General features: G+C 41.4%; 1 protein-coding gene across 1 annotated transcript; it reads left to right on the top strand.

The window, feature by feature from the left end:
• Nucleotides 1–3,504: 3,504 nt before the first annotated feature.
• RP1 (RP1 axonemal microtubule associated) lies at nt 3,505–54,388 on the top strand. The gene is made up of 5 exons (XM_042973225.1): nt 3,505–3,621; nt 36,334–36,425; nt 44,703–45,338; nt 46,164–46,335; nt 48,780–54,388. Exons 3-5 carry the CDS (start codon nt 44,715–44,717, stop codon nt 54,386–54,388), a joined length of 6,405 nt encoding a protein of 2,134 aa, XP_042829159.1. The 5' UTR covers nt 3,505–3,621; nt 36,334–36,425; nt 44,703–44,714.
• The last annotated feature ends 17,701 nt before the right edge of the window (nt 54,389–72,089 follow it).

Raw genomic sequence — 72,089 nt, forward strand, 5'->3', positions numbered from 1 at the left:
TATGACTGATACTTTGCTGGGAGCTTTCAATTATCCTGTTTAAGAAGCAGAAAAAAAAATCCTGCAGGGAAGGATTATTAGCCCCATTTTAAAACAGAGGCTTAGAGAAATTAAGGGCGTTGTCTAGATTCCTTTATTAAAAGAGACAAATTTCTGGTGCATATATATGATTTCTCTAAGAAGACGTAAAGTAGATAGATAAATAAATAAACAAACAAATAAATAAATAAATAAGTAAAATATGTTCAATACCTACCACTTATTACAAGTATTCTTCAGAACATCCCCGGAAGATAGGTCAGAAATATTTCCTTCATTTTATAGTTTGTGGGGCATTTTGGACAAGGTGAAAATAAAATCATTTGCCCACCTGCATATCAATGTAAAAAGTGGCTCTTTGGAGATTGTATACTCTCCAGTAAATTGGTAACATTGTTTCAGACCGTGCCAAATGCTCCAAATAAAATCAAATAAAGCAACAGACGTCCTGTTCAGTGATTGCGGGACGGTGAGCCGATATTGGCCAGGGCGGTCCCAGAGGAGTGACATTCAGAGCCGAGGCTTAATGGGGGAGAAGGAAAAAAGCAGCCCACTGTGCGCAAAGCTCTTGAAGGGGTCAGGATTAGTAAAGGAGAGGTCAGGAAGGCCAGTGGTGGTTTACTTGTAGCATTCAGTGCTGTCGGAAACAATGTAACTCATGAAATTACTTGTAAATTGCCTACTACCCCCTCTAAGAAGGTAAACTCTAAATTGCCAGGGACTCTGTTGACTCCTGTGTACTGATCTATTCCAGCACTTAACACAACGTCTGGCCCATGGTAGGTACGCAATAATATTATTGAATGAAAGAAAATATATTCTGATGTAGGAAAGTCTATCCAACTCAGCTCCTTACTTTGCAGACTGGATAACAAACGCCCAGCAGAGATGAAACCAACCCTAGGTGTCTCTTTCTGGCTGGCCAGCCTCTGATCTTTCTGCTGCACCACCCTGCCCCCTGCTGCTTAACTTATTAAGAAACGCCAAGTGTTTCAAACGCTCAGATTCTTTTAGATAGATTTTCTTGCTCTCTGGAATTGACATTCTATGGGCATATTTGAAGGAACTTTGCTTCTCGTGTGTCCCACCTCACAAAAAAGATAATTTTTGCATTGAAGAGAAAACCAAACAGATCGCGCCTTCGCTCTAAGCATTATGACAATATGAGACTAGGGGCGCCTGGGTGATTCATTCGGTGGAATGTTCAACTTTTGATTTCGGCTCAGGTCATGATCCCAGGGTTGTGGAATTGAGCCCTGCTGAGTGTGGATCCTGCCTAAGATTCTCTCTCTCTCCCTCTGCCTCTCTCCTCCCTTTGCACACGGCCTCTCTCTAAACACAACAACACCAGGGGCTTAGTTGCGTGTCTGACTTCAGCTCAGTTCATGATCTCACAGTTTGTGAGTTCGAGCCTGGTGTCGGGCTCGGTGCTAACAGGTCAGAGCCAGGAGCCTGCTTCAGTTTTGTGTCTCCCTCTCTCTCTGTCTCTCCCCTTCTTGTGCTCTCTCTCTCACTCTCTCTTTCTCTCAAATATAAATAAACATTAAAAAATAAAAATAAAAACAACAAAAATACGAGACTACAACTAAGTAGCCAGAATACCCAAACAACCCAATTAAGAAGTGGGTAAAGGACCTGAACAGACGTTTCTCCAAAGAAGATATACAAATGGCCAATAGGGATACGAGGAGACGCTCAACACCATTAATCATCAGGAAAATGTGAATCAAAACTACAATGAGACATCACCTCACATCGGTTGGGATGCTGTTATTAAAAAAAAGATAACAAATGGTGGTGAGGATGTGGAGAAATTGGAACCCTTGTACTCCGTTGGTGGGATTGCAAACTGTTGTAGCTACTATAGAAAACAGCATGGCGATTTATCAAAAAATTAAAAACAGAACTACCATATGAGCCAGCAATCCCATGTCTGGCGTCTACCCAGAAGAACTGAGATCAGGATCCCAAAGAGATATCTGCACTCCCAGGGTCCCTGCAGTATTATTCACAGTAGCGAAGGTATGGAAACACCAGTCCATTGACCGGTGAGTGCAAAAAGAAAACGTAATACATACACACATAAAATGGAATATTATTCAGCCTTGAAAAAGAAGAAAACACTGACATTTGCAACAACATGGATGAACCTGGAGGACATAATGCAAAGTGAGATGAACTGGTCACGGAAGGATAAATAATGTGTGACTCCACTTACATGAGGTGACGAAAATAGCTTCATAAAAGCAGAGGATCTGACGGTGATTGCGAGGGCCTGGGGGTGGGGGAATGGAGGGTTGTTGCTCAGTCGTTATAATTTCATTTATGCCAGATGAATAAACGCTAGAGATCCTGGTACCTCACAGTACCTAAAATTAACATATTCTACGGTGCACCCCAACATTTAAGAGGGTAGATCTCGTGTTAAGTATTTTTACCACGAAACAAACACAAAGCAAAGGCAAACAAGGGAACGTTGGGAGGTGATGGTTATGTCTACTCCCTTGATTGTGGATGGTGGTTTCATGGGTATTTGTGTACGTCCAAACTCATCCAGTTGTACACATAACATGTATAGCTCCTTGTATATCAATTATCCTTCAATAAAGCCATTCAAAACCCCACAGAATAGTACAAGGCCTTCAGCCAGGGGTTCTGGTGGCCAAAATGAAGGTAATGATGAGGACACGCGATGGGGTTCAGTTATCACCTTCTGGGGCTCCACCTCCCTGGGCTGCTGGCATTCTCAGCAATTGCTCTGTCTGGTGGGAACTGATACGTGGTTGTTGAGAGAATAAGTGAACAGTAGAGATAATATGTGCATTCGGTAATCATTTAGTACAAAAAATACTGACTCGCGAACTCTTTGAAATCAGACCTTTTTTTTTCTTTCTTTTTTTTCAGACACATGCCTTAAATGGAGCAGGTAGTTAACAAACATCTGTTGAATTGAACCGACTCACTTATCATGGGGACTTGACCTGACTTCCCGGTGTCTAAACTAAAACATACTTTTCAAGATAAATGTTGAAAACATCAACTTCAAAATAAGGTAAAATGCTCATACGCTCATATGCCAAATTATATTTGTATGCCACAAAGGATCTATTGGTTAGAAAAAGGAAAAAAATCGGTTATTTTGTTGACCATTTAATAAAACTTAATTTTATCTAGAATAAGTTATTTTATTGGACATTATAGGCAACTGGAAAGACCAGGGAAAGCAGTGATGTGTGCCAGAGTTTGTAATTTAAAAAAAAAATCAGAATAAGAGCATTCTACTCACCGATCCATAATAACAGTCCTGAATCTCACGGTAGCTGTGTCCTTGGTCGTTGCGTGGTTTGGGAGTTACGTGAAGTGTTTGCTGTCGCTACAGGTAACACACAGGACAATGCAAACATCGCTGTTTCCTCTGACCTGCACAAAACAAAAGCCAGGTTTACTCCTAAGCTGCATCTCAGCAACAGGATGCCACACGATGCCAAGCCCTTTGCTCTGAACATTCCAAACTGTAGCCCTCTTGGTTAAGACCTTCGGGAAGCAGCTGGGGACTTTCTACAGACGCTTTGGAAATTACAGGTAAAATACGTGATTTTGTTTTTTCCTGGTCTTTTTTTTTGGGGGGGGGGGGATGGTAATTAAAATTGAAGTTTTAGAAAACTTTACCAGGTGTTTCAAAGGGAAGATATCTTTAACTTCTATTTAAACACAGAAGATTGCTTAATGGTGTGGAAAAGATACCAAAGACGAGTAAAGGAAGCAGGAAAGGCCTGAGCTAAATAACGTCTACGCTTGGTTACTGTGGGGGAGGTGAGTGAACTAATTTTTCTCGTGGAGCAGTTTTGCAGATGTTTCTAAGATATTCTAGTTTTGAGAGGTTGTTTGGACGCTTGCTCTTAAGTTCAAGAGCCTGTGGGCCATGCGTGGCACCTGGGAGATGAGCCCTAAAGCCCTGGGGACCCTTGGAGGGTGTTAGGCAGAGCAGTGGCAGGCATAATCTTAGTTTTAGAAATAACAGCTGACATTTATTGACAACGGAGGCGAATAGGAGAGTGGCTCACGGTGGGGCAGGACTCGCTATATGCCTGAAGGCCACTTAGGAGGCTCTCGGGACGGTCTAACACGGGATGACAGAAATGAGAAGAACCACATCAAAGGACAGGAAAAGAACATTCAGGGAACGAGACGGAGTGGGGATATATTAGGGACTCATGCAGGTTTTCACGTTCAATAAGTTAACACTCAAGCTGCAAACGTCTTCCTCGTTTGCGGAGTGGGTAGACTGAGAGGAGAGGCACGGACGTGTTAGGGCAAGTTCACAGGAAGTGGGATCACAGCGCGTGGGCCCCGAGCTGGAAGCCCGCCCTCCCCTCCCCCGGGCGTGTGTCTGCAGGCAGGTGCCTCAGAGCTCCTTACATCCATACACTAAAGTGCTGCCTGAATGTTAGATATTATCTTGGAGTTTTTTTCCTTATCAGTTCAAGAGGAGGTTTGTTTGCGTTTCGATGAGGTGACTAGCTGTTCTGAGTGCCGTGGAGCTGGCAGGAGCAACAGGGGACACACAGGGGCCCCCAGGCTCAATGCACTTGCTAGGTGTGCAGGCGAGAGGTCCCTCCTACCTCGCTCAGTGCTGTGTTCCCTGTGCCCCCTCCCTAGCGAGAGGAATGTGGCTGGTCCCCGAGGTCCCTGCACCGAGGCGGGGGCCAGTGGCTCTGGCTCAGAACACCTGCTCCGAGTCTCCCAAGCCTGTGTGAGTTTATTTCACTGCCACCTTCCCGTTTCCACCTGTCAACTGAGAATAGGAAGGGCAGGGCTGTGGAAGGCCACCACCTGCAGTGCTTAGTACACTGCGAGCACACAACATACACACAAGTAGATCTTACTTGTCCTGGAAGTGACCCGCGGAGACCCGCACCGTCTGTAGCACATTTGGTGTCATCCCTGTGCGGGTGGCCGTCAGTAGCTTTATGTGGGATGGAGCGGGACCCTCCGGGTGGGGATATGGGTACATGGCTGGCTCTCGGACTCCCCTGAGGATTGGAGACAAGGCTACTCGGCAGCCCCAGGAGCTGTGACAAAGATTTGGACGCTAGAGAGATCGGAGCTGATCTCCAGAGGGACACACAGTGAAATTGCCCCGGCAGGGACTGGCGGTAGGAGTCGAGCCCCCTTACCCCGTAGCCTGGCCTCATGGACTGAAAAGCCAGTCCAGGTAAACCTCCTACTGCTAAAGCTTCTTAATAAATCCCCAATCGCCTCAATTCGTTTGGTATATTTGAAATTAGTGGCATAATACCTTCATTAAAACGCACTATGAAATCTCTCTCTTCCTTTTGGACAACCATAATTTATGTGTTTAAAATTTGTAACGCGGATTCTGAGTAGGCTCAAAGTGATTGGTAAATTACTTGCCATCGACACTATAGTAACAGGTGTTTCCTTTCTGTTTGTATTTGCTGTGTTCAGTGTCTTAGAATAATTTAATAGCAACATAACATAAAGGCCAAACAGCACCCTTAGAAACTTGTAAACACAGGGTGCCTGGGTGGCTCGGTCGTTCAGCGTCTGACTTTGGCTCAGGTCACAACCTCATGGTTCACAAGTTCAGGTCCCACATCGGGTGAGATTGAGACCCGCTTTGGGTGAGCACGAGCCCCGCTTTGGGGAAGCATGAGCCCCACTTCGGGGGAGCCCCGCTTCTCTCTCTCTCTGCCTCTTGATCCCTTGCACGCTTCTCTCTCTCTCTCTCTCAAAAAAAAAAAAAAAAGAGAAACAGAGACTGGGGCATTACCACAGCTGAGGGATTTCTTCAGTACAAGGAAACGCTAGAGGAGTTTGGCAGGCCTATGACAACTAGTCAAGTCAGGCAGGAAGTGAACAGCACAAACCATTAACTTATAAAAAAGTGAGTTGTGGCATTTCAGATGTCAGTGGTGTATAAACTCCACCCACTGGATTATTTTATTCCAGGTTGATTTACTTAGTCACAAAAGAATTTTAGTAACTATAAAACAGAAAAAAAGATCAACAAGAGGTATCATTGTTAGAACATTCTATGAGCATACCTCTGTTTTCTATGCATGGTTGGTGAATGCCAAATTCTGATTAATTATACATCCTGCTAATATATGAATTAATATCAGAATAGCATACATGCAATACCTGTACTTGAATAATGGAAACACAGTCAAGTGCAAATGAAAATAATTTTTGTTTTCCCTTGAGAAGGTGTTTCAAAATTTTATAGCATTTCAAGGACATTAATATAAATATTACTTATTGCAGGGGCGCCTGGGTGGCGCAGTCGGTTATGCGTCCGACTTCAGCCAGGTCACGATCTCGCGGTCCGTGAGTTCGAGCCCCGCGTCAGGCTCTGGGCTGATGGCTCGGAGCCTGGAGCCTGTTTCTGATTCTGTGTCTCCTTCTCTCTCTGCCCCTCCCCCCGTTCATGCTCTGTCTCTCTCTGTCCCCCCCCCCCAAAAAAAAAATAAAAAACGTTGAAAAAAAATTAAAAAAAAATATTACTTATTGCAACAAAGTACCAGAGCTAAGAAGGTATATGACATTGGCTGTCAAATGAATGGATGATCCCTAACTTGTCTAGAGAAAGATGAGGTCCTTACAGTTAATATTAAGTAATTTAAAATGAATCCTCCTAAAACACTCAGCACCTTTTCTATTACTCCAAGGATTCAAAGCTCAGAATTTCAAATTTCTTGTCTTATGTCATATGTAAAACTAGTAAATATGGGTGTAACATTTTCATGCTCATTAAGAAAACGAAGACTGACGGATGACTGCTTTGTTTTAAATAGTTGCATTAGTCACATCTCAAGTTACTTGATGTTTGAGACAAGGCTTTCCCAAGGAGCATATCAAAATGATAACATTTGTTTAGGATACATACACTAGTCTCTAGAATAAGTTAAAAGAAACATTTTTAGTAATATTAGGGGGTGGTGAAGTGTTACTATTAATTTATAATTATTCAGATTTCAATATGAATAGATTAAAACAGCATTTTCAGAGTAGATACCACACAGTTGGTGCCTTGTTCAGCACAGAAGAGAAAAGGTCTCTGAAGGTTTTGTGCAAAGAACAAGGGGTCAAATGCCTTCTGTTTCTACAGGCTCTGCCCTGAGTGCTGCAGTCTCGTCAGGCAGGCCGGCCACACTGGGGCATCCTTTACCAAGACCTGGAAGGCCCAGGTCTCACAATACTCAAGATATCCCAGTTGTAATTGTGGTCTCTTTCCCTTAAGTCTACACCCTGTTATCTTCTCCCCAGGTCTTACCACCCTGATAGGGAAGGAAATCGAATCTAAAGAAAGAATGAGGAGAGTGTAATTCGTTTCCTCCTAAGGCCCAGAACAGAAGGTCTAGCCCTTGGGGTTGGCTCTGGCTGCTATGGGGCTTCCTAAGGAGATCAGAGATTGGGAACGGGTCAAAAGGGAGGAGGTCCGGGCGTCTTGTCCCCTCAGTCATACTGGAAGTCTGGATTCCTGAGACATGCGCACTTGTTGGGAAGGGCCTCTCAAAGAGAACTGCAGGGCAGGAGAGGGTCATTTACCTCCTGGGATCTCCATTTCCATATATGTGATGCAGATAAAACACCTCTTTTGTAAGGTGGTTTGGTAATTAAGAACCCAGCACATTTTATTTTATTTTATTTTATTATTTTTTTTAATTTTGAACAAATCACATTAATTTTCCCCTAGGGCTTTCTTTCTTTCTTTTTTTTTTTTTTTATGATTTTCTTTTTTTTTTTTTTTTGATTTTTTTAATTTATTTTTTAATATATGAAATTTACTGTCAAATTGGTTTCCATACAACACCCAGTGCTCATCCCGAAAGGTGCCCTCCTCAATACCCATCACCCACCCTCCCCTCCCTCCCACCCCCCATTAACCCTCAGTTTGTTCTCAGTTGTTAACAGTCTCTTATGCTTTGGCTCTCTCCCACTCTAACCTCTTTTTTTTTTTTTCCTTCCCCTCCCCCATGGGTTTCTGTTAACGTTTCTCAGGATCCACATAAGAGTGAAACCATATGGTATCTGTCTTTCTCTGTATGGCTTATTTCACTTAGCATCACACTCTCCAGTTCCATCCACGTTGCTACAAAGGGCCATATTTCATTTTTTCTCATTGCCACGTAGTACTCCATTGTGTATATAAACCACAATTTCTTTATCCATTCATCAGTTGATGGACATTTAGGCTCTTTCCATAATTTGGCTATTGTTGAGAGTCCAGCACATTTTAAATGCCTTACAAGTGTTAGGTATTATTTTTAGACACCGAAATCTTCATTTCCTGGCCCCAAGTCCCACTCATTTGCCTAACACATGGAAATAGCAGAAAAGGACCAATCTATAAACAGTCTAATTGAAACGTTGGCCATTTCATCACAAATGTGGGTAAATGCACCTTGACCTCAAGATATGCTGATGTGATTGATTTGGTGGCCCGTGCATGGCTTTTCTGCACAGAGATGTTAACTCTCCAGAATATTCTAGGCCAGGTCTCCTGTGGGTGGGGCTTGGCAGCTTTCATCCCTGTCCTGGTATTCTTTTTTTTTAGTTATATTTTTTAGTTTGTTTGTTTGTGTATTTATTTATTTGAGAGATAGAAAGAGAAAGAGAGAGAGAGAGAGCAGGGGAGGGGCAGAGAGAGAGGGAGTGAGAGAATCCCAAGAAGGCTCCACGGTGTTAGCACAGAGCCTGATGCAGGGCTCGAACTCATGAACTGTGAGATCATGACCTGAGCCGAAATCAAGAGTCAGATGCTTAACCGACTGAGCCACCCAGGTGCCTCCGTCCTGGTATTCTTGATAGGGCCGGTCAGCTCAGGGAACAGATATCCTTTGGGATTTACAGCAGTGGTCTTCAACTTGCAAAGGCCTGTTTTCTTACTGTAGGCTTCTTTACTAGAAGGATTTCTCCTATCTGGTCATGATGGAGTCTGATGGTGACACTAAAATGAATGCCTCCAAATGCCTGGTGCCTGTGCCACTGTTTATGACAAAGGTGGGGTGTAGAGTCTGGAGCCCGAGTCTGGCCTGGGTTTGAAACGCACACCCGCGGTGCAAACATGGTGAGCACCCAAGTTCTCTAAACCCAATTTCCTTCTTGGTGACACAGGGAGAAGAGTAGGATTGGCCTTAGGAAGTGGTCATCAGGTCATTCTTCCCTAAATGGGCATGATGGGAGACAGTTCACACAGTCCGTGGACAGAAGACTTGTGGTTAAGGGTTGGAGAGGAGCCCAGCCTTCACTGTTACTCTCTGTGGGCACAAAGCTGGGCTTGGAGGGCCCTGGGCCCTAAACAAGCATGAGGTTGTTCAGGGCCTTTGGTTAGCTAGGCATCTTCTGTATTAGTGTCGTAGGGCTGTCATAATGAAGCGCGGTGGACTGGGTTGTTTAAGAAACAGAAATTTATTGTCTCACAGTCTGGAGACTAGAAGTCCAAGATCAAGGTGTCAGCAGGGCTGGTTCCTTCTGAGGGCTGTGAGGGGGAATCCAGTCCATGCCTGGTCCTTGTTGGCAATATCTGATGTACCTGGACTTCTAGAGTATCACTCCAATCTCTGCCGTCATTTCTGCATGGCATTCCTCATGTGTGTGTGTGTGTGTGTGTGCGTGTGTCCAAATTTCTCCTTTTTGTAACGATACCAGTCACATAGGATGAAGGGCCCACTCTATCCAGTATCACCTCATCTTGATGAATTGTGTCTGCACTAATCCTATTTCCAAATAAGGTCACTTTCCGAGGACTGTGGGTCAGGCCTTCAATATATGAATTTGGGGGGTGAGGACAGGACACAATTTAGCCCATCGTGCCTTCCCTTTTCCTAATGATAATCTTTTACTCCTTTCAATACAAAATTAATCGATGTTCTCCTGATAAGAGAGGGAGACAGGTAGACTTGAATCCCTACTTCAGAAGGCAGTGAGCTTCCCCCAGGCTATCCTAGAGGTAGGTCAAGATGCTAAAACTTAAAATAGGTCCTATGTATTCCTCCTTCCAAATCAAAGGAAAGTTCCCATATCTCAGGTTGTACTCTCTGAGGAGAGTGAAAGACCTCACCTGGCAAAGCCTCACTCCTACTATTTCCTTCCCTGCTGTGGGAAGGACTGGCCAGAGCAGGTGCTGGTCAGATCGGAGCCATTCAGTTCGAGAATCTCCATCCAGTGGCTGCCTTATTCCGCCTTACTCGTTAAGAGCTGTCCTAGCTCAGTTAGGTTGCCTTCTCCTGTTTGAGCTGCGTTTTGCAACCCAAGCTGGCCCCAGAGCGCTGTGATCAACAGGCAGTAAAGAGCCAGAGCTGAGCTCGAAGCCACATCTATCTCCCCAGACCCTGGCCTCCACCCCACTTGTCTGGAAGGGAAATCAAGGGAAAAGAGAAGAGATTTAATGCTGACTAATTATTTACAAAGGGCTCAAACAAGCAACTGCTACAGGCCACAGAGACAAAACTACCTTACGAGGCCAGGGAAGGTGTGTTGAACTTGACCGAATGGAGTAGGCGTGTTCACAGGGCCCCAGGTGCACCCTGTGGGGAATGCTGAGGACAGTGCTCTTGGTCCTGGACACCCCCTGGTCAGCCTCTGCTGGGAGCCCTGAGGGTGGTGGTGGGGGGAACCAGAGCTGACCAACCCCTCCTGGCTTAACCTTGGCCTTGGGTGTTCCCGCTTTTCTTACACATGGTTTGAATACTTAAATCCCTGTAGCTCAAAAGGCAATCTGGCCTTTGCTTTTCCAAAGATAAATCTTAAAGGAAAAACTCTTCAATATAGGCAATTATTGTGTCTCCTTAGGTCTACATGCCTGTTTGACATATTTTTGTCAAACTTTGCTTTAGTCACAGAATGTACTATTGTTATTCATCAGTTAAGGGCTTTAGACTTACAGAGGGATGCCTGCACTTGGCAAAATGAGTAGAGAACTTCCATTATATTCTGGTAAAAGGGCCAATTTAATATGGGCATCAATATCGAAGCAATTTTTTTCTTTTACAGTTCAGATCCAAACACCCTTCAGGAAACTACAAAAGGCTTTATTTTAACAGCATAATTCAAAGCTTATCAAGGTCACAGACATTTCACTTATTATCAAGAGGCTTCCCGAGGAAAAGTGAAGTAAAAATATAGGCTTCCAGAGCTTTACTTTTTAACAGGTAGGATGGAGAGGGAAAAATGTTCCCACTGGTTTTGAGGTAATTATTTTCAGCAGAATGGTCTTTCAGTGCAGAAAGCGATGGGAAGCTAGACCTCCCTTTGTAGATACAGGTGAAAAAAATCCACTCTGTGTCGGAGAAGAATCTGTTTTAAAGTCACGGATTTGAGAACGTTTCCTAAAATTTCGGGGTCCCTTGAGCATTTCTCTAAAATCTTTAGAAGAAATGTTTATAGTCAGTGTGATCTATTTGTGATTGCTTCAGTAGATCAGGCATTGTCGAAATACCCAAACTATTTACTTTTCGTCTGTATGTGTGTTTTGGGGGTGGGGAAGGTGGAGGGAGATTTGTTTCTAGTGTAATGCCTGGCAAATAGCAGGTGTTTCTCTCAGATAATTTCTGTTGCACGTAACCGAAACGTGAAAAATGGATTTAAATGTATTTCTTTCTTCCTAAAAAATGTGAAATACAGTCCAGGGTTGATCCGGTGGATCTGGAATGCTGAGACTCAGAATTCTTCCATCTTTTCATTCTGCTGTGGCTGGCTCCCATTCCCTGGATCGCCTTATGGTCCAAGATGGCTGCGAAGCCACTGAACCACATTTTAGGACGTGAAGGAGGAAGAAGGGGGGAAAAAAGGAACCCCTCCTTATTAATTACCACAAACAGGGTGGTTTAGATGAGAGAGTGTTATTGTTTCCACAGTTCTGGAGACTAGTAGCCCAAGATGAAGATGTCAGTAGGGCTGGTTCCTTCTGAGAGCAGAGAGAGAGAAGGATCAGTGGCCTGCCTTCTTCCCAGCTTCTGGTGTTTGTTGGCAATACTTGGTGATCCTTGGCTTGGAGAAGCATCACCTTGATCTCTGAGTTCATCTTCACGTGGTATTCTCTCTCAGGACATGTCAGTCTCCATATTTCCCCTTTTTATAAGGACACCAGCCATATGGGGTTAGGGCCCACCTTAATGACCTCCCTTTGACTCCATCATCTGCAAAGATCCTGCTTCCAAGCAGGAAGCAACTACCGAGGGCTAGGACGTTAATGATCTTTTGAGGGGGACACAATTAACACATAGAAATGACTCCGTTCACAACACATTGTCCCCTCCATTGAAAGTTGATGCTCCTGACTCACCATTTTTGGAACGTGGGGTTGGGTTTTTTCCCAAGGTCTAGTCTTACTTGTTATCTATTGTGAGCAAGAACAGTAAGACAGAGGAAAGCTTGGGTTATAAATTAAGGGGTTAGTTCACTCAGGCAATGGAGCTTGTTTGCTAGGTTTGGAAAATGGTCTTCACGTGGTGTTTTCAACGGATTGTCGTTAGACCTACTTGGCTGCATGTCTATCAAGAAGTGCGGTCACGGGAGTTCATTTATTCCCATGGATCAATAAACAATTATTTAGAGAAAGTGACTTTGTCAACAATTTAATTAAAGTCACCCAACCTTTGAAAGGAGAAGTAATTCCAGGTTCGCCACATATTAGCTGTATGGCCTTAGGCAAGTCACTTAATTGTCTGGACATCAGCATGCTATCTGTAAAGCATGTACTGGATTAGGTAACCTCCAAGGACCCTCCTGACTGGAACCTTCTTGGGATTACGTAGTTCTTTTCGTGTTGAAAGCAGAAAAGTGCTCTAAGGAATTGGGCTGTGCAGAGTATAAAAAGGAATCAGTTGTTAAAACACATTTCCGATTCATTAGCGTAAGTAGGTATGAGGTGGTTCCAGCCTCAGCGTAGAAGGAAAGGCTTGGTCCTTGCCATCATCCATTTTTCTGTGCTCATTGTCCACTCCTTGCAAGCGACAGACCAGCACACAGGACACACGTCCTCTGCTAACAGGGCACTATTCCCCTGACCCACCCCAGTGGTCACACACTGGTGGGTTTGTAGTGTCAGAGTTTGCATGGTTCGACTGTGTCATTTTCATCCTCAAAATAAGTAATTCTCTAAGGAGTTATTTATACGCGTGTCTGCTAACGTATTTTAGAACCCGATCAGAGTTTTAGTTACTTGTTACTAGGTACAACTGAGCCTTTGAGGTGTCCGCACTCACTCTTGATCATCTTGGCATAAAAACTTCTGCTAATAATAGCATCTTTACTATAAACAAAGATCTTCAGATGCTCTGTCCTTCTATTGTACCGCCTCTTACAATGCTCAATGTATCCTAATCCCTTTTCTTTATTTTGTCATAAAACTGTGACCCCTGATTGCAGGGAGGATACGAAGTAGACCAGCTGTCTAAACCGTGTTTGGATAAATCAGTCATCACCCTCCTTTTTTCCAAGAAAAATGAGACATAGTGCCTTGAGTGAGGCGTAGACCCTACTTTCCATTCGGTCTTTCCAAAGCAAACAGAAAAGAGGCGTAAATGTCTGCTAACTGTGCTGTGTCACCCGTGTGGGCATTCAGTTTTCAGGATGCAGCCATCCTTACTGTGAGCAGAGAGGGAGGCCAAACTATCAGTGTTTTGTCTCATTTAATACTGAGATAAAAAATAACATCAGGAGAAAGAGAATTGATTAGTGAACTTATTTCTAGTTTCATGTTTGAAAAGAATATAGAGTTTGATATGAAGTCGGGGAGACAAGCTCTCAATACAGTAGCCTTTCCCTCAAATTTGAGAATGCTTTGAGTTACAGTTAAGTAGTATCTAATTTCAGAGCTTTACTTTTTGCAAAAAAAAAAAAAAAAAAAAATCCCCCTTGACAACAGTATAATGAGGCGAGGAGTTGATTTATAGCAACGTAACAATAAAGTCAATCATCAGAGTTTTATCCCAACATTTTACATTCTGTGTTAGGTATCAGTCACTAGGTGAGGTGTTGAGCATACATGGTATTTAAAAAAATTTTTTTTTAATGTTTATTTATTTTTGAGACAGAGAGACAGAGCATGAGCGGGGGAGGGTCAGAGAGAGGGAGACACAGAATCCGAAACGGGCTCCAGGCTGTCAGCACAGAGCCCGACGCGGGGCTTGAACTCACGGACCACGAGATCGTGACCTGAGCCGAAGTCGGACGCCTAGCCGACTGAGCCACCCAGGCGCCCCAGGCATGCATGGTATTTAAAGCAACACAACCTTATGGGATTAGAACAGCTCCGATTTACAGAGGGAGAAGACAACACAGAGGGAGTTCAATAGTCTCCTCAGGTTCATCCAGTTAGGAAATAGCATGCCCAGGATTCATGCATGGAGCAGGGCCATTTGACTCAAGCCCTGAGCTCTTTCCAAATATTCTGGGGTCCTATTAACAGGGGCCTGATTGGCACAATTGGGGCCAGTGTCACGCAGCTTTGCAGGTGAGGGAATCCAACGACCACGAAGGCCTTGCTCGGACACGGATTCCTACGGCATCATTATTCCGAGCCAGGCCAGTACTGGTGGAGTTAGAAGGAGGAGGGCTGGAAGCAGGCACGAAGGGGCATGCAGAGGTGAGGGAAGCAGTTCCTCAGAGTACTTTCGGGAGGAAACAAAGTACCCCCATCATTACGATAAAAGGGACAATAAGAGTCCCATGAGGAACTGTGAAATAATGATCCTGAGAGTCTAAGGAGGGAGAGATCCTGGTAGCAAAAGTCATTCTGAACTCCACTCCACCGATGACCATGGACGGTAGTGGGCTGCACCACCGGGGAGAAGATAAGGAAAGGCATATTTGAGGACAGGGCACGGGGATGGGTCTAAAGGATGGTGAGGGTTTTGGTAAGAGGAAATTCAGGTGGGAGGTGGCCTTCAAAGCAGGGGGAATGATCCGAGAGAGGCCTAAGGGTGGTGCTACTGTACAAACAGAAAAGATGCTACCGTAGAATAGCATCATTTGGGACAAGTACTGGAAAACGCAGCCCAAGGTTCGTAAGACTGGGGCCTGGGAATATTCCAGTCCAGGGACTTCAAACTCCGTCTCATGGTTCTCCAAGGAGCCTAGGACCGGGCTTCAGTGAGTCTGTGAAGTTCTATTTGGAACTTGGAGAATGTGTCCGTGTTTCAGTTATCTATTGCTGCATAACCAACCACTCCAAAGCAAATTAAAATCGGAGGGACCTGAGACGGCAATTTATTACTCCTTATGATTTTGCAATCTAGGCTGGCTCAGCCAGGAGTTAGAACTTTGCCCTAGAACTCCAACCAGGCGTTTGGGGTCCTATCACCTATTTTCAGGCTCCTTCATGTTTAATGCCTGCCTTTCTGCCAAGAGTTTGGAGAAACAGCTAATCCCATCCAGAGGCTCCCTGTCAAAGGCCACCGTGGGGGACGTGTCCGCAATTTACACGGAAACTCCCTTTGCTGTCAAGCACAGAACTTCTACAAAAGGGCGGACATCAGTTTGGCACAGTGTGAATCAGAACTTTCTTATATCTGGAGCTAACTTGTCCTCAACCAGTGAGCCCTCCAGTTTTAGATGAAGTGAAGAAGGGGATGCAAAACTGTGACTCAGGGATTCTGCAAAAGCAATTCCTTCACTCTAAGACGATGGATGGTCTTACGACGACCTGAATTAGTTGTTCCCTAACGTAACAATGCTATTGAGATGCAGAAAAGCCACTGAGATGTCTGGAAACAGCGGGGTACTTGATCACTGGAAGCATAGAAGATGTCCATTTCCTCAGCATCATGGTTACCTAACTGGTGGGAGAGTTCTTTCTTACCCTGCGGGTATGAGCAGAGAGGAGGACACCGCTTTCTCAATCACTCACACTTTGCTGCCTTAGAAATCTCCCAGCCCATGTGCTATTTACATATCCTAAGGAGAAAAGAAAAAAATGAATGAATATGTCAGACTCTTACCACTGATTAAGGCTGGTAATCAGCCTTGGACATCTGCTCGCTTAACAACTTTATTAGCAACCACAGAGTGTATTTGTACTTCTCTTGCATTGCTTAAGGACGACCTAATTTACATTGGGCCTCTTCTCAGGCTTTAAAGACATCTTTCAAAGGTATGTGAGATATCAAAGAACCATTGACAGCTTGTGTTAAAAAAAAAAAAATGATGTCGCGTGGGTCACAAGGAAGAGATTCCAACCTAGGGGTTCCCATTTTGATTTGGGATCTGAGTGTAATAAATTATCTTTGTCATAGAACGTAACAGTTCTGGTCATATCCCAAACTGCAGGGAAAATGTTAGACGTCTGAAAGCAAAAACACCAGGAAGTGATTTATTTCAGGACAAGAGTTAATCTCTTTCCACTTTGGGTCCGGAAATTCATGGGCTTTGTTTCCTAGATAAGACTCCCTACAGCTCTGGCCAACAGGAATAAGGTGGTGAGGCAATCCTAGGTGTGGACAGTGTTATCAATAGCCTAGGGTTAAATTTGATAGCTATTTCTGACAACCAGGCTTGATTAAATTCATCAATCAGAATATGCTTTAGATTTCTTTATGATGCTGATATTTGTAGTTGCTCTACTATTCAACAATTTTAAATATAAAACAAAAACTTTAAGAGAAAGCTATCTGAGTAATGGGAAGAAACTATTTTTGGTGTAAAAAATGTCAGTTGTTTATATGTGACTTCCATGTAAGGGAGAAAATGCTACTGTCATTATAGTAACTGAAAGAAAAATGTTAGAAATAATGAATCTGCATGCCAAGTTTACGGTCTATGTGGTTTTCCTTTTATGAATAATTACTTTTTTGTTTGTACAAAATAATGAATAATGTGTTATTAAATTCACATGTCCTTCCTACATGGTAAGTATGTTATGGAGCATGTGTTGCGAATTGCTAAGCGTTAGTAATTGTGGCTAACATGATTTCTTGGTGCTATGTTACTTCATCTCTTTAAATCCTCAAAATAAAATTTAAGGCAGATATGATAACCTTATTGTAGATGAGGGGATAGAGGCTTAGACTGTGTGATGACCCAGGACACAGAGCTAGAAAGGGCACAGGTGGGGCTCAGATCTAGGTGTGTCCGTTGTCAGACTAGGCATTTCGTCAGTGTGCTCCCCTGGCTTTTCACACGGTACATTGATAACCTCAGACTTGGTTGGATACATTCCATTGGTGAGAAACTTGGTAGACATTTTCACACAGGAGAAGTTGGAAGCATTGAAGTGTTTTCTAATTATAGAGTGAGAAATGGCTCAGAGAAATCGAGTAATTTCTTAAAGGATATTAGTTGACAGAAAGTAGTTGAAAGTTTACAGGATAATTCTGTATTTCGTGTCTTTTGCCTTGGATTTTTGCTCTGGAAGGGAAATGTTTTATTTTGTAATTTTAAAAAATATTTGTTCATTTTATCTTTGAGGGGGGGAGGGGCACAGAGGGAGGGGCACAGAAAATCCCGAGTGGGCTCGGCGCCCCAGTGGGAAGCCTGACGCAGGGCTCGAACTTACGCAACTGTGAGATCATGACCTGAACCGAAGTCAGTTGCTTAACCGACTGAGCCGCCCAGGCGCCCCTGGAAGTGAAATATTTAAAAATTTCTAACAAGGGTCCCAAGAGGATGTGGTTCTTTTCAAATAAGAATACATTATGGTTTCACAAAATGAGTTGCTCTGTTTTTTTTTTTTTTTTTTTTTTGTCCAGTGGGTCAAAAGAAGGACTCCAGCATCTGTGGCACAGAAGACACTGTGCTAAGCAAGTTACTTCATTTAATTCTGACAGCACACTGGGGGCTGGGTGTTAGTGTAGACATTTTTCAGCTGGCAAAACATGTCAGGAAAGTTAAGTGCCTCAACACAAGTCGTATACGCTATAAGCCACAGGGCTGGGATTTGGACGCATACCCTTCTTAGAATTCTATTTATTGTCCCTTGAAAAATGAGGGAAATGAAATCATTTCCCCAAATGAGCAGATTCTTAATTAACCTTCCAATTGTTTTTGTTCCAACGCTTCATTCTGAAGGTTGGATATACGGTCAATGAGAGTTGCGACTCGAAATCTACAGCAAGTTTGAAGAGCTGTGTTGGTGTTGTTGTTCCGGGAACTGCCAATCTAATCAACATAGCTTTTGTCTAGGAAAGGGAAGTCAGGGGCTTCAAGTGTCCAGATTTCCACTTGCGTTATCGCAGTACACACAGCTGCAAATCAGTAACTACAGACCAGCTCCTTTGATGATTCTCCACATTTCCCTCCAAATGAGGGAGAAAAGTAAGAAAACTGACGTTGAGTCTAGTCAGCATGTTTTACCCATAAAGATTCAAGAAGCTGAAACGTAGGATCGATTCTGAAGGCTGAAGAGCACGGGGGCATTAATGACTCACCTTCCTGGGCAGATGTGCTCCTCCCTGTTGCAAGGAAGGCTTTGCTCACTCGTGTCGTATCTCCATCCTCTGTCAGTCTGGGGTGTTTGGGATTATCGAGTCAGCTGCAGGAATGAGTCCTACTCTTTCTCTTAGGGGCTGGGGTAGCTTCCTTAAAACACCTGGTCCCATAAGTCTGTTCAGACCCTGATTCAAAGCCTTGGATAATAGATGGGGCGCCTGGGTGGCTCAGTCCGTTACGTGGTGACTTCGGCTTAGATCATGATCTCGCGGTTCGTGAGTTCGAGCCCTGTGTTGGACTCTGTGCTGACAGCTCAGAGCCTGGAGCCTGCTTTGGATTCTGTGTCTCCCTCTCTCTCTTTCTCTCTCCCATTTGCTCTTTCTCTTTCTCTCTCTCTCATAAATACGTAAAGATTAAAAAAAAAAATTAAAGCCTTGGATAATATGGATCCAGGATGCCTGAAGCCACCCTAGAATGATCAGCAATGAAAACGTGCTTGCTGAATATCAGTGGTTAGGGAAGGTGGGAACTTTAGACTCCACTCCATACCCTGGCATTTCCCCTCGCCTTTGAGTCTAGGTTCCTCTTGCCCACAAGTTAACTCCGTTTACCAATCCCCTCTTCAAAATGGGTCTGCACGCACGGACCTACAATATTCACCCACTTCTCTCCGAGCCTGTCTCTAGAGATAGCTCTTAGAGGCAGCTGATGTCCTAGGAAGTATAGTATTCTGCTTCTTCTTTATCCTCACATGCTGCCTGGATCAGGACACGCCTTCTGTTTGGATTTGGAGAGCCCTGGATCAGGGCTCAGCATACGGCGGCAGAAAAAGCAAGAGTTCGAGCCAGATGAACTTAACGGAAATATTGGCTCCAGCGTGCATTTAACTGGCCATGGGACCCAAGACAAGTCTCAGTTTCCTCATATGTAGAAGGAGATGAATAATTGCCATGCAGGGTTGTTGTAAGCTCAGAGTCAGTGCGTATAAAGCACCTGCTTTAATGACTGGCATGTATTAGCCATTTGATAACTGTTAGTGTTTATGATGTCTTTCAATGAACTATTTGGACAGTGGGAAGCAAAATGTAACTCAAACATACTTAAGACTCTGGCATAGTTTGTAATATTGAAAACAAGGAAACCAGGACTCGAGTTCTCCTCTACTAGTCCAGGGATCTTTAGAGAATGCCTATCCTGGTTTTGGTGAGGCTTCATCTCTCGTAGGTATTTTAAAGATAGATCTGACAAGGAAGAGGAAATTCTCCCTCTAGTACTGTATCTGGATGTTGCAACCAGGGAAAGCCAAGGAAACCTTTGGAACGTATTGGAAACTTTAAAATTTAGGCTGAAGAACTGGAGGGGTTGACAACTTATGGAGGTTCCTTAGACAGTGGAATGGTTTTACAAATAAAGTGCCTGAAGCCAAAACTCTTAGGTCATCTAAAATTAGACTGGACAAACACTCGAGAGTGAGCTATGCTGGCAGGGAAATGAACAAGGTGGCCTAAGGACTTTTTCCATTTTTAATTTTTGTCAGTCTATGGAAAGCTCTCTTACTTTTTTTTTTTTTTTTTTTTTTTGTATTTTCGAATGTATTTTTTTTCTTTAGCCCTCTTGGTATTTTTTTTCCCTCAGATATATTTATAAATTCTACAAAGCTTAAAATTACAGCAAAAATGCCATTTCATACTGTTAAGTTTAGTCCATTTTAAATCCTGTCTTGCGAATTTCTCCTCCTACAAAGCAAAGCTGTCCCATCATGTTGCCTTATGGCCATTGCTATTTTTGAATTACATTTAGAGTAGAGTTAATCCACCTTTGATGAAGAATTTAGTATCCATTGGCAGGTCAACTTGTGATTTTATGCTGTGAATATAGCTGCAGATTATGGAGCATGGTTGAATTTAAAGTATTCGCAGGGATGGAAAAGCAGTCCAAATGCAGAAGAACCCTTTGTGCTGTAAAGATTAAAGAAGCAATCTTGCAAGAACAATGCTTCCACGATGGACAAGGCTTTCAGGATGGCCTGTCACAGAGGAGTGCAACTGGTTGTGAGCATATGGAAGGGAGTTGGGTGTGAAAAAGCAAATAGAAGAATGGAGAAGCAGTAGGAGAGGCCAGTGTGGGACTGAGAGGGACCCAGAGAACGTTAATCATGGCACTGACGTTCGGAGCTGGGCTCAGAATGCAGACTGGTGCAGGAAGCACGTTTGGAAGATTAGAGCAAGCAGTCGGGCTGGAGTTTAGGAAAGTAGCTGTGGTGTTAGGATCCCACCGTGGCAGGAAGCAGGGCCCCAGGAAGGATCTGGATAATGGGCTTTGGCAACAGAAAAGGACACAAGCTGACACTTCAGTCTAGCCTGAGGTTTTATAATTGCCATGTTAGGTCACAAGCTAGTGTTGGCAGCCTGTAGGTGCAGGTAAGTGAGAGTAATGGGGGGAACATGCTGTTGAGTGAGAGTTCCAGGAAGAAAGGAGGTTGCTGACTTTATTACAGCTCCAGACACAGGGCTACCTTGATTTCAGTGGCCCTTGGCTTTCAGTTTCTACTCAGATACTGGATCTTCCACCTGAGCAGTAAAATGTGAAGGAATTAAACAGACACTTCTAGAATGTCTACCATTTAAAAAGTACCTAGGCACTTTCCCTATGCTACTCGTTGAACTAAGCAGCCCAGGACATAGCTTTTTTTATTTCTATTTTATAGAATATAGGGAGGCTCAGATGGGTGATTCACCCTAGTGCACACAATAATAAGCGGTAGCTTTTAGATCCGATTCCTGGTCTGCGTGATTCCAAAGTCCCCACTGTTTTCACTCGTCCATATTGCTTCCTACAGAGGCCCAGTGACTCCAGGGGCTGGACTTGGCATAGAGCAGCTTTCGGTAAGTATCAGGTGCTGTCGACTTTCTCCTTGCCTGTATCTCTTTCTCCTACTAATCTCTTAGAGATCCATTCTTTCATTTCCCCCCCAATTTTTAAAAATACTGTGTTTTTTAGAGCAGGATTAGTTTCGTGGCAACACTGAGCAGAAGGTACAAAGATTTCCCAACACTATTACAGTAACAACCTAATGAGGATCCAGCCTCTACTCCTGTTCTAACATCCATCCTCCTAGTAGCAAGCAGAGTGAACTCTAAAATATAAATCAGATTACTCAGGAAATATACTCCAAACTCCTTACTATGGCCTAGATAGCCCTAAATAATCTGGTCTCTTTTCAGTTTCTCTGATGTTACCTTTCTTTACTTTTTACTTTGTTCATATTTTCCAGCCATACTGGCCTTATTCCTGTCTCAGGGCCTTTGCACATGCTGTCCTTGCTGTTTGGAGTACATTTCTTCTATATCTTTGAATAGCATTTTTTGTCTTTCAGATTTAGTTTTCCCCTTATATGTTCCCTTCTCAGAGAGGACTTCCCTGGGAAACTAAGTAGCTCTTATTACTTTCTACTAAATTAACCTACTTTTATCTTTTTCAAATCATTTTTGTGTCAAATTATCTTATTTACTCATTTTCTCTTTATTTAGTCTTTATTTTTTTTGTTTTTCCTTTTGTTTTTCTTTTCCTTTCCCTTCCTTTCCTTTCCTTTCCTCTCCTCTCCTCTCCTCTCCTCTCCTCTCCTCTCCTCTCCTCTCCTCTCCTTCCCTTCCCCTTTTCTTTTTTCTTTTTTTCTTTCTTTCTTTCTTTCTTTCTTTCTTTCTTTCTTTCTTTCTTTCTTTCTTTCTTCCTTCCTTCCTTCCTGTATTTCGTTCAGCTCTTATGGCATAGAAGGTCACCCCAAAGTTAGTGGCTAAAGCAATCACCGAACTCACAGTTCTTTGAGTGAGCCAATTAGACTGGGCTCAAGTGAGTGATCTTCTGGGTTAGACTGGGCTTACTCATGCATATATGGTCAGGTAGGTGGCTCTGCTTCTGAGGGCTGGTTGCCTGTTGGCTGGGGTGACTGGGGCACCTAGATTAGGTTTCTCTCATCATCTAGCCAGCCAGCCCAGGCTTATTTATGTGGTAGATAATAGGACTGTCAGAATAGAGTGCATCCGTTCTCTTGAGGTTTTGGCGTATTGTCACTTCCGCCTCATCCTATTGGTCAAAGCTGCCCAAATTCAAGGGGTGGGGAACAGACATCACCTCTTAATTTACAGATTACATTGTAAAGGGGTGTGGCTATAGAGAAAAAATACATACTGGTAATCATTTTTGCAAACAACCCACCGTAGCTGTGTATATTTGGACTTCATTTTAGATTCTTAGCATCTGAATCCCTTTTTGAGTTTGGGAGATTACCCACCTTACGGATTTTCATAGGGCAGACATTATTTCTTCCTGTAGGAACGGAACAAGCCTCATATTTTCATTTTTTTCCCCCCTAAGGCACAGGCAGTTGTGCAGGTTGGAAGAGAACAAGGTAAGCCAGCAGACTCCCGGGGGAATTGATTTTTTGGTGGGGGTGTCTCCAGCTCTGCAGTATAGAGCGGCTTTCCTCATCGGGTCAGTTCTATGCAAGGTTTGCTATGTTGTTTCTGGAGTCTTAAGTTTGAGCCTTATTCTTTTTTTTATTTATTTTATTTTTTTTTTAACATTTTATTTATTTTTGAGACAGAGAGAGAGAGAGAGAACATGAACAGGGGAGGGTCAGAGAAAGAGGGAGACACAGAATCCGAAACAGGCTCCAGGCTCTGAGCTGCCAGCACAGAGCCTGACGCGGGGCTCGAACCCACGGACCGCAAGATCGTGACCTGAGCCGAAGTCGGACACTCAACTGACTGAGCCACCCAGGCGCCCCTTGAGCCTTATTCTTTAGACATCTCATAGATTCTGTAAACCCCTCCATATTCTTTAAAATACTCTTTTTTTTTTTCTTTTGTAATCTCCCTGGGTCAGATTTGGTTGCTTTGCTACAAAGAGCTCTGTTTCAGCAGTTGGTATCAGCAATGGAGTTCATTTTTCTCATATAACCGGAAGAGTTAGGTAGTTACCAGGTTAGCCCAGCTGCCCAGACAGCTTATCAGGATTCTCCTTCTATTTTCCTACCTGGCCATCCTTAGTGTGTATATTTTATCTTCATGCTGTTGCCTCCTGCTAGCTCTGTGTATTCTTTCATGTTCGAGGCAGGCAGGGGGAAAATGGGCTGGCACAGGCTGTGTGTTTATTTTATTAAAAAAAGCAAAAGTTTCTAGAAGTGCCCCTTTAGATCTTCCCTCACACTGTCTTGGCCTAAATAAGATCACCTAGATGGTGGACCTGAGAGATTGGGAGGGGAGTATCTGACTCTAACCTCCATGAGGAAGGCACGAAGGGAGGAGGCTAGAGAATGTGTGTTGAATAAAGTGATGGCCGGTGCCCATCACATTCTTAGTCCCTCTCATTATAATGATGGTTCCTGGGGACCAGAGGCTGTGCTACACTCATTGCAGTCTGTCCAGTGCTTAGAACAACGTTTGGCACATTCATTGACTGACTAGCAACAGCTGGAGTTTCTTTTTAAAATATACCTTATTTAGGGGCACCTGGGTGGCTCGGTTGGTTGAGCGTCCGACTTCGGCTCAGGTCATGATCTCTCAGTTTGTGAGTTCAAGCCCCGCGTCGGGCTCTGTGCCGACAGCTCGGAGCCTGGAGCCTGCTTCGGATTCTGTGTCTCCCTCTTTCTCTCGCCCTTTCCTTCTCGAGCTCTGTCTGTCTGTCTCTAAAAAATAAATAAACTTAAAAAAAATTAAAAATATACCTTATCTTTTGCATTACAGAAGTACCCAGGCCCAGGCCAATTATTAAAGATTTGTTTTCATGCAACTCTCCCCAGTCTTTTCCATCCTCTGCCTGCATTGCGTTCTCATCTGGAATACCGTTTTTGTCTTGTCCTTTTTTCCTTCTCAAAAATCTGTATTAGTGCTGTTGCAGGAAATCTCCATCTCTCAGCCTGGGATTCAACTCCTTGCATTAGCTGTCTGTTCCCTCTCCCACATCAGCGACTTAATTGGTAATCACTCATAAATCCAGCTAATCTCTCGGCCATCTGGTATACATCGTCATATCCAGTGTATGCAGGGTGACAGACGGCAGGGCTTATGGGGACAAAGGCAAAAGGCTTCACTGTGAAGGGAATAGGTGAGACCAGATACGGGGAAGACTCTCCGTATGGGATGGGCTGCCACACTGCTCTGTTGAAAGCGTAGGATCAGTTACCATTCACTTTGAACTTGTGTTTAGTTCACAGTCTCATTGGGAGCACTCATATCAGGCAGGGGGCTGGGACTCATATCGGGATTGGACTGAGCTGGTCCAATCAGTGGAGTGCTGACAGCAGTCTCTTTGTCCCCAGCTAAGTGGAGCGTTCACCAAGATCAAGAAGAGCAGATTGAAACACAGTCTGGCCCACAGCACTGAGAGTACAGGGAAGGCTGAAGTTCTGGGGCATGCAGGTGTCCAAGGGCTCTCTGTCCCGCTGAGCAGGAGCCAAGTCATTCCTAAACCCCTAGAGAGGATAGGACCACAGATGGTCAGCCTTGGAACTTGTTGGTCTGAGACTGGGGAGGCTAAGTCTACAGTTTGTAGCCTCAGTGGTGGCAGTCAGACCGTGTCCATTGGGTATGGACTGGCAATAGAGTCCACTTGACGTCTTCTCTCTCCCTTTACAAGCATTCCACTTTTTCTTGGGAATTCTCTGGTGTGCTTAGAGGGAGATTTTGAAAAACCAAGGGGGACGATGATGATAGATCTCAACTTATTTGATGAATAATAATTCAAACCAGTTTTACAATAAAACAGTATAGACATAGACAAATTTGGCATGATGTTTTTCAGGCAAAATTGAGTTAAATTTCAAACTTCAATTAAAACTCCAGTCTATGATTATGCATTCATTCATTTCATTAGGGGTGCTAGAAGGGAAAGAACAGAAATAGAGAATTCTAAGACAAATCAAGGGCCACTGGAGACACTGTAATGATTATGAAAGTTGTTCATTAAAGATATGTGTACTAAGAATTTAAACTGAATTCAGAAATTTCCATTTTTAGAATGAGTTAAAAAGACCATGCTTGGGTTTAAAAAAATATTCTCTAACAGGAAAGGAAAGTTCTTGATGATAGCATTTGGTGCTAAGGATTAGAATAAAACTGCTATTTGGAGAGAATATCTAAATGTCTTCTTTCTTAAGGTAAAAAATGTCAAGCCAGAGTAAAATTTCAAGGTATTTTTCTCACTTAAAAAAAAAGTAACCTACATCTGTCCTCAAATAAATAAATCCTTCTGAATAGTGCACTTGATTCAAGAATGTCTATGTCCTCTAAGCAATAAGGATCCTCCAAATAATTTAAACTAACAGTCTAATCACATGGATAGGTTGAAATTTTCCTGCATCATTGTTTTATGGCAAATTGGTATCTTTAAGAGCCTAAATATTTCCCTGTGTTAGGGTGCTAAGAATCCACCTGGGGACAGGGGGCACCTGGCTGTCTCAGTCGATAAAGCATGGCACTCTTGGGGTGCCTGGGTGGCTCAGTCGGTTAAGCGTCCGACTTCAGCTCAGGTCACGATCTCACGGTCCGCGAGTTCGAGCCCCGCGTCGGGCTCTGGGCTGACGGCTCAGAGCCTGGAGCCTGCTTCCGATTCTGTGTCTCCCTCTCTCTCTGCCCCTCCCCTGTTCATGCTCTGTCTCTCTCTGTCTCAAAAATAAATAAACGTTAAAAAAAAATTAAAAAAAAAAAGCATGGCACTCTTGGTCTCAGGGTTGTGAGTTTGAATCCCACATGGGGTGTAGAGATTATTTAAAAATAAAATCTTAAAAAGAAAAGAATACCCCAGGGGAAATTTACCCCACATCACTCTTTTCAGTGGCAGCTTCTAATAACTGACTTGAAATCCCAAGAATTACTTATCAGCTGAGAGAGAAAATTATAAACCTAAGATCTATTTACCTGATTATTCTAAGCAGAAACTTTGCTTTATTGTTTTGCCAAGGTATTTAGGAATAATTTTGTGTATTGACTTACTTGTCTCTTAAACATAGCTTGGTTATATACGTTTTGAAGATAACTGCATTTTCTTTCACTCATGCTGAAGTTATTCCTTTTTTTGGTGAAATAAAACATATTCCTTACCAGTATTTTGATCACTCTTGAAGACTTTATGGAAGATATGATTTACCCCTGACAGGCACATTTTTTAGAGAAACCCATTTTTTTTTCACTCAGTAAATACTTACCAAATTCTGACTAAGTGATTATAACTCAATAATTTGCCCTGAATTAAAAATAAGTTTTGTCAAACCACAGAAATGATAAGCTATAATTTAGTATGGCCTAAATTCTTGAGATATGTAGAATTCTACTTCAATAATACTATTTTTCTGTAAGACTATAACAGATTTAAGACATTTAAATCAGAATCATTTTGAATTTTATTTATTTATTTATTTATTTATGAGAGAGAGAGAGAGAGAGAGAGAGATCGCAAGGGGGAAGGGACAGAGAGAGGGAGAGAGAGGGAATCCCAAGCAGGCTCCGTCCTGTCAACATAGAGCCTGATGGGGACAGGGGTGAGGGGGCGGTTCTTGAACTCACGAACCATGAGATCATGACCTGAGCTGAAGTCAAGAGTTGGATGGTTAATCGACTGAGCCACTCAGGTGCCCCTCATTTTGAATTTTAATTTGGAGTACATTTAGATCAGTTTCATCTGATTAGCCACTAATGGGAATGTGAAATTCCACTGTGATTTGGGTTTTTTCTGTTATCTCAACAGGACGTAGGCTATCTTGTCCATTTTAGGCCCTGTCCATGTCATAACTATAAATACGTAATTCTAGAGTTTGCTCATTTCATTACATGAGTAATAACATTCACCTTTTTCACACTTCTTTCTCTCAGCGATTCCAAGGCACAGATTACATCCTGTACTTGAATGCTTCTAAAATCTGTTGCTTCTTTTAATCTCTCTCTCAATCTGTAGTGTCGTATTAATAACCGCTGTTTGAACATTATCACCTGCATGTCTTTCAAGGACCTTAACGAAGTTTGTTAAGATGGAATGGATTTATGCAATTCCTGACTTAATATCCTCTCCTCTTATGTTGGCTACTGTTGTTTGTGACCCTGTAATTTTGCCCAGGCGTGAAAAAGTCAAGTTGTCCATTGTAATGAGGCCATAGCAGGCACTCAGTAAGAGTCAACCCTTGCCAATTTTGCCCCACCTGCTTCATACAAGTTTTGCTGAACTGTGCTCTGTGCTGGATTCTTTACTTACAAAAGATTATTCATTTAAAGCATTAAATAAATTATCTATCTCCTTGCCTTCTATAATCAACCTATTGTTATGCTATTTTTGGGTCTACCTCTGAAGTTTTGGGGGAATAATTTCCTTCCTTTCTATTCCTGTTTTCATTACTCTAACTCAGGCCCTCAGGAACTCTTGATTTAACTATTTTTAGAGCCACCTCCCTGGTCTGTCATCACCGGCTCCTCCCTCCAAATTATCTGACTTAGCAATGTCAGGGAAGTGTGCAGTCCTGATGAAGTCATTTCCCTGCTCAAAGATCTCAGTGCATTTCCATGTTCTGTAGAAGGGAATAAAAATTCCTTAGCCCGGATTTTTTGATTCTCCACACAGATAGGCTTCAACATTAACTAGAGAACATTACTGCAAGGTGGTAAGGGGCTGTACTATTTACTAATTGCGTGTCCTTTGGTAAATTACTATTCCTTTCTCAACACCAGTGTTCCTACCTGAAAAACAGGGACGATAATAGTACATATGTCACAGAGCCATCATGAAGATTCAATAAATAATTCATTTAAAGCATTAACCATGGTGCCTGTCACAAAATAAGTAACCCATATATATATTTTTAAAGTTTATTTATTTTGAGAGACAGTGAAAGCAGGGGAGGGGCAGTGAGAGAGGAGAGAGAGAATCCCAAGTATGCTGTGTGCTGACCACATAGAGCCCAATGTGGGGCTTGATCTGATGAACTGTGAGATCATGACCTGAGCTGAAAGCAAGGGTTGGACACTTAACCGACTGAGCCACCCAGGCGCTCCAGTAATCGATACATTATAATATTATTATTACAGAGCTGCTAGATGAGTTGATAAACAGATGTTATTCGTGGAATTTGGTGTCCATTCAGTTCTACTCTGTAAGTTTTGCAAATGGGGAAATGAGTCTGCTATGGCCCTGGGAATTATGGCTCCCCACTATTTAGTTCCTGTGTATTTCTAATTAGCAATTATCTCCAGATGAAGGGCTATGCCTGTTATGTTGTATGGAGCACATTAAAACTGTCATCACCACTTGCCTAACAAGATTAGTCATAAAACCCTAAAGTCTACCAATTGGTGAATGGATAAAATATGGTATATTCATGCACCAGAATACAATAAAAAGGAATGATGTACTGATATATGCTGAAACATCACCGAACCTCAAAAACATTATGCTAAATAAAAAAAGCCAGACACAAGAGATTCTATATTGTATGATTCCATTTATATGAAATGTCATGAATAGGCAAATCTATAAGGAAAGAAAGATTACCGGCTGGAGAAATATCGGTAAATGGGGACAAAGTCTTTCCGGGTTGACGGAAATGTGTGAGAATAGTTATACGTTCTTTTATGACATGTGTCACCCATACCACAATCAAGACACAGGACTGTCCAATCACTACAAAGATCTCCCTTGGGCTACCCCTTTATGGTCACACTCACTGTTTCCCAACACCATCCCTGCCCCCTGACAACCATTAATCTGTTCTCTGCCTCCATAATTTTGTCATTTCAAGAATTTTATATAAATGAACTCATACAGTATGTGAGCCCATTTATATTTAATGTAATTTTTGGTATCTTAGGGCTTAAATATGCCACACTATTTTTAAATTTTCTGTTCTGTTTTTTCATTTTTCGATTTTTTCCTTCATGCCTTCTTTTAGAGTTTTTGGAGTTCCATTTTGATTTATCTATATTATTCTTGAGCATATCTCTTTGTGTATGTTAGTGGTTGCTCTAGGTATTACATTATACCTATATAATGATCAATTTACTGAGGTAGACATTTTACCAGTTTAAATGTAGAAAGCTTCGCTCCCTTTAAACTCTCTCATTTATAATTGTTTTAATATTTCCCCTACATACATTGAGAATTATGTAAAGCAATATTATACTTTTTGCTTCAACTGTCAAAAATCATTTAAAAATTTAAGAGAAGGAAAGTCTACTATATTTACTCATATTTTTGGGTTTAAAAAAACTTTTTTTTAACGTTTTATTTATTTTTGAGACAGAGAGAGACAGAGCATGAACGGGGGAGGGTCAGAGAGAGGGAGACACAGAATCTGAAACAGGCTCCAGGCTCTGAGCTGTCAGCACAGAGCCCGACACAGGACTCGAACTCACGGACCGCGAGATCATGACCTGAGCCGAAGTCGGCTGCTTAACCGACTGAGCCACCCAGGCGCCCCATATTTTTGGTCTTTTTAAACAAAGTTTATTTTTGAGAGAGAGAGAGAGAGAGCGCGCATGGGAGCGTGCGAGTGGTGGGGAGGGGCAGAGAGGGAGAGAGGCTCAGCATTGTCAGCGCAGAGTCCCCATGCAGGGCTCAAACTCACAAACCATGAGATCATGACCTGAGCTGAAATCAAGAGCCAGACAATTAACTGAGTCACCCGGGCGTCCCTTTGGTCTTTCTGTTGCTCTTTCTTCCTTCCTGATATTCCAAGATTCTTTTTATCATTTCCTTTCTATTAGATAACTTCCTTTATCAATTCTTTTAGAGTAAGTCTGCTGGTGACAAATTCTCTTAGCTTTCCTTCATGTGAGCATGTCTTGATTACCTTTCATTCCTCAAGGATGTTTTCACTGGATCTAGAACTCTGGTTGACAGCTATTTTATTTCAGCATTTGAAAAATGGTTGCAACTTCCTTTTCACTTCTGTGGTTTCTGATGAGAAATCTGCTGTCACTCAAATTGTTTTCCCCTTATAGGTAATGGGTCATTTCTCTATTCTGTTTTCCAAATTTTGTCTTCAGTTTTCTGAAGTTTGATAATGATGTGTCTTTGTGTGAATTTCTTTGAATTTATTGTCTTTGGGGGCTCAGTTGGCTTCTTGAATCTGCAGTTTGTCTTTTGCACAATTGGGGAAATTTTCAGCCACTATTTCTGGGAATTTTTTTTTTCCAGCTCTACCTTCTTTCTTTTTTCCTTCTGCAATTCTGATGATCCAAATGTTAGCTCTTTTGTTAAGGCCTAGACTTTTCTGAGGTTCTATTTTTAAAAAACCTATTCTCTCGTTGTTCAGATTGAGTAATTTCTATTGTTCAATCTTCAAGTTCACTGATTCTACTTCTGTCTTTATTGTGCTGATGAGAACATCCATTGGGCTCTTAAATTCTAGTTATATATTTTCAGTTCTAGGATTTCCATTTAATTCTTCTTTATGTCTTCTATTTCACTGCCAAGGCTTTTTATTTTTTGTTTCAAGGTGTTTGTCATTACTTATTGAAGCATTTTTATAATGGCTGCTTTAAAATTATTGTCAGATAATCCCAACTTTTTTGTCATGTTGGTGTTGGCATTTTTGATGTCTTTTTCAGTCAAGGTCAGATTTTCTTGGTTCTTGGTATGAATAATGATTTTTTTTTAATTGTACCCTAGATATTTTGGGTATTATGCTATGAGACTGTGGATTCTGTTTAAAACTTGTTTTAGCAGATCTTCTTTGACACAGTGCTGCCAGGAGAAAGGGAGTACCCCTCTTTACTGTCAGGTGTGGATGGAAGTTCAGGTTCCCCACATTGCCTCATTTGGCATCCTGGGGAAGGGGGACCTTGTTACTTCTGGGTAGATGTGGATTTAAGTAGCGTAGGAAGTTTAAAGTGATGTCAGGTGTCTTTATGTAAGTGTAAATACATTTTAAATACCATCAAATCTGTGATCCAGAATGTCAAATTATAGCATGTGGATTTCAGGTTTCCTGTGTGGTCTCACTGACCAGTGGGGAGAGGTGGCCTCACTACTACCAAATAGTGGTGAAAGCTTTGGCTTTCTTTTGGGTTCCTTCTGCTACCTCCTCTGACACTGCAAGGAGGGGAGCAGTGTGGATTCATTACTGCCAGTGGGGATGGAAGTGCTGAGTCGCTACTTGGTCTTCACTGATGTCATCTCAGCATGGGAAAGGGAGAGATGCCACCATGAAGGTGGAGAAGAAGAGAAGTCAAAACTCTTCAAGGCAGATGGAGGTTTCTTATTCTCCATGGTGTTCGGCTGTGGTTGAAGGTATTGTTTCTTCCTTGCTAGGGTTGCCCTTTTCCTAGACCTTTGGCTGGCTTCTATTGGGCCATTTTAAAATCTGATTCCATTGGTGTTTCTGAGTTGCTGGCTTCTCTAGTACCCAGTCTAGATGCATGAGGCAAAAAGACAACCCAGGGAATAGACTGCCATATCATTCCTTGTGTCCTAAGATTCCTAGTCCTTCTGCCTCCTTCTCTGTGTTTATTTTATGTATAATGTCCAAGGTTTTTAGTTTTACTTAGCAAGAGGAATTAGAAGTGGTCTTTTATTAAAATCCTGTAGATCCTTGAGATTCTGTTCATGTAAAAAAATCCATTTTCTTTTTATTGTTCAAGTTGAGTAATTTCTATTGTTCCACCTTTAAGTTCACGGATTCTTCATGTCTTCTCCATGGTCTGTTGAGACCATATACTCAGCTCTTAAATTTCAGGTATTATATATTTTCAGATCTAAGATTTCCATTTGGTTCCTCTTTATATCTTCTATTTCTTTGCCAAGGCTTTCTTGGTCTGGATAATAAATTTTTATCAACTAATCTGACCATTTTGTTTTGCCACTCTGCTTTATAATGTAGGAGTATTGATTTGCAGGACCTATAAGGAACTTATATAATGGCCAGACAAGCAAGTAATGGGGTTTATCAAAGATACACCCTCTTCATTGTAAAAAAAGTTAAGCTTTGAAATCCCATCATAAGAAAGCAAGGTAAACAGAAAGAAAACCAAAAGTATTTTCAACATGTAGATAGGTGTAATTTTTTTCTCCGAAAAAGAAATGATTTCACCAACAACTTACACATTTTTGTTCATAGAAGTACAGTCCACAAGAACCTGAGACTGGTAACAACCCAAATGCCCTTTAACCAGTGAATGAATAAGGAAAATAAAACAAATTTTAAAAATCCATAAAATGAATTACAGTTTGGCAATAACCAGGAATGAGGTACTGATACATGCTATAACATGGATGAAACTTAAGAACTATGCTAAACTACGCTAAATGAAAGAAGCCACGCATCACTAAAGACCACATATTATATGATTCCATTTATATGAAATTTCCAGAATATGCAATTAGAGACAGAAAGAGATTCCTGGTTGTCTCTGGCTGGTGTGCGGGTGGTTGGATGCGTACAAAGTTTCTGGGGTGTTCTAAAATTAGAATGTTCTAAATATTCTCAAACTATATTATGGCGATGGTTGCACAACTCTGTGAATATCTCATTGAATCATCCACTTTAAATGGATTAATTTCATGGTATATAAATTATAACTCAAGAAAGCTGTTTAAAAGTAGAGAGAACCACGGTGGGGTGTTCAATGGACGTGTGTGGGAAGCTTTGTGCCCTCTGCTGCCTAAGGAAAGGCTAAATGACTTGGCTGTGAGAACAGCATGGGGTGGTTTTGCATATACACTGACCATGATTCCATTTTTATGAAAGGTCCGGGACAGGCAAATCCTATTAAAAAATGGTGGAAGATAACAGAGGGAATCTGGTGAAAATTAGAAGTTTTAACTATAGTTACTAGGCTAATAGCAAATATCATGACAACAATAATCCACGTATACTGAAATCTCTGTTTTTAGTTCTTCTCTCTCTGTTATGATCGTTTTGGTCAGATCTCCGGCAGCAACCTTCTCTTGTTCTTTTATTTGGGCTGAATCCCTCCATCTTGGCATTTGGTCATTGCCTTCTCCGCGTGTTTGAAGAGTCCTTTATGTTTCCTGCTCCTGAGAGTAATGGCTTGCTGAAGAAGAGGTCACGTGGTGCCCAGGGCCTGGAGCTTCACGGAGTGTCTGCTTCAGCTCCGCTGTTGTTGGCTGCTCCATCCTTCGGGCCAGTCGCCTGCAGAGGCTCTCCTTGCCCGCAGTGGGCAGTTTTTCGACCTCGGCCAGAGCGGGGCGGATTTCGCCGACTTGTGCTCTGCTCTGCTTGTTAAGTGAGACCCGCTACCACTCCCACCAGGCTGGAGGCTGTGCGGAGCCCTCGGGTCAGGAGACGTGCCGTGGTCGGGGCTTCTGCTGGTCTCCTGGGGGAAAGCACCCGTCACCCCGGGACCGAGGTTGGCTTGACCGAGAAGGGCCGCACCACCGGAGGGCAGGGGGGCGGGGCTAGGCAGCCAGTGCCGGGGCAGAGCCGCTCTCTGCAGGCGGCCCTGTGTTGACGCTGAGGGAGGGGCCGGGGAGAGAAACGGGTCCTGCTGGCCGTCCTTTGTCCCCAGAGGGGCGTCTGTGGTGAACACTGCCTCTCAGGGCCTCCTCCAAGAAGAGAGCATTATCTCCCGTCTGGGTGCCCCAGGCGCTCTTCAGCTCACAGTTTCCAAGGCAGTCTGCCCCCACTCCTCCCTCCGCACCTCTGCCCCCTCCACCCCCTCCCCTGGGGCTGTGTGCCAGGCTCCTCCCCAGGAGCAGGGCAGCGCCCTCAGTGCTCTTTCTCAGCTGAGCCCGCTGACCTTTAAAACTCGTCTTCTAGCCCCGCTGGTCTGGTCGAGAGCACTCTGGAATATCAGCACCTCTTGTTTTCACAGCCAATGGCTTTGGGGAACTGTTCTCGTGTCTGATCCCCTGTCCCTGTGTATTCTTCTCTCTCTCTGCCTTTTCTCTGCAACCAGGGCTTTCTCCCCTCCACAGCAACTGTGATCAGTTTCTCCCCCAAACCATGTTTCTGTACTAATCGCCTTCTTCTGTGCGACTTTTTCCTCCTTTTAGTTGTGGTTTGTTTTGTTAGTGTTCAGGTTCATTCCTGGGATATTTAGAATGATTTGATAGTTGTCTAGTTGTGTTTGAGGGACGACAGGAGCCTAGGGTTCTGCTATGCCATCATCTTAGCCCCGCCTTCCTATACCACATCCGTGTATACTGAAATCTTTGCTAGTTAATCTCTTTCTTCCAAGAAGCATTCCATACGACATCTTGTTTAGTAAAGCCTATCCGGGCCTAGTTTGTTTTCCCGTTAGGTGCTAAGCATCATGAGGACAGAAGCTGGGCCTGTCTTATCTATTGTCCCGTTGCAGGATCCAACACCAGAGATCAGGCTGTTTTGCTTAGTCTTGCGGGACTCTAGGTTGCAGACAGGCATGCTGAGGTGTGGGAAAAGCTCTGTAGGTGGGCCCAGCAATGCCCAGATTCAGCAAGGCTGGGTACAGGCGGTAAGCTGTGATGGGTATATGTCAGGGAAAATCAAGGGTACAGACCAAGAAATGGTCCTGTCCTATCAGATCATAGCAGGTTAGTGCTGCGCAGTGTGAGTGAGCCTCTATCATGCTGCTTGATAAGTCTTCCCATATACACAGTTGTTTTCTGAATAGGCTAGCCTTTAATGCCTGCTTCCAAAAGGGGGGAAAGGGAAAAAGCGGGGGGGAGGGGATCACAGGTGCTGTCCCTTTAAATCCCGTTAGCTACTTCAGGCAGTGGGAGTTGCAACCATTGCCACCCACCTCTGTATGTGCCTCCATGACCAGGAGCAGTAATTAGGAATTAGAACACAGAATGCCAGTATTTGGAGGACAAGGTCGTTATTACTCACCCTGGCTCCCACAAGCTGCTTCAGGAATGCAGGCTCTTTTCCCCATAGTTGCCTGCCCCAGGGCTGGTGGAGGAGAGATAAGTGGCGACTACCATGCCAGTGGCTGAAACAGACCAAACTTGACCACAATTTTAGCAGCCAAGCCTTCTGGAAGCTGCGAGCATTCACATAGCCTCCCGAGTTCCAAAAGAGTTGCTTCAGAGTTTCTGCCAATGCAAGTGCTTTCCAGGTATTCCGAGCCCTAGCACTTTCTACCACACCATTTCCCCACCACCTACCCCTGTGTTTAACTTCAGTTCTTAACACAATATCCAAATCATCAAAGTAAATATTTTAGAGTAATCTTGGAAACTACTCCTCTTCTCAAAACCCTCCTTTGGTTTCTCATCTCGCTTCAAAGTCTTTACTAAAGGGCGCAGGGCCTTACGTAGCTTGGTGTCCTGCCACTCACTGTAGGCACCCTGACCTTTCTATCACCTCCCAAGTACCTCACATACTTCCCACACACTCTTGACTCAGGACCTTTGCACGTACATCCTCCGCTAGAGACGCTCATCTCTCGGATGCCTAATGCCCCTTCCCCTCACTGCTTCCAGGTATCTGCCCACACATCACCTTCTCACGGAGGCCTTCTCTGACCTCCAGCACTGCTACTTGGTTTCATGTTTCTTCATAGCACCTAGCATCGTGTAACATGCTGTCCACTTGTTCACGATTCGTTTCTGCTGGATAACATAAACTCCACGAAAGCAGAGATATTTTCTGTTGCATTCGTTGCTGTGTGTGCCTGGTGCACAACGTGTGCATTAAATGTCTGTAGAATGAATGAATGAACAAATACACGAGGGAAGTTGTGTGACAAACCCCAAGTCTGCAGGGCAGTGCTGCTGTGGGCTGAATTATGCGCCTCCAAAATTTGTATCTTGAAGCCCTAACCCTGCAACGTGATGCAATTTGGAGATGGGGCCCTTGGGAAGTAATCAGGTCATGAGGGTGGGACCCTCATAGGGATTAGTGCCCTTCTAAGAAAAGACACGGGAGAGCTCTCTCAGGTAAGCATGACCACTTGCACTCTCCCTGCCCTCTAGCTGTGTGAGGACACGGTAAGAAGCTGGCCGTCTGCAAACCAGGAACCAGACTGACTGGTACTTTGACCTTGGACTTCCCAGTTTCCAGAACGGTGAGAAATCAATGTCTGTTGTTCAAGCCACCCGGTTTGTAGTATCCTGTTACAGCAGCCTGAGAAGACAGGTTGCCTAAGACAGATGCCAGTGTCATAGTCCGGGAGACGTTTGATGTGAGGGATGGTTTCCAAGACAGAGACCTCTCAGGTTCGACATCCAGCAACGTAACTTCATCAGAATGGACCATACTCAGACTTCCATTTGGGTTGGATGGAAATGACAAAGGGCGTGTTCCATGCTAACTGTACAAAATGATGATGCATCCTGATTAAATCTGGTATCTGCCCTGGGTTCGTTGGGCCTGCCTGGAGAGGTAAATTCTAGCAGTTAAGATGAGGGAGGGTTCTTCAGACATCGATCTCTCTATAACCTACTGTATTAAACACAAGCAGAGGAGCATTCCTTTAGTAGACATTTATCGATTGTCTACCGTGTACAAGGCACTGAGTTATTTCTGGAAATTCTGAGGCGATAGATAAGTTGCACTTCTGGTGCTTAATGAGCTTACTAAGAAATCACCAGTTGTGGGGCAGTATGAAATGTGCAAGAGTGTGTATTTTTACAAATAAGAGATTACAGTGGAGGGTATCTATTTCAGCAGGGAATGTTCACGTAGTGGGAAGGCAAGGGGTTCATGAGAAGTTTCTGAGGTGAACTGAGTATTGGAGGAAGAGAGGCAAAGGTGGATGGTGATGGAGGGCAGGGAGTTTGGGCTACGAGAAGGCATTCCAGGTGAAAGAAACAGTAGGCCCAAAAGTTTGAGCCACATTTAAGAAGCATCAAATAATTCAATCCAGAGTCAGACACGTGGGTTGAGATGAGACTGGAAAGGTAAGCTGGTCAGATCATAAATGGGGTGGCGGGGCAGGGTGTGGGGTGTTTGGGCAAAGGCTGCAAGGACCGTGAGAGTGTTTAAAAAGATTAACATGGAAAAAATAATTTCCATTAATTATTAGGACATTTAGGCACTCTCTGCCAAACACATGTATTATCCTAGTTAATCCTCACGATGAGCCTATAAGGGATTTCCTCACATTTCATGGCCAGGAAACAGGCAGAGGAGAAACTAAGTCAATGGCCTGAGACCACAAAGCTAGGGGGAAGGAGGAGACAGGAGGTGAACTGAAGTCTGACTAACTTCAAAGCACGTATGCTCAACCACTGTGGACTGCAGTCCCTGGGATCTGGCTTCTCTGCCAGTGGTGACCACGTAGAATGGAACGGAGTCCACGTGTGTCAGACAGGTCACCTCAGATATCGTGGCCACTGAAGCCATTAGCAGGGAAGAACCTTAAAGTGAGCTGTGTCATAGAGGCTTCTGGCATTTCTTAGACTCCTTATAATCAAAGTGTGGTGGAATGCCAGCAGCCACCGGCATCAGCGGATCAGAAATGCAGACTCGCGGGTCCCACCCCAGACCTACTGAGTCAGACGCTACGGTTTAGCAACATCCCCAGGGGATTCATTTGCAACTTCAAGCTTGAGGAAGAATGATGTAGACTTTCCACACTGGCGTCTGCCAGAGACAAGTGCCATGGGAAAGAGCACGGTGGCACGATTGGGCAACAGGTGCACTTAGTCCCTCTTCCCAACTGGAGTCGTGGGAATGCGGCATGTGCCATGGGAGATGCTTAGAAAAGGAGAGCTCCTTTGTGCTGATGTATGAAATTCTACTTTTCCTAAAAGTGCCCGGAAGAAGTTCTTTAGTTGACATTTTTTCATTGTTCATTAGAACCGATGGATGTGAATTGTTTATCAGATGTGGGTTGTAGGATTCAAAATAATGTCAACAGAAATGCCTCATTAGTCTAACTATCTCAGGGCTGGTTATATCTAACTCTAAACTTTGTAAATGTGCACTTCAATTTGGAGCTAGTAATGACTCCATCCATGCCTATTTCTACCCTGTAAACATAAATTTCTTTATTGAGTCAATAGGCATGTCTTTGTGTGAATAGTGATGATTATAAATGGACGTTTGTATCAAAGTCAGACATTATCGTTTCTCGTATCTACCCCTCCCTCCCAACTTCTTTCCTAACCTCCCTCCATCTTTCCTTCCTGCACTTGGTGACTCTTTCTCCTCCCTCCCTTACTCTTTTTTACTTTTTAATAGCTGACTTCTTATGAAGTCAGTATTTACCAGGCAGAGCGTGCCATTTCATAATCTTTTTCCTTTTGTGATCTGTTTGGAGACAACATTCGAGAGCACATGTTTGAACCTGATCCTTTTTTCCTGGAGGACTGCTTACCTTGTTTTTGTGGTTCAGAGCAGAGGCAGGAAGCTTGGAAAGAAATCTGATTAGGTGAGGTATCTTCAAATCAGATTAGACTACAGGTAGCCATTAGAGGCAGCAGGTGCATCTGGGGACCTCGTGTGTGACAAAGTCTTGCAACTTGCTCAAATCCCATCATGATTAAGCAAAGCAGAAGAGTGCTGTGTATGCAGAAGCATAAAATCACTTTGAGTGGTGCCTCTCTTATTTGTCTTGTGTTAGGCTGAGTAGCCAAATTGTTCACACAGCCATTTTCATTAGAACTACATTGATGCAGTGATAAACAGGAATGCTTAAATGACTACCATGAACAAACACTGACTTGGAATACTTATCAAAGAATGATAAAATGTCAAACGACTTCATTTTTAGCAGCATAACAGCCTTTTCTCTTTAACATAAATAAATGGGAACTTAAGGCTGTCTGAGACAGAAAAGCTTATGAATTGGCGATCTTCTCCTGAGAATGAGACTGGGTAAGCAAGACACTGCCAGAAAAACTCTTAATTAGGAAGGCTTCAGAGCTGTGCCGCACACCAGGAACTAGTTTGTTTCTGGCTGTGGTCCCCTTAAGGTAAATTCTGTCTGGTGATTAGCATCACCTTGGATTAAATTAATTGGCTGTATTCAATCCCTGAGTGGATACACTAAAAATAAATCCAAAGACATTAGTTTCCTTGCACGAAATGAGCAGGTTACCTATCCGGTAACCTTACATGAATTATACAAACAACTTAAGACATTTTTTTCTTTAAAAGGGAAGCTTCAAGTTCTGGTAAGTACAAAACTATTTGCGTCTTTATTTTGAAAACAATCTGTGTTTAGCTAGTTGTATTTTATTTTCCATCTTATATCTAGATTACATATGTGTTCCATCTTTAGCCGTTAGAAAAAAGGAATCAATCTTGCTAATAATCATTACTTTTTATCCAAACATGCCAGAAACCTTCACAATATGCCAATACTGAAGTAGGAGAGAACTTCAGTATCAGGAAATCAAGAAAGTCTAGTATATTCAAACGGGGGTAGAGTTTTGTTCTTTGTTTTTTCTGATTACAAAGGCACTATTTACTCATTGGAGGAATCTGTGCAATCCATTAAAGAAGGAAGTTACTTTTTTTTTTAAAGAGTTTTTAAAAAAAAATTTTTTTTTAACGTTTATTTATTTTTGAGAGAGAGACAGAGCATGAACGGGGGAGGGTCAGAGAGAGGGAGACACAGAATCTGAAGCAGGCTCCAGGCCCCGAGCTGTCAGCACAGAGCCCGACGCGGGGCTCGAACTCACGGACCTCGAGATCATGACCTGAGCCGAAGTCGGCCGCTCAACCGACTGAGCCACCCAGGCGCCCCAGAAGGAAGTTACTTTTAATTCACCAATGCTTATGATCACCATAGGGGATAATTGGTGTATTTCCTTTTTGAACTCCCACCCCCAACCCCACCTCACAGAATTATGATAATCTGTGTAATGAACTAATTTTTCATGTAATGTCAAATCTCTGAATTGCCACAGAACTGACCGTATGACTATACTAATATTCTTATTTTGTTGTCTACTTCCCTCTTCTTTCTGAATTGCCTGAATTCCTAGTGTGTTGTACATTAAATTTAAGATATAATTAGTGAAATGACACACGTACAGCTTATAGGTGTCTAATTTGCTTTATCAAGTGAATGGTGGTGGGGCAGGCACAGCCCTCTTGGTAGAGCAACTATTTAGCTCTGGGCAGTACAGATATTGAGAGCAACGACGGCACAGGGAGGCATAACCATGGGTGAGCCCAGTGAACCAAAAGGTGTTGAAAACATCTGCTTGATCTTTAAAAGCAATACAAGTATTCACGATCATTCCACAGTCTGACTTTCGGCAACGAAGAGAACACAGAGCGGAGGGGAAGAGATTAGCAGCGGGCTGTCGAGCCACTGGAAGCCCATTGCACTATAACGTGGACTGCAGGGAGATTTTGTTAGCCAGGTCCTCTAGGAAAGTAGGAATCTATTTTCCTCTTGGTACATCTTTGCACTGGCCTAACCTGCTGGGAGAAGAATCAGACCACTTCAGGCTACTTTGATTCCAGATATCCCCTAAGTATATTACTGCCTTATCCCAACTTCAGTGGGTGTAGAATAAACCTTACCATTTAACAAGTATAGAAAGGAATACTTTAAAATTTTCATTCACATTCTGATTGGTTTTTAAGGCTGATTAAGAAAGGTGCACATTTGGGACACTTAGGTGGCTCAGTCAGTTGAGCATCCAACGTCAGCCCAGGGTTGTGATCTCCCGGTTCACGGGTTTGAGCCCCGCTCAAAGCCTGGAGCCTGCTTCGGATTCTGTGTCGCCCTCTCTCTCTGTCCTTCCACAACTTGTGCTCTCTCTCTCTCTCTCTCTCAAAAATAAATAAACATTAACAAGATTTTTTTTTTTTTTTAAAAAAAAGGTGCACCCGTGTCTTTGGCGGAAGCTGCACTGATCCCTGCCATCTTCCTGCAGGGCATCTCCACCACTGTGCCTCTGGCATCTCAGCTTCACACAGGCTCTCCTGTGGAAGCTGCCATTCCTTCCCACCCTCAGTGCCACTCCCACAGGCTGGGCTACCAATCCCTTCTTCATATTCTCATGACGCCCTGCTCCTCCTTTATTGTGCTAGTCATTTCTCTGTGAATTTCCCAGGGAAATTGTAGAAGATACATAGGATTATGTGAAGGCAGAGGCTGAAGCATTTCCTCTGGAAAGAATCTGGCTTGTACTTTCTTCCCCAATAATGATAATGCTGTCCACAGATCCTTTAATTCAATGATAACACTGAATCTTTTTTTTTTTAATTTTTTTTAATGTTTTTATTTATTTTTGAGACAGAGAGAGACAGAGCATGAGCAGGGGAGGGGCAGAGAGAGAGGGAGACACAGAACGTGAAACAGGCTCCAGGCCCCGAGCTGTCAGCACAGAGCCCGACGCGGGGCTCGAACTCATGGACTGTAGATCATGACCTGAGCCGAAGTCGGAAGCCCAACCGACCGAGCCACCCAGGTGCCCCATATAACACTGAATCTTTATCATGTTCTGTGTTACACACACAATGCCCACCTTACTGTAGACTCTTAAACCTCACCTGCATGTATACAAAATCTCACCATTACAAAACTTCCCCGCTGACTTCTAGGCATCCCGAGAGATCCTCTTACGTGCAATGAGGACCATCTGGATTTATATTTTATTTGTTTTTTCTACAGTCTCCTCCTCAAGAAGCCTGGCAGCCGTCCTGCTACAGGTTCTTTTTCTACAAGTGCTCATTCACTCCTGGGCATATGGCATTTTCACAGGACATGGTACCCTCAGCTTCTTCCCTTCATGCATCAGGTTTATAACCAGTGCTCAGGGTTGGGCAGCAGTAGGGTAGCACAGTGGGGGCCACCTTTTCCTTCCAACTGTCCTCGTGTTCTATGTTCTCCTTCCTGGTGCCAGCACAAAATCTCCGTTCTTTTATTTGAGCCACAAAACAAAACAAAACAAAACAAAACAGAAGGAAACAAAAACCAAAGCCACCCCCCAAACAACCCCCTTAGCCTATCAGCTTACGTAACGGTGTCCTAACTTGATTATCAGGTCATCAGCTCTCCAAGTAGTGCAAACCAGGCAGAAGACTATTGCAATTAAAAGTCTCACTATGGGGCGCCTGGGTGGCTCCATCGGTTAAGTGTCTAAGACTTCGGCTCAGGTCATGATCTCGAGGTTCTTGAGTTCGAGCCCTGCATCGGGCTCTGTGCTGACAGCTCAGAGGCTGGAGCCTTCTTCAGATTCTGTGTCTCCCTCTCTCTCTGCCCCTCCCTCACTCGCACTCTGTCTCTCTCAAAAATAAATAAACGTTAAAAAAATTAAAAAAAAATCTCACTATACACTTATAGATAAATACAATTTTCCAAAATTAAGTGGAAAATGTGTTTCAAACACTATTTTTTTTTAAATTTTTTTTAACATTTATTTATTTTTGAGACAGAGAGAGACAGAGCATGAACGGGGAGGGGCAGAGAGAGAGGGAGACACAGAACCGGAAGCAGGCTCCAGGCTCTGAGCCATCAGCCCAGAGCCCGATGCGGGGCTCGAACTCACAGACCGCAAGATCGTGACCTGAGCTGAAGTCGGCGCTTAACCGACTGAGCCACCCAGGCGCCCCTCAAACACTATTAATGTAAACTATTTTAAAATGAATATGTAAGTACACCAACCTAAAAAGTTACTGGAGGCAGAATTCTGAAGTCTTTTATATAAATACGGTAAGAATTTATCTCTGATAGTTAGTGAGGGCATGGAGATTAAGTAGCACCCCAAGGTCAGTGCACAGCTTATCAGCTGAGGATAAGAAGAGGTGCAGTTTTGCTGACTCCATCACAAAGGTGGATTCTCCAGCTCTGGGAGCACATGCCTGCCACATCCTTCATTGTCTTAAGTACTATAATTACTGTAAACTGCTTAGGGAGGGAGTAGGGGGCACATATGTAACTTCCAGGCTGATCTCGGAGTTTATTTTCCTAAATAACACATCAATAAAATTTGTAAGTCGTCCTGGGGATATGTGAAGAATCAGACAACAGTTTGCAAACATTTAAGTAGGTGATTTGGGTCAAATTTATAGCTGATTTATAATGACAAACATGCCTTTTTCATCTCTGTAATACTGACCACTTATATTTAGTTTGTTCAATTTGTCTTTACGGCTGCAGGCCTGTCAAAAGATACTAATAATTATATTGATTTAAAACAACAGAAAAGAGGGGCGCCTGGGTGGTTCAGTCAGTTAAGCGTCTGACTTCGGCTCAGGTCACGATCTCACAGTTCGTGAGTTCGAGCCCCGCGTCGGGCATCTGTGCTGACAGCTCAGAGCCTGGAGCCTGCCTCAGATTCTGTGTCTCCCCTTCTCCCTGCCCCTACCCCAACTCATGCTCTGTCTCTCTCTGTCTCAGAAATAAATAAACACTAAAACAACAGAAAACAGTCACACAAACAGTGTGACAAATGAGAAATGAACCCAGAAACAGATACACCCTTCCCTGAGCTGCTCAACTGTCAGTCAGACTCTGGCTTCACTTGGAAAGTAGAGACAAAAACCTCAGTGACTGGCTGAAAAGGGCTTTTAAATTCCCTCCTAAAGTTTTAATTTTAGAACCACCGATGGGAGCAGTCCCTAGATCGCATCATTTTTAGCAACTCATAGCAAAACTGCCCTGTAGTAAGAAATATTTGTTTAGTGCAGAGTTTCCAAAAGTAGATTAATTGTGTGTTACATATTTTCCCTGCATTTTTTATATCTGTAATGGAAACATTTTACATTATCTTAAAATGGCCCCCATTTAAGGATTCACATGATTCATTTCTTCTAGAATTTAATGTCAAGAAACATTTTCCTCTAGGTGAACTCATCTGGTTGTATGCAATAATTTGAGCTTGATAAACTTTTCCTGTCTCCCCCTTTTTCCTGGCAGTCAAGGAAAAAAACCCCCAAATACATCTATCGTATAACAAATACATATGTGTGTATGTATGTATGTGTGTGTGTGTGTGTAGACACACACACACACACACACACACACACTGGAAATGGCATGGCATATATATTTTATAAACGGCTTCTTCACTTAGTAATACATTATGATCATTTTTTATGCCAATAAACATAAAGTCATTTTTAATGGTTGTACAGCTGTCCATTGCATGGCTGTATATATAATTTATTTAACGACACCCCTATTGGTGTCTTTAGATTGTTTTCATCTTTAAATTACACATATCCTTATTTAAGTGTTTTACTTGTGTCTTTTTATTGTAAGCCCCTTACAAGTTATCATTCAAAATAGGCAGGAATAATGAATGAATACATGGATTCTTGAAATCCTAGGAACAGCCTAGATACCTACAACTATAATTAGATTACATTTGAATTATCATGTATCGTTTATGGTGTTGTCACTGTCGAGATGAATAATTTTTTCCCTTTCGAGGTCTCGGCCAAAATGAGCGAAACTTCTTCCACTAGTTTTTCCGTGATTCATCCAACCTCTTCTGAAGGTCAAGGTCCTTCTCCTCGCCATTTGAGCGTCATGCATCCTGTTGTGGCCAAAAAGATCAGCTTCTACAAAAGCGGAGACCCGCAATTCGGTGGGGTCAGGGTGGTGGTCAACCCTCGTTCCTTTAAGACATTTGATGCTTTGCTGGATAACCTGTCAAGGAAGGTGCCCTTACCTTTCGGGGTGAGGAACATCAGCACCCCTCGGGGAAGGCACAGCATCACACGCCTGGAGGAGCTGGAGGACGGCGAATCGTACCTGTGCTCCCACCGGAGGAAGGTGCAGCCGGTGGACCTCAACAAGGCCCGCCGGCGCCCGCGACCCTGGTACAGCAGCCGGGCCATCAGCACGCACGCGCACAGCTCCCCACCCACGGCGCCCGCCGCCGCCGCTCCCGGCATGCTACGCGCGCCGCGGAGGCTCGTGGTCTTTAAAAATGGCGACCCGAAGACGAGGCGCACGGTCGTTCTGAACCGAAGGGTTACCCAGAGCTTCCAGGCCTTCCTGCAGCACTTGATGGAGGTCATGCGGTTCCCGGTGACCAAGCTGTACGCCACGGACGGAAGGAAGGTGAGTGTTCAGGTGCTTCTCACGTCTGAGCTCCCGCCGTGTGGGACGTGGAAGGAGGCCCTGGAGAAGGAAGGCTTCTTGTGCCTGTGTGTGTGTGTATGCCCATCCTCGCGGGGTGGCGGGGGCTCACCTGGGTGGGTGGCCCCGTCGTTCTCTGGTCGGAATCCGAATCACTGCATTTCAGATTGGAATCTGAAATCGCTGCATTTCACCTGCAGCTGACAGCATGTTCCCCAGGCCCTTTTCTCAGCTGGCTCAAGGAAGACCTTTGGCTACAGCTGGATATTTTGGTGGGGAATGCAGAGGCAGTACTGCATACCTTTGAAAGGTTTCTTTGGTGGGGCGCCTGGGTGGCTCAGTGGGTTAAGCTTCTGACTCTTGGTTTCAACTCAGGTCGCGATCTCACGGTTTTGTGAGTGAGCCCCACACCAGGCTGTGTACTGCAGGGTGGAGCCTGCTTGGGGTTCTCTTTCTCTCCTTACCTCTCTCAGCCCCTCCTCTGCTCTCTCTCTCTCAGGGTAAAGAAATAAACTTAAAAAATAAAAAAAAAACTAAAATAAATAAAAGTCTTTAGTTATAGCAGAAGACCAGAAGACCGATATCTTCAGCTAGTATGCTGACTCAATAGGATGTTGATTTAACCACCTTCACCTTGATACTTGGTAACTTTGTATACAGTATTGATGCCTAAGGAATGCTTGGTGATTATCTCTTTCAAGCCCTAAAGGCTGTTGAATTGATCCCTTCTGCTAGAAAATGACCATATGAAAAGAACAGAATTTCATGTTGCTCATGTAAGGACCTTAACTCTTTGGTTTCTTCTAGGTTCCCAGTCTCCAGGCTGTGATCCTGAGCTCTGGAGCTGTGGTGGCAGCAGGAAGGGAGCCGTTTAAACCTGGAAATTATGACATCCAGAAGTATTTGCTTTCTTCAAGATTACCAGGGGCCTCTCATCATGTGTATACCAAGGGAACTGCTAGGTCAGAAAGAAGAAAGAGTAAGTCACTTAAATATGTAGCCCTTATTTTTAGCCCTGAAGTGTGTGTGTGTGTGTGTGTATATGTGTGTGTGTGTGTGTGTGTGTGTGTGTGTGTGTTTTAGCCACAATATTAAAAAAAATCCATGCTTAAGTGGCCAATTTCCTTCATCACATGAGAGAAAATGAGGGGCTCAAAAACATTCTAAACTGGAATTGGTCATATGAATAGTTGGAAAGAGTCATAGAGATTGTATGATTCTTTTTTAGATTTTCCCAAATCGATCAATGATATATTTGTTTAAATTGATGAGGTATGCTTTATTTGGTGGTGGGGGGGGGCATTTGATACCTAGATAAAGAATAAAAATGGCAGCCTTTCTTGATTTGGAGAGGAATTCTATGGAATTTGTAGAAGTGACATCTCTGGTTGTTGTAGAGATTTTTGCAAATAATACTATGTGGCATCATAGCTGAGCTCAGCAGGTTAGTTGAGTGTATTTTCAAAAGTCTCTAACTACATATGAAGTCTACTTTCTGAAGTTATTACAGTAAAAATTACAGGCCTCAGATCCATTTTTTATTTATTAAAAAAATTTCACATAGTCAATTCATTCTGGTTAATAATAATCCAGGTTGACAATTCCTTAGGAAATGCTATACAATATCGCATTATCCTTTGGGTAGGGGAGAGGAGGGTTTATTGATACCCGAGTGTGGGATGGGCTATAAATTCTCTATGAAGGTGTGGCTAATTGTATTATTCATTGTGCTCAATACTTTAGTCTCATTATTCATTGTGCACAGTTTTTTTTAGCTCTTTTGCTAAGGAACTGAGTGCCATTTATACTTAAATTTTGGGTTTTATGTAGGCACTGAATAATACACTCTTTAAGTAGTATTAATCCCTCTACTTATTGCTAACATGGGTGAAACTCATCTATTAGGGATAAACTCAATAGATATCTATTAATGTTTCTATTTTGTAGGCATTAGCTGCCAGTTGTCTGTTAAGCATATGGTAGTACTATTTCACTGTGCTCATTTTACTAAAATGATTTTATTTTGTGTTTGATATGGGTTGCTGAATATGATTTTTGATGGTGTTAGGGAATCTAAGGGTTTTGTTAAATTTTATTTTAAAAAGTTGTAAGTGAAACATTTTTATTTGCAATTTTGGTAAATGTATACCAAAAATAGGAGAACATATTTTAGGTTTATACTCTGAAATGTTAAAGATATTTAATTGATGCCAAGAATATGCAAATGTATGCAACCTGCCTATAAGAATTTGATTGAGTTTAAGAAGCATGAGTACCAAAGTTGTCTTTGGGATGCACATTAAAAATATAACCAGATATCTGGATCTTTGTCTATCTCTATTCTCTTTTGTGCCCTATATCAAATGAATGCACTAGTTATACAAAGGGAATGCTAAATTAATAACTGTTACTTGATTAGTCTTGACATTTATTTATTTGTTTATTTTTGAGAGACAGAGAGAGAGAGTCTGTATGTAAATGGGGAGGGGCAGAGAGAGAGGAGACAGAGAACTGTCAGCATAGAGCCCAAATGCAGGGCTCGAACTCATGAACCGTGAGAACCAAAAGTCAGGTGCCAAAGTCAGATGCTTGACTGACTGAACCACCTAGGTGCCCTGATTAATCCTGACTTTTAAATAAAGTCTAAAAATGTTTTAGCTTTCATAATGCTATAGTGCCTCTCTTGGAAATACAAAGACAGGAAAATAAATATTGCTGTAACTTTTTACTTGCTTTGTTTGCATTGGTAAGCAGCACTTCGTTAGACTCCAATTTTAGTGCTGGTAAACAAAACAGCAAAACAGAGTCCCACAAAAATCTTTTTTTTTGTTAGAATATTTAGCAATTTCTACTTTATACTTATTAAAATTGCCTAATTAAACTAATTAAAATTAAAATTCTGTGAATCTTGTTATTTTAGTAGGATTATAGATTCTCTTTTTAAAAATTTTTATTTAAAGTTGATTCATTTATTTTTGAGAGAAAGAGAGAGAGAGAAAGAAAGCATACAAGTGGAGGATGGGCAGAGAGAGAGGAGAGAGAGAATCCCAAAGTCTCCACACTGCCAGCATGGAGCCCGATAGGGGGCTCAAACTCACAAACCATGAGACCATGACCTGAGCTGAACCAAGAGTTGGATGCCTAACTGACTGAGCCACCCAGACACCCCTAAAGGTTCTCGTTTTAAAAGTAGCTTGTAGAGATGCACCAGATATTACAGTGACTTCGAATTCAAATAACAAATGAATACATAGAAGTGAGAAATCTGCTAATATCTTACTATAAAATTTAGAAAATGTGGTATTTTTTATACTAATTATTTTTTTCTTTTCTTTCTTTGCTGCCTCTTCTATTGGATATTTATAACTTCTCTATCTTCTACACTTTGATGTGGGGCATTTTTTACTCTCAAAATCTTGAAAGTGAGCACACATGTGCCTTCAAGCCCAAAGTCCCAGATTTATTCTGTTTCTTCCAACAAAATGCATAATAGTGATTGCTACTCAGACCATTCTTTTGCTTCTGAAAATTACTTGGCCTTAGAAAAAAAAGATTCTCAGAATTTATTGATATATCCTTCTGAAGATGATATTGAGAAATCAATTGTTTTTAATCAAGATGGCACCATGATAGTTGAGATGAAAGTTCGATTTAAGATAAAAGAGGAGGAAACCATAAAATGGACCACTGTCAGTAGAGCTGGTCTTTCTAATAATGATGAAAAGAGTGAAGTAGGCAGTTTTCCAGGAAGAACAGATGATTGTTCCTCTGGTTTAAAGATTGCAGCATGCTCATTGTCTGCAGATGTCTCATCTCTGAGGAAAGGCCATGATCAAGAGGGCAGTTTGGCTGGGGAGATAAACACTCAAACGACAGCTCGAGAGGCTGAAACTTGCACATCTGCTAGTTGGGAGAATGCTGCTATGGACACAGACACCATCCAGGAAACTCAGGATCAAGCGAAGCGTCATTTTTATCGGCCACCTACACCTGGGCCAAGGAGGGTGAGACAAAAGAAATCTGTGAAGGGGCGTGTGACCTTGGTATCTGAAACTGAAGTTCAAGAGGAAATGATTGGACAGTTTTCCTATAGTGAAGAAAGGGAAGACGGGGAAGACAAATCTGAATATCACATGTTTACACATTCCTGCAGTAAAATGTCATCAGTATCTAACAAACCAGTGGTTGTTCATATAGATAACAATGAGAAGATAGAGGCATCTTTAGAAAGGAAAAAGGAAAGCAGACTGCTCAAGTCAGGTGCAGTACATGCTGATGTTGTAGAAATTACAAGTGAAAAGGTGTTAGAGATGTCTCATGGTAATGGCTTGCCACAGGCTGCATCGGAACATTCAGTTGTGGAGGAAGGTATAGTTAATAGTGTAACATCAGACAACAAAACTAGTATCAAAAACTTAAGACCTTATGGTAACACCAGTGATAGATTCAGTCCTGTTTTAGCAGATACAACTCATTCTTTAAGTAATGACTCTGGAACTGACATAACTATTTTTGAGACCCCAGCTTCAGTAGGGTCCTCCACTGTCACCACAAGAATTGACAGACTAATTAATGAATGTGCTCAGCGTGATTTAACAAAATTTCCAGCAAATGAAAAGCAGATTTCATCATCTGCCAGCAAAAAGAAGATGAAATGTCAGCCACAAGTGATAAACTCCAGGCATCAGGATGGGAAGGTTGCAACCAAAGCAATTCTTAGTAAGAGTAAGAGAATAAACAAAGGAGGTAGAATTGCACAGGAAATCAGATTAAAGGATTCACACAGTTCCCTTAAAAGAGGAATACTTTGTGAGGAAGATCTCCATGCAAGTGATATGGTAATAGAATCAAATTATTCTTGTTCCAAAAGTGATCTCAGTCCTGTGAATCCCAAGAATATCCACGTACAGAATCCTACGAAAGTTCAAGGACTTTTAGCCAAAAGAAAATCCAGACCACTAAATAAAGTAAGTTTAGGAAGACCTGCAAAAAATGAAATTGGTCAAGGAGATAAAGTATTTCCCTATAATGACTTCAGGTGTTGCAAAAATAGTTTTGGAGATCAAAATTTATTTCATGTGTTTAACTTCCTTGAGCAAAACCCCAATGCTTTTTGTGGACCACAGGCTCAAGCAGAAGTAGCATCTTGGTATTTGAGAGGAATGACAAAGAGAAGTATAGTTTCAAAAGTTAATAATTCACACATAACTTTGAAAACTCAGAAAAAACAAAAAGGAGATAAGTTGAAATTAAGTACTACTATAAGTAAACAACATGTTACAACCAGGGCAAATTCCTTAGCTTCTTTGAAAAAAGCTGTTTCTCCTGAGGATATTAGCCATCATTCAGTTCAAAATTATATACAGAGATGGTTGCAGAACATAAATCCACATCCAACCTCGCAACCTAGAAAATTAACTCCAGTGTGCAAAAAGGAAAGGAGTGTGGTAAGTTGTAACAACAGTAGTTTTACAGAAACGAATTCCCACTCAAGTTCTGGAAAAGGAAATAATTCTGTTAGGGAAAGTAATAAACACGTAAGTAAAAATGCTGGTTTGGCAGGAAATAATCTAGGTAAAAAAATAGGTAAATCTTTTGACAAAGATACCAGTGAAGAACTTACTGAAGATCTCTGTGACAGCCAGGTTGAATCTCTGAATGATGCTTACTTACTTTCCTTGAATGAAAATTGTGCTATGTCACAGGCAGCTATTGATGATCATAATACTAAAATCCAGGTATGTACTAAAAACTTAGGACCAGAGGTAAGCCTTGTTTACCAAGAAATAAACCTAGCTACAAAAAGACACAGTGTGGAGGCTGCTATTCAAGTAGATCTTGTAGAAGACACTTCCAAAGACCTCTTACCAGTCCTGTTCCTTCGCCAACTGCAAGCTTTACTTCCTAAGACTCAGAATGGAGTTATTCAAATGCCAGGTTCACTTACAGATACTCCCTCTCCTTCCCCAATATCTAAGTCATATACCAATGTCCTTCTAGCTTGGCTTCTGGTGCTAACCTTAAAGGGAAGTATAAATAGCTTCTGCCAAAGTGATACTCACAAGATTACCACCAGAACTTCAGAAATACTTGCATTATTAGAAGTCCTAAAGCATACTGCCATCACAGAGGAAGCTGATGACTTGGAGGCTGCTGTTGCCAGTTTAGCGGAGGCCACCACAAATCACCTTGGACTTGCTGAGAAAGAACAAGATACGGTTCCAATGGGACTTCCTGCAAATTGTTCCACACCCAACATTCAGAGAGTTCCCGAGTGCACTGAGAATGAAAAAACACAGAAACTCTCCTCTATAGATGGAGGCTACTCTGCCAGTGAGGACCATGCCTCTGAAGTCTGTGTTTCAGAGGTGACTTACTCTACGTGTGAGATGTGCACTGGGAATAAGTCTTATCCTCCAAAAGAGGCTTGTAACCTCAGTGACGTTTTTTCACCTATTGATGGCCATACCGTAGATCAGACCTCCGTGAATAAGGCTTGTCTCCTAGGAAAGGTCTGTTCACTTACTCATGCTCTGTCTTCTGATAAGGCTTGTGCTTATGAGGAAAACTGTGTTTATGAAGCAGCTTGCCCAATTGATGAGGCCTACATTCCCCAAAAAGACAATACCAATGACTTTTTAAATTCCAAAGAAAACACATGTACTGATAATTTGGAATTGACTGAAGAATTAGAAAGAGTCGATGAAGTTCAGAAAGACCTAACTATTTTGGCAGACCCTGGGTGTAAACATGGCTTTAATACATTGGTGTCACACCAAAATATCAGCAATTTAAGCCACTGTGGCTTTCCCCTAAATGAAACCAAACCAGAATTTGATGAGGAACGTAGCTCTCTGGCTGAATTTAAAAATTATTTATTGAAGAAATTTCAGGGTCGAAATGCATATGCATCCTCTGATAAGGAAGACTCAAAGACGTCTGAAGAACCAGGCTCAATAACCAATAGCTTGACATCCAGTGAAAGAAGCATTTCAGAATTGGAATCTTTTGAAGAATTAGAAAACCAAGACACTGATATCTTTAACACAAAGATACATGCAGAAGAACAGGCCACTGAAGAATTGATTCAAAAAGAATTCGAGGCTAGTAAAAATTTGGAATTGGTGGAAGTCTCTAGCAGGAACATTACAGAAGAAGAAAAAAGAAGTGGTGTAATTGGTGAGACAGTCAGTAGGAGGCTGGAAACACCACCATCTTTAGTTTTTTGCTATGATTCTAAGCAAAATAGTGAAAAGGAACTCAATGAAGGAGAAACTAAAATGAGAGTAAAAATGATGGTGAGAAGCATGGAAATTGGAAGTTATTCAGAGTCCTCTCTTGATTTTAAAAATTGTTTCACAAGACCAGTGACTTCTGATTGGTCAGACTTTAGACAGGACAGTGAGAATGAGCAGCCATCCAGTCATGGCCCCAATGGCAGTTGTGAGGAGATTGCCCAAGAGAAAGAATACAATAAAGGGTTTGTTAAAAGAACAATTGAAAAACTTTATGCTAAAGGGGAGATTATTAAACCATCTTTTTTTCCTGGGTCTACACACAGATCTCAGGTTTGTCCTTATAATTCTATGGAATTTCAGTGTGCTAGGAAAGTAGGTCTTTATGATTCTGAAGGTCAGTCATTTGGGTCTTCTGAACAGGTATCTAACATTTCATCTGTGTTGCAGAAATTTCCAGAAGAAGGCCAACATAAATGTGACTTTAATGGTGTGAGGGCCAATTATCATGGGGGAGACATTGTAGGACGTGGTACAAAACAAAATGATCATCACAGACTTGTCAGAGATCTGGAGGAAGGAGTACTGATTGATAAAGGCAAGTGGCTTCTGAAAGAAAATCATTTGTTGAGAATATCATCTCCTGAAAATTCTGGCTTATGTGGCAATGGAGACACCACATCAGTGGATACTCTACTTAATAACAGCACTGATGTACCATATTCACATTTTGGAAATTTGGCCCCAGGACCAAACATGGCTGAGCTATCCTCTTCAGAATTGGAGGAACTGACTCAACCCCTTGAACTGAAATGCAGTTATTTTAACATGCCTCATTGTAGTGACTCTGAGCCTTTTTGTGAGGATTTGCTAGATGTTCAAAATAGAACTTGTGCCAAGGAGAGAAAGCCCAATGATCATGCAGAGGAGAAAGCTAGTCATAAGTCAGAAAGAGTATGTACATCAGTCACTCAGGTCTTCACGTCAGCTGGTAGCAAAGTCCATCCTGTCTCTGATGATACTATTAAAAACCAACCATTGCCTGGTAATGTAATTCATGGTGCACTTCAGGAAGGGGACTCTCTGGATAAACTCTATGCTCTTTGTGGTCAGCATTGCCCAATACTAACTGTTACCATACAACCTATAAATGAAGAAGACCGAGGATTTGCATATTGCAAAGATTCTGATATTGAAAATTTCCTGGGTCTCCATTTGTGGATGAAAATACACCCATATTTGCTACAGTCGAACAAAACCATGTTTAGAGATAAGAACGATAAAGCAAGTGGTAGAAAAGCATTTATTGATAATGCCATTGATGATACCTTTAATCGGTTTTATTTTAATAATACATTTGACTTGATGGATAAAAGGAAATTAAGAAAATTAAAAAGAATTAGCTCCTTGGACTTAGAGGAAGAAAATAATTTAAAGAAATTTCAATTATATTTAAAGAAAACGTTTTGCGTGAACTTCTTGCACCCATCATTGTTGGTTGTAGATATTGTGAATTCAAATACACAGGACCCCAGCAGTCAGACGAATGAGATCTTTCAAGGAGTTGATGAGAATAACAACTTATTAAATAACAGATTCCAGAACTCAAGAACAAATCTCAACCAAGTAGTAAGAGAAAATATCAACTATCATTTCTTTGAAATGCGTGGTCAAGCCTGCCTATTTTACAAAGTTGAGACACCTTTAAGTATTAGCAACAGGAATATATTAGAAATATTTTATGTATTTGAGGATGAAGACCTTTTCATTTGGGAAGAGGAAAACCAATTTGACTGATCTTGAAAGCACTGATGAACAAGAAGATTTATAATTTCAATATCAGCGCCGCCTTTTTAAATCAGTGCATCTTCCCCCTCATAATATGATGAAACACAAGGGATGGATATAGGCTAGATAATCTCTAAAAATTTCCCCCTTCTTTAAAATGAGCTTGCTCTAGAAAGCTTGCACTTGGATAATCTTGTTTGACTTTAAGTATTCCACTGTTCTTTATTTTTCCAAAAATAACAGACTCAGTTTTTATTGTTATTTTTGAATTTTCTGTGTGTGTTTTCCCTGAGTGTACATAATTTCCTATAACTGTGGGTTTTCTTCTAGGACATCACAAATGTCCTAAGGACAGGAATTATATCTTTTTTCTCTGTTTATATTGTCTGGTTTTTTTTTGGTAAAATGTATATTGGTGAATAAAATATATTGGTGAATAAATGGAATAGACTTAGCCTCAAATGTACTTCCTTTATTAATTTTAACTACTGATTTAATAAAGGTATGATTGTAAGGTTTATACAACATTCTTGTAAGTTTCTTGTGCCAATGTCTTGAATCTAATTTCCTGGGAACATCTACCTAATGAACTTGTGAGCATTTCACTGGGGCAGAATTAATCGCTTGTTCTCATGATGAGAAAAAGATTCTTTACTACTATGCTTCTTCTCTATTACTTTGCCTAGAAATTATAATATATATATTTTTTAATGTTTTTATTTATTTTTGAGGCAGAGAGAGGCAGAGCATGAGCAGGGGAGGGGCAGAGAGAGAGGGAGACACAGAATCGGAAGCAGGCTCCAGGCTCTGAGCTGTCAGCACAGAGCCCGACATGGGGCTCGAACCCATGGACCGTGAGATCATGACCTGAGCCGAAGTCAGATGCTCAACCACCTGAGCCACCCAGGCGCCCTGAAATTATAATCTTTTATACGTTAGTAAAATGTCAAGAAATCCTAGTAAATCAGAAAAAAAAAAACAAGGAAAAACTTAAAGTATGCTCTGTGAAGAAAAATTAAAGGAGCTGGAATGATTTTAACTTGGAAAAGAAAAGAAAAAGGTGACTTTAAAATTCTCAGCATTGAAGAACTGCTGTGAAGAATTTGACATTTTTTTTTTTGTGTTGAGCTGCATAAATAAGAAATTTAATTAGGATATGAATAAAAACATGTCTAGAAGGATAAATAAATTTGATTAGACTATAAATTGCTTGTTTTGAATACATGGGGTATTTTGCCTGGAATTTATCCAGGGAACATTTTAAGTAAAATTCCTTACACCTAATGATTATATGATGGTATAGAAACAAGTCTTATAAATCACTGGAGTCTATGTTTCTTGTCTGAAACTGACTCAGAGTAGAACAATTAATGTTTTTTGGAGCCACATATGGAGGTGCTAAAATAAATTTGGCATTGAGTAATTAAAGGTAACTAATTACATAAAAAATATCAGTTCAGTGTGAGCCATAAATCCATAAAAAATATGAGTTGCTATTTATTTCACCAGATAAAGACTGCCTCTACATAGAGTATGCTTTTTTTACATTAAGTGATAATGCTTTTCCCACTGAAAAGTGGAAGCTGTGGTGTTACGTTAGCTTCTGTAATGACCAATGAGAATTTTGTTGACATAAAAGGGCTGAAATTGTGGAGAAATAATAGGGGAGAAGAATTCATTTTGTGCGTACTTTATAGTAGTGTCTGAGGTAGTCTTACAGATGTATTAAATGTGATCCTTCCTCATAAAGACTGTGAGTTTGGCTTTGCTATTCCCTTTTTATAGGTGAGAGAATCTAGAGCAGGCAGGTAAAGTATTTTCATCAGTGGTGCACAGTATCATGCCAGAATTTGAACCCAGACCTTTGTGCTTGAAAATCTGCTACTTTTACTACACCTTTGTTCTTTTTATATGAGGAAAGAGTGGTAAAATGTTTAAAAAATTATTTAGTGCTCTCCCCAAAGAAGAGAGAGAAGGAAATTATTTTTCTTTTTAATTCGGAAAGAGAATGATATTTAGATGTATCAAGGAAATTGGGGAAATCGCAATAGCTGGGAACTTTTGGGAAAATACGGCATGTAGCATATGATTTTTAGCGGTTTTACTGCATACGTTACGTTACTATAATGACACTACCGGCTGGGCCCAGATGATATTGGGAAAAAGAAGTTGAGAGTGACATACATGAATTGGTAATGCACGACTGGGTAACGTTCTTATTTAAGCTAAATGGGTTGATACGCATTGATTCTGAGATTTGGAATCGCATCTTATATCATGTTTCTCTCCCAGTTCTAGCCTGTTGCGTGGAACATGGTAAGCACCTAGTAAATGTGTGTTGGATGGTTACAAATGCTTTTTCTTTACCCCTTATCTTCAGATCCACACATGTAGGGAGATATGCAAAGAGGCTGAGGGATAGAACTGAGTTGCTTGTATTTTATGAAGCAATATTAAGTTATTCAAAAGGTCCGTGAAAGTGATTTTTTTCTTTTAACATTCAAATGATTAAACTTTTTTTTCACGAGACTTGCATTGAGAGGTAGAAGACTGAATGAAGCTTCGGAAGAAATTTAAGAATGTTACGCCGTCTTGGCTTTTGCTTTAAAAATGAAGTGCTAGCCTATTGTGTTTTGGAGAATACAGCCGAGTTCAGTCTTGGAATCCAGGTGGAACGGTGTAGTTATTGTTTATGCCCACAAGATGTCGGCTGTGCTATGCTTTGCCAGCAGCTCCGCTGCAGCACTCAGGAGGAGGCTTGCAAGGCCAAAGGGAGTGCATCCAAGACTGGGCCACTCTCTGGGCAGTTTGCTTCTGCTTCAAAGGAAACTGAGGATCCATGTGTACAACTCCCCTCGCACACAAGTCTTAAACCCAGAGGGCATATCAAGAATCGGAATTAGAGGAAACATTCTGTTAGTAGCAAGGAGCTGAAGTTCAAAAGTAGAGGCGATATTAAAAATGCAAGCTGTCCAAGAATCCTCAGAGTTGATCCCAAGGAAAGGTGAATTTTGAGAGAGTGGGGACAGCCCCAAATCCGAACTCAAGTTGAAACTAAGTTAATGAGTCATTGGTTCAGTGATTTCTACATGAAGTTTTCAGATATCTTAATCTTTCAGTGACATAAAGCACATGTCCTGTTTTCAGGGTTTATATTGAGGTTTCAAAGCCATGTTTCATGTTTGTGACATTCATTTTGTTAGTTTTCTCATCTGTAAAATGGGACCACCACTTTAAAGGTTTTATGAGGTAGCTACCTTACAAGATTGTTGTGAGAGGATCACTTCAGGGGATGCTTGTAAAAACGTTACAATGTGCTCAATACATTTTAGCTAGTTTGTTTTTTATTTACAACTTAAATTTTGTTACCCTTTTAAAAAATTGAGGTATAGTTAACACACAATGTTATATTAGTTTCAGGCACACAACGTAGTGACTTGACAACTCTATATGCTGTGCTCTCTAGAAGTTGTAGCTACCATCTGTCACCATATAACACTATTACAATACCACCAACTGTATTCCCTGTGCTGTACCTTTTATCCCTGTGACTTATTCATTCCAGAACTGGAAGCCTGGACCTACCGCTCCCATCCCATTTTGCCCCTCCCCCTCCCCCCTGCCCTCTGGCAACCACCAGTTTTTTTGTGTGTTTATGGGTCTGTTTCTGCTGTTTTGGCTTGTTTTGTTTTTTAGATTCTACGTATAAATGAAACCATACGGTATTTGTTTTTCCCTAACTTATTTCACTCAGTGTAGTGCCTCCCAGGTACATCCACGTTGTTGCACATGGCAAGGTCTCATTCTTTTTTATGGCTGAGTAATATTCTGTGCATGTGTATACCACTCCTTTATCCATTCATCTGTTGTTGGACACTTGGATTATTTCCGTATCTTGACTATTGTAAATAATGCTGCAATAGACATAGGGGTGCATATATCTTTTTGAATTACTGTTTTTGTTTCCTTTGGTGGCATTACTGGGTCATATGCTATTTCTATTTTTAATTTTTTTGAGAACCTCTGTAATGTTTTCCACAGCAGCTGCACCAATTGACATCTCCACCAGTAGATGGAGGTTCCCTTTTCGCCACGTTCCCTTCGCCACTCGAAGGTTCCCTTTTCGCCACGTCCTTGCTAAAACTTACTTCTTATTTTCTTAATACTAGCCATTCTGACAGGCACGAGGTGATGTTTCATTGTGGTTTTAATTTGCATTTCTGTGATGATTAGTGATGTTGAATATCTTTCAAGTATCTGTTGGTCATCTTTGCAAAAATAACTATTAAGGTTCTCTGCCCATTTTTAATCAGATTATTTATTTTTTTGGTGTTGAGTTGTAAGTTCTTTATATGTTTTGGATATTAACCCCTCATTAGATATATCATTTGCAAGTATCTCCTTCAATTCACTGCATTGCCTTTTTTTGTTGTGTTGATGGTTTCCTTTGCTGTGCAAAACCTTTTTATTTTGGTATGGTCCCAATAGTTTTTTGCTGCTGTTTCCTTTGCCTGAGAAGACATAGCTGGAAAAATGTTGGTAACAGCGATGTCCAAGAGATGAATGCCTTTTTTTGGTTGTTGTTTTGTTTTAAAGGAATTTTATGGTTGCAGGTCTCACGTTTAGGTCTTTAATACATTTTTAGTTTATTGCTATGTATTGTGTAAGAAAGTGGTTTAGTTCCATCCCTTTGTATGTAGCTCTCCAATTTTCTAACACCATTTATTTAAGACTGTCTTTTCCCGATGGTATATTATTGCCTCCTTTGTTGTAGATTAATTGATCATATGGATGTGGGTTTATTTCTGCCCTCTCTATTCTGTTGTACTGATCTATGTGTCTGTTTTTGTGTCAGTACCATACTGTTTTGATTACTGTAGCTTGTAGTATATCTTGAAATCTGGAATTGAGATACTTCCAACTTTGTTCTTCTTTCTCAAGATTGCTTTGGTTATTTGAGGTCTTTTGTAGTTCCATACAAATTTTAGTCTTGTCCTCGTTCTGTGAAAAATGCTGTTGGTATTTTGATCGGGATTGCATTGAATCTATAGATTGCTTTCAGTAGCATGGACATTTTAACAATATTAATTCTTCCAATCCATGAGGATGGAGTATCTTTCCATTTGTTTTCTTTCATTTCTGTGTTCAGTGTTCTATACTTTTCAAAGAATAGGTCTTTCAGCTCCTTGGTTAAATTTATTCTTAGGTTTTTTTTTTTTTTTTTTTTTGGTACAGTTGTAAATGAGATTGTTTTCTTGATTTCTCCTTCTGCTACTTTGTTACTAGTGTATAGAAATGCAACGGATTTTTGTGTATTAGTTTTGTATTTTGAAACTTCAGTGAATTCATTCACTAGTTCAATAGTTTTTTGTTGGAGACTAGGGTATTCTAAATATAGTATCATGTCATCTGCAAATAGTTACAGTTTTACCTATTATTTACTTATTTGGATATCTTTTATTTCTTTTTCTTGTCTGACTGCTGCAGCTAGAACTTTCAGTACTATGTTGAATAAAAGTGGTATGAGTGGACTTTATTGTCTTATTCCTGATCTTAGAGGAAAAAATTTCATGTTTACACCATTGATTATGATGTTAGCTGTGGGTTTGTCATATGTGGTCTTTATTATGTTGAGGTATGTTCCCTCTAAACCCACTTTGTTGAGAGCTTTTTTAAAATTAAAAAAAATTTTTTTAACATTTATTCATTTTTGAAACTGAGGAGACAGAGCATGAGTGGGGGAGGGGCAGAGAGAGTGGGAGACACAGAATCATAAGCAGGCTTCAGGCTCTCAGGTGTCTGCATAGAGCCAGAAGCGGGGCTCGAACTCACGGACTGCGAGATCATGACCTGAGCTTGAAGTCAGATGCCTAACCGACTGAGCCACTCAGGTGCCCTGAGAGGTTTTTTTTTTTTTTTTTTTTTTTTTTTTTTTTAATTATGAACAGTTGTTGTATTTTATCAGATGTTTTTTACGTATCTATTGAGATGATCAAATGTTATTTTTCTTTCTTTTTGTTAGTGTGATATATTCGTGAATATTGGGCCATTCTTTTATCCCTGGAATAAATCCCATTTGATTGTTGTAAATACTTTTTAAAAATATATTGTTGAATTTGGTTTGCTAATACTTGGTGAGGATTTTTGCATCTACGTTTATCAGAGATACTAGCCTGTAGTTTTGTTTTTGTTTTTTTTTGTTGTTTTTTTGTAGTGCTTTTGTCTGGCTTTGGTATCAGGATAATGGTGACCTTGTAGAACAAACTGGGAACTTTTTCTCCTCTATCTTTTGGAATAGAAAAGAATAGGTATTAACTATTTTTTAAACGTTTGGTAGACTCTGCCTATGAAACCATCTGGTGCTGGCCTTTGTTGGGAGATTTTTGATTATTGATTCAATGTCATTACTAGTAATTGGTCCCTTCAAATTTTACATTTCTCTCTGATTTAGTTTTAGGAGATTATACGTTTCTAGTAATTTATCCTTCTAGGTTGTCCAATTTGTTGGCATCTAAGTTTTCATAATATTTTCTTATAATTCTTTGTATTTTTGTGGTGTTGGTTGTTATTTTTCCATTTTTGAGTTTTTTTGAGTCTTTTCTCTATGTGTCTGTCTGTTTTTATGATGAATCCAGCTAAAGGTTTATCAATTTTCTTGATCTTTTAAAATAGCCAGCTCTTAGTTTCATTGATTTTTTTTTTCTGTTATTCTGTTAGTCTCTGTTTCATTCAGTTTTGCTTTTATCTTTAGTATTTTTTCCCTCTACTAGATTTGACTATTCTTCTTTTTCTAGCTCCTCTGATGTAAGAGTAGGTTGTTTGATATTTTTCTTGTTTCTTGAGATAAGCCTGTATCACTATAAACTTTTCTTTCAGACCTGCTTTTGCTTTGTCCAAAAGATTTTGGATCATTATCTTTTCATTTTCATTTGTCTCCATGCATTTTTTGGTTTCCTCTTTGATTTTATGGTTGACCCATTATTGTTTAGTTGCATGTTGTTTAGTCTCCATGTATTTGTGTTCTTTTCAGATTTTTTCTTATAATTGATTTCTAGTTTCATGCTATTGTGGTCAGAATAAATGTTTGATATAATTTTAGTATTCTTAATTTTTTGAGACTTGTTTTGTGGCCTAATATGTTATCTATCCTGGTTAATGGTCTGTGCACACTTGAAAAGTTACCAGTGTATTACACGGGTTACAGTGTTACCAGTGTATTCTGCTGGCTTTGGATGGAATGTTCTGTACATATTTGTTAGGCCCATCTGGTTTAATGTGTCATTCAAAGCCACTGTTTCGTTGTTGAATTTCTGTCTGGATGATCTATCCATTGATGTAAGTGGGGGTGTTAAAGTCCCCCATTATGATTTTATTACTGTCAATTTCTCTTTTGATATCTCTTAATGTTTGCTTTATGTGTTTAGGCATTTTGTGTTGGGTGCATAGATATTCACAGTTGTTATATCCTCTTGTTCGGTTGATTTATCCTTGTGTAGTGCTCTTTTTGTCTATTGCTACAGTCTTTGTTTTAAACTTCATTTTGTTTAATAAGCATTGCTCCCCCAGGCTTTTTTTGCTTCCGTTTACACAGTACATGTTTTTCTGTCTGTGTGTGTCTTTAGGTCTGAAGTGAGTCTCTCATAGGCAACATATTAGATGAGTTTTTTTTGATTTAATCCATTTAGTCACACTATGTCTTTTGAATGGAGCATTTAGTCCATTTAAAGCAATTTGGCGTGCTGGGTAGCTCAGTTGGCTAAGCGTCTGACTCTTAGTTTCGGCTCAGGTCATGGTCTCGTGGTTCGTGGGTTCAAGCCCCCCTTTGGGATCTCGGTTGGCAGCACAGAGACTGCTTGGGATTCTCTGTCTCCCTCTCCCTCTGCTCCTCCCCTGCTGTCTGTCTCTCTCAAAATAAATAAGCATAAAAAAAATTTAATGATGGGTATGTCAAATGGTATTGCTATTTTGTTAGTGTTCTGATTATTTTGTAGTTCTTTCTTTCTTTCTTTCTTTCTTTCTTTCTTTCTTTCTTTCTTTCTTTTTTCTGTATTCCCTTTGGTTTGATGGCATTGTTTAGTGTTATGTTTGGCTTTCTTTGTCTTTATTTTTTATGTATTATAGGTTTTGATTTGTTGTTACCACTGGGTTCTCATATAACATCTTATGTGTATAGCAGTCTGTATTAAGTTGAGGTTGCTTAAGTTTGAACACATTCTAAAAGCATTAAGTTTTTATTCCTCCATGTTATTCCTCCATATGTTTTACATCTTTTTATGTATCCCTTGACTGATTTTTTTTAGATACAATCATAATCGATTATGCTGCTTTTGTATTCTAACCTTCATACTGGTTTTATAAATGATTAATTTACTACATTTACTATAGTTTATATTTACCTGTGGAACTTTTTCTTTTCATAATTTTCTTCTAGTTATGGTCTTTGCTTACCATTGAAAGCATTCCCTTTAACATTTCTTATAAGGCTGGTTTAATGGTGATGAACTCCTTTTAACTTGTTTGTCTTGCCCATTATGAATGGCAGCCTTGCTGGATAGGGTATTTTTGGTTAGAGGTTTCTTCCTTTTAGCACTTAAAATGTATCATGCCACTTCCTGCTGGCCTGCAGAGTTTCTGCTGAAAAATCTGCTGATAACCTTATGGGATTTCCCTGTATGTAACTGTTTCTTTCTTCTTGCCACATTAAACATTTCCTATCATTATTTTTTGTCAGTTTAATTATTACGTATCTTGGTGTGGCCCTCCTTGGGTTCATCTTGTTAGGGGCTCTGTGCTTCTTGGACTTGGATGACTGTTACCTTTCTTAGATGAGGGAAGTTTTCAGCTATTTCTTCAAATAAGTTTTCTGTCCCTTTGTCTCTTCTCCTTCTGAGGGTCCCATAATGTAAATGTTATTATGCTTGATGATGTCACTGGCCTTCCTTAACCTATTCTAATTTTTTATTATTCTTTTTTCTTTTTGCTGTTCAGCTTAGTTGCTTTCTAAAGCCCTGTCTTCCAGATTACTAATTTATCTTTCTGCATCCTTTAGTCTGCTTTTAATCACCTCTAGTGTATTTTTAAATTTCACTTCTTGAACTCTTCAGGTCTGACTCGTTCTTTCTAGCTCATTGTTGAAGTCCTCATTGAGATCCACTCTTTTCTCAAGTCCAGTGAGTATTTTTACGACAATTACTCTGAATTTTTTCTTAGGCATATTGCTTATCCTTGTTTCATTTAGCTCTTTTGCTGGGATTTTTGTCTTGTTCTTTCATTTGTGACACATTTCTTTGTCTCCTTACTTTGTCTAACTCTGTTTCTGTGTATTGAATAGATCAGCTACATCTGCTCGTCTTGAGAGTAGTGGTCTTGTGTAGAAGAGGTCATGACTTATCTGTTAGCACGGTCCTTCCTGGTCTCTAGAATCAGGCACTGTTGGTGTCCTGTGTGGGTTGCATGTATGCTACTCTTGTGACTGAGCCACTGGTTGCCTTCAGCCTAACTCAGTTGCAGTGACCCATTTTGCCCACTGTGGGTGCACCGGGCGGGGTCCTCGTGCTGTTGAGAGGCCTGTCTGACGTCACTCTAGGCTCTTTGGTGGATGGGGCCAGCAGTAAGACTAGCTGTCTGCAGTTTGCTTCCCACCTCAGCTGCAGGTGCACCGAAGGACAGGGCTTGCTCTCTTGGCAGCCAGCTAGGAGGCTGGGCTATGAGAACTGCAGGGCTCACTGGTGTCTGGGGTTATCTATCCCCTCCCCATTTTCTTGGTTCCTGCCAGGGATCCTCACGTGGTATGGCTGGGCAGGAGCTGCTTTGGAGGGATGCTGCTAAGGCAGGTAGGTTGGGTGGGGCGGTCCACAAGGGAACACTGGGGTAGGGCATGTGGTGCTAACAGAGTAGATAGGAGCGTGTTAGCACTGGCTCCCACAAACATCTGGCTACCTAGACTGGGGGTGGGAAAGAGAAATGGCGTCTGGCAGCACTTTTGTTTCTGGAAAAATCTCTTGAAGATCCCTACCCCTCCAGCACATATTCCAAGATTAGTCGGTAAACCTTCACATATACCTCAGGTGATTTTCAAAATGCTGCTTCTTTGCTGTGTCTAAGGCTGAGTTATTTATTATGCTGGATATTTAAAGAGTAGAGACTCAGTTTCCTGTTGTCCTCTAGCTCTTTTGGTATTAAGCTCACTAATTTGTAGAGTTATTGGAGTTAAGCCCTACTGATTTTTATTTATTTATTAAAAAAATTTTATTTATTTATTTATTTATTATTAAAAAAAATTTTTTTTTAACGTTTATTTATTTTTGAGACAGAGAGAGACAGAGCATGAACAGGGGAGGGGCAGAGAGAGAGGGAGACACAGAATCTGAAATAGGCTCCAGGCTCTGAGCTGTCAGCATAGAGCCCGATGTGGGTGGGGCTCAAACTCACAGACCGTGAGATCATGACCTGAGCCAAAGTTGGACGCTTAACCGACTGAGCCACCCAGGCCCCCCTAAAAATTTTTTTTAACGTTTATTTATTTTTGAGAGGCAGAGCACGAGTGGAAGGGCAGAGAGAGAGGGAGACATGGAATCTGAAGCAGGCTCCAGGCTCTGAGCTGTCAGCACAGAGCCCGACGTGGGGCTCAAACCCACCCCACTGTGAGATCATAACAAGTGACTGAGCCACCCAGGCACCCCTGATTTTTAAAGCTCCCAAAGTTAAGCCCTACTGGTTTTCCAAACCAGATGTTTTGGAGACTGATCTTTCCAGTGCAGGTCCCCAGTGCCTGGGGTTTCTTAGTGTGGGGTCTGATCCTTTTGCTTCTCTGTGCTTGTGGTGCCCCTCCTGTTTGTGGATAGTCCTGCCAGGAGTTTAGTTCCCAACTGTGTCTTTGCCCCTCATACCTTTTTTGATATGGCCTTTTCTCCACAACTAACTGTGGAAGGTCTGTTCTGCTACAGGTCATTTTCAGAGTTAGTTGTACAGATAGAGCTGTTATCTTAGTTTGTCCATGGAGCAAGGTGAGCCCAGGATTCTCCTAATTTTTCTTCCCAGACTATCACGTTCTTTTTTTCAGAAAAGCCATTAGTGTCCATGACTTTTAAAAATACACTTTAAAAAATTTTATTTCTGAGAGTGTGTGTGTGTGTGTGTGTGTGTGTGTGTGTGTGTGTGTTTTATCAAATAGCTAGGTGGACCCTGGCTGCTGGCATGCACCACTGTGGCCGCTGGGTCTCACCTTGGTTGCCCAGCAGTGGAGGCTCGTTGTCAGGAGTCAGGCTGAGAGCATGTAGAAGCACAGTGAGCCTGGTGGTGCAGGCCAGTGACAGGAAATTGGGTTGGAATCAGGCCCATAATCGTCAGTGGGTCTGTCTGTTGGCGTGCACCCCGTGGCTGCAGGGTATTCCCACAGGCATGCACGTGGCAGTGGCGGCCATGGTGAGGGTTGGGCTGGTAGCATTCAGGTGCACAGCTGGCACCTCTGGCTAGCCACAGGTGAGCCCCATGGCGCAGGCTGGTGACTAGAAATCAGACTGAATCTGGGCCTACAGATGGCCGTAGGGGCCTTGGCGGTCAGCGTGCAGTGCCATGGCACCAAGAACTTGCCGTGGGCCTACATGTGGCAGTAGAGCCTGGTGACGAGAGGCAGGCTCTTTGAGTGCAGGTACGTAGCCAGAGATGCTGGCCCTGAGCGTGCGTGGTGGAGGTCAGCCACAAACGTCTAGACTGGCATCTTGCGCTCGCACAGCTTTACAGGCCTGTGCGTTAGCTGCTGGTGTGGATCCCAGTCTTCAGAAGGGATGGGTGGGAGGCAGTGGGGAAGGGATCGGGTGGCTAGTATGTTTAAACACAAGTGCCTGAGGGGCACAACTGATGAAATCTGGAGGGGGCCTGTGGGGGCTGTGCTGGCCATTGATCTCTTCAGTGGTGAAAGCTGCTGAGATCCTCTGGGGAGCAGGTCAGTTGAAACCGTGATCGCACTTGGGCCACAAGGCTTATACTGGGAGCCCCTGTTCTTAGTCCTTGTTCCTCGCCATCTCTGTACGTCTCAGCCTTACCAGTCTCTAGGTGGGGTGAAACCAAAGTGGGTCTTTCAGGTGGTGCCCCAAAGGGCTGGGGAGCTGTTTGTTCACCCTGCTCTCCCTTTCCTGGTGAGGGAAATTCTTTGTCGCTGTGGCGTTTCCTATTGGTGCTGGACTGTGGTGTCCTGGGTGATGAGATGATATAGACCAAATGAAGCTGTATTTTCCTTTTTGGGTGGTTATTTTCAGGTGTTTGGTTCACTCTGTTGCTGAAGTTGCTCAAGTGGATTCCTGAGCTCTCCCAGAGTTGTGTTTGCTTGGATAGCTGTCTAATTGTTGATCTTTGTGGGAGGATGGAGACGGGGTCTCCTACTCCATCATCTTGGCGATGTCTCTCCTGTCAGAGTAATATTGATGGATCGCTGGAATCTATAGACTAGTACATAAATAAGAGTGCTTAAAGCTAAAGGTGAATCAGTATAACCAAATAAATTAGGATGTTAGATTCATGGAGAAACATGACTTGCACATTGCAGGAATTTTATTACATTAAGACTGACAATGGCTAATAAGAAATAAGTGACATTTAATTCTATATATTCACATAAAGGAGTACACATACACACACACACATACTTATGTGCAAAAAATATCCCATGTATTCTTATGAATGTGGTGTAGAAAATTCAAAGGAATAATTCCACCTCATTTATATGATATTGGGAATACTCATGTTTAAATGTAAGGCAGTGGGAATTCTGTCAAAAAAATAGAATGACTTGGACCAACAGAAAGCTCTGTAGATTTGTTATTTCATGGCTTTGCTTACTTTCTCTCTGTTCACTCATTATTTTACACCGATGTGCATAGTGAGCTCTGGCCTATATTTCATTGAACTTATGCTCCCTCTTTCCACCCTTCTGGAAGGTATGATATAGTATAGCACTGTGTGGTTTCAGGCTGCCGCTCTATTCCTTCAAAAGGTTATTATTGGAATCAGCCTGATACACCTTGTTGGCGGTCCACCAGGTGTAATTCTAGCATAGGCTTTGACCTGGGCTAAGTTGGGTTAACACAAAGTGTCTAATTGATATGAAGTATGTGGAGTGATATGGAACATCTTGATAGCACTGACTTAACCCTTGAGTGGTCTTGAATGAGATAGGAATGGGATCCTCAGTGACTGCCTAGTTGGCAGGTATCTGCAGACAGCTGGTCCACTAGTTTCTGTAGGGCATTAAGAGCCAAAACCACATAGTAGGCTTGCACTGGCAGATTATCCGGCTCAGTTCTTTGAATGGTGAATCCTTCCTTTTATATTTTTATTTTTTATTAAAGTTATACATGTATAATTAGTTTTGAAAAGTCAGAAGTACAAGGCTCAAGAGATGCCTGGGTGGCTCAGTCGGTTAGGTGTCTGACTTCGGATCAGGTCATGATCTCACAGTCCGTGAGTTCGAGCCCTGCGTCAGGCTCTGTGCTGACAGCTCGGAGCCTGGAGCCTGCTTCTGATTCTGTGTCTCCCTCTCTCTCTGCCCCTCTCTTCTCTCTCTCTGTCTCTTGAAAGTAAATATTAAAAAAAAAAAAAAAAGGAAATACAAGCCTCAAAATAAAAAATAATAGACCACTTTTTGACCTTTTACATACCTAATTCCGTCTCCATAGAGGCATCTACTTTTTAAAACTTTTAACTCTTTCTTCTGTTATTTATTTCTGAAAATACTGACTTTTTTCAATTTTAGATTTTGTTTATTGATCTCCCACCTTCTACTTCTGTCCCTGTTCCTCCCAATAATGTTATAATTTTTAAAAATCAGGGCACCTGGGTGGCTCAGTTGGTTAAGCATCCAACTTTGGCTCAGGTAATGATCTCTGGTTCGTGGGTTCGAGCCCCGCACTAGGCTCTATACTTATAGCTTAGAGCCTGGAGCCTGGTTCAGATTCTGTGTCTCCCTCTTTCTTTGTCCTTCCCCTGCTCATGCTCTGTCTCTCTCTGTCAAAAATAAATAAACATTTAAAAAAATCACTATTCAGAGTTTTTATTTTAATTGCCATGTAAATATTGTTTCTAAATTGAGCCGCTTTATGTGCTTTGACTGTATTTCCTTTCTTGACTACTTCTTGTTTTCCCTGAAGTTAAAAATTGATTATCACCCATTCATTATAGCCCTTCTCCAGGGCTGTTAATCTGTTATCAACATAGATGTGTGTGTCAGTTCTTTTATTCTATTTTTCCCTCCTTGGGGACATTAGTTGTCTTGGAGGCATTCTTCTTAAAGTTCCTTCGTACCCTACCCTATCTCTTTTCATCCAAAATGGAATGTTTGCTCTCCACACCTATCATTCTAAAGCTTTTCTTCAGCAACATCCTGGGAATCTTTCCCTCTCTATATTGAATGTCCCATTTCTTGAAACCCGCATCCTACTATTAGTTTAGGTATTAGTTTTGATAGAACAAATTCTCTGATAGTTTATAGGGAAGAATGCATAGAAGATAAAATTTTGGGGGATCTTAAATATATGAAGCTACCTTTTTTCTGTTCTCATATTTAACTGACAAAAGTGATACAGCATTATAGGTTGGAAATAAGATTTTGAAAGCTTTCTTCATTTGTCTTTATCTTCCAACCCAATGTGAAAAGTGCTAAGCCATTCTCATTTCTGCTTCAATCTATTTGACTCTCTTTCCAAAAAGCTTTTAGGACCTTCTGTTTATTCTGGTATTCTGAAATTTCACAAAGATGCACATTGGTGTAAGTATATTTTTTATTTGCTATACTAAGCATTCAGTACCCCATATTCTTCAGTCCCGGAGATTTGTTTTATAACTGTTTCTTTGTCCTTTCATTTTAGATTTCCCACTATGAATATCATCTGGAGATGATGAATCTCTGAATTAGTCCCTCAATTTTTCTTTCCTGTTTTCCTTTTTTCTCTCTTTTCTAAAAAAAAATCCCGCTTTATTCAGGTATAACTTACATTTAATAAACCCTCCAATTTTGCATATGTTTTAATGGTTTTGACAAATACGCAGTCCTGTAACCAGTACAGTCAAGATCTAGAATATGTACATCACCCCAGAAAGGTTTTTCATGCCCCCTTGCAGTCAGTCTCCTTGGAAACCACTGATTTATTTTCCGTAAGTTTCGTATTTTTTCTAGACTGCTGTGTTAACAGTATCATATGGAATGTAATCTTTGGTGTCTGCTTCTATCACTTAGCAAAATGCTTTTGAGATTCATTAATGTTGTTAACCTGAATCAGCAGTTTTTCTTCATTGCTGAGTGTTACGCCATTATATGTTCGTTTATCCATTCACCAGTTAAAGGACATTTATTTGTATTATTTCTAGTTTTTAGCTATTATGAACATAAGTTATGTAAATATTCATATATAAGCCCTTTTACAGGGCATGCTTTTATTTCTCCTAGGTAAATATCTAGAAGTGAAATTGCTAGGCTGTATGTTTAACTTTATCAGAAATTGCCAACTGTTTTCACAAGCGGCTGTACCTTTTCATATCCCCACCAGCAGTGTATGAGAATTCCAGTTGCTCTGTATTCTTCCTTGTACTGGGTATTATCGGTCCTTTCATTTCAGTGTGTGTTTAGTGATGTCTCTTTGTGGTTTTGATTTGCATTTCTCTAGTGACTATTAATGTTTGCCGTTGACCTGTCTTTTATGGTACAGTGTCTTTTCAACTCTTCTGTTGGGCGCTTGTAGTCCTAGTCGTGTATTCTGGGCACAACATATTCAGATACAGGTTTTACAGATATTTTCTCTCAGTCTATAGCTGGCCTTTTCTTCCTTTTTTTTTTTAAATGGTGAGACTTTCAATAAGCAAAAGTTTTTAATTTTGGTAAAGTTCAGTTATTTTCTTTTTGTGGTTTATGTCTTTCAAACTCTATCTGGGAAACCTCTGCCTGGCCCCAGTCATGGGATTTACTTCTGTGTTTTAGGAATTTTTTAGTTTTAGTTCTTATGTTGGGTCTGTTTGACTCATTTAAAGTTATTTTTTTGCATATGGTAGGAAGTAAGGGGCAGGGCTCATTTTGTTTCATATGGATACCCAATTATTCCATCACCTTTTGTTTAAAAGGGAATACTTTTCCCATTGAAATACTTTGAATTGGAAAGGATAGTTTTTTGTTGAAAATCAGTCAACCATATATATGTGGGAGTATTTTCTGTATTCCCTGTTTTATTTCACGGATCTTTGTTCCTATTTGTATGCCCAAATATACTGCCTTGATTACTATAGCTTCATAGTAAGTTTTGGAACCAGATAGTGTGAGTTTTTCCAACTTTGTTCTCTTTTAAAATGGCTTTGGTTACTCTATGTTCTTTTATTTCTCCCCTCGTCATACTCTGTTCAAACCATAGCTAGAAACCAAAGCCCAGAGTACCTAGCTTGGAATTTTCCCTCACTGCTGACTACAGAGCCATTGAAGTAGGTCTTAGTCCTTGTAGTCCTTGATGAAAATAGAGACCATCGAAGAACTCAGCAGTCAGGTCAACTTAGTGTGCAAAAGAGTGCAACAGAGGACCGTACACAATGATCCTGTCCATTTTTAAAGCAGTCCATTTTTGTCTTTGGCTTTCAAATTGGTATTTTGCTACTTTAGGAGGGAGAAAGCAAAAAGAAAGCCTTTTGTGGCATGATTAAAGAAACAGTTCTTTTCTATTCTATATCTCTTACTACTCAGAAGTTATTTATTTTATGGCTACTTCTGATTTCACACAATCAATCTTCTTCAAACAATAGTAGCTGAGATTAAACACTCTTTGCTTGTTGCTTTGCTTGGAATAAGATTTCCAATGGTTTAATTCCAAGTATTTGTGATTTATATTTGGCTAACACCCACCAATGTAAATTTCCTTATAGACCCTGCTGTCTACAGAACTATGTCCTGAAGGCCGATCCCCTTTCTTTTATGTTTCTTTTTATTGCTGCATATATGAATTGTAATCATTCAGGCTTGTAGATGGGAACAGGCACTATTTCTGTAGTTTTATACTTCAGGATATTAATTTTAATTTGTATAAACATTTGATTCTTTGAAATTTACAAAGCTGATAACAGTATTTGTATGTAATTCTTAAGCAAGTCATTAGCCTAATTCATTCTTTCCAACTTTCTTTTCATTATTGCCTTTTGAAAAAAAGATTTTATTTCTAAGTAATGTCTACACCCAACATGGGGCCTGAACTCACAGCCCCCGAGATCAAGAGTCACATGCTCTACCAACTGAGCCAGCCAGGAACCCCTCATTATTTTTAAGAAAGAAATTAAATATGAAGGAATAATATTTTGTTGGAAAAAGTTGAGTTTTAGAAGAGCCACAAACTATTGTAATAGTTAAGCTTTTTGTCCTTTAAGAACCAGTTTTCCTCCTTTGAGAGTGATATTGCCCCCATTGAGAATGCATGGTCTAGTTGATAGAAAAGGTAATTCAGTGACAGTTACAGTGGTAATAACTTTCCTTTATTAAGTGACTCTTATGTATCAGACACTGTACCACGTGCTGTACAAATTTATCTGATATAGTTCTCATAAAAAACAAGTGAGTGTATAATTTCCATTTTTTGAATAAAGAAACTGAGACAGAGGAGTTGTTACCTTATCTAAAACTGAGTTTCAGAGTGTAGATCTCAGTATACTTCTGTGACCTCAAAAGTCTCCTCCTCTAAAATAATATCAC

The sequence above is a fragment of the Panthera tigris genome, chromosome F2 (assembly GCF_018350195.1).
Source record: "Panthera tigris isolate Pti1 chromosome F2, P.tigris_Pti1_mat1.1, whole genome shotgun sequence".
Lineage (NCBI taxonomy): Eukaryota > Metazoa > Chordata > Mammalia > Carnivora > Felidae > Panthera > Panthera tigris.

What these genes read in the sequence shown, in the direction of transcription:
- RP1 (XM_042973225.1), top strand. Translation starts at nt 44,715, where the DNA reads ATGAGCGAAACTTCTTCCACTAGTTTTTCCGTGATTCATCCAACCTCT. An exon ending in ACGCCACGGACGGAAGGAAG is followed by an intron (nt 45,339 to 46,163) that starts GTGAGTGTTCAG and finishes GGTTTCTTCTAG; the next exon opens with GTTCCCAGTCTCCAGGCTGT. An exon ending in TAGGTCAGAAAGAAGAAAGA is followed by an intron (nt 46,336 to 48,779) that starts GTAAGTCACTTA and finishes AAATCTTGAAAG; the next exon opens with TGAGCACACATGTGCCTTCA.